Source organism: Salmo salar, chromosome 19 (assembly GCF_965601325.2).
Source record: "Salmo salar chromosome 19, fSalSal1, whole genome shotgun sequence".
Lineage (NCBI taxonomy): Eukaryota > Metazoa > Chordata > Actinopteri > Salmoniformes > Salmonidae > Salmo > Salmo salar.
In genome coordinates, this window is record NC_138309.1 from 63,730,426 (window position 1) to 63,802,514 (window position 72,089).

The 72,089-nt window shown below is 42.8% G+C and overlaps 4 protein-coding genes across 4 annotated transcripts in view; all 4 read right to left on the bottom strand.

Annotated features, from left to right (window-relative positions):
• Window positions 1-675: 675 nt before the first annotated feature.
• LOC106579149 (integrin beta-3) lies at window positions 676-36,966 on the bottom strand. The gene is made up of 15 exons (XM_014158750.3): window positions 36,811-36,966; window positions 34,426-34,511; window positions 32,763-32,970; window positions 32,217-32,469; window positions 21,494-21,656; window positions 21,187-21,348; window positions 20,886-20,981; window positions 20,640-20,729; window positions 17,135-17,269; window positions 12,079-12,538; window positions 9,230-9,452; window positions 8,967-9,067; window positions 8,355-8,474; window positions 3,411-3,577; window positions 676-2,327 (listed from the first exon to the last, which is right to left on the bottom strand). The coding sequence occupies exons 1-15, from the start codon at window positions 36,890-36,892 to the stop codon at window positions 2,256-2,258; spliced, it is 2,418 nt and encodes an 805-aa protein (XP_014014225.1). The 5' UTR covers window positions 36,893-36,966; the 3' UTR covers window positions 676-2,255.
• A 7,398-nt stretch (window positions 36,967-44,364) lies between these two features.
• Window positions 44,365-48,914, bottom strand: pnmt (phenylethanolamine N-methyltransferase). Its single transcript, XM_014159211.3, has 3 exons — window positions 48,545-48,914; window positions 46,308-46,518; window positions 44,365-45,896 (listed from the first exon to the last, which is right to left on the bottom strand). The coding sequence occupies exons 1-3, from the start codon at window positions 48,744-48,746 to the stop codon at window positions 45,455-45,457; spliced, it is 855 nt and encodes a 284-aa protein (XP_014014686.1). The 5' UTR covers window positions 48,747-48,914; the 3' UTR covers window positions 44,365-45,454.
• An 11,078-nt stretch (window positions 48,915-59,992) lies between these two features.
• On the bottom strand, window positions 59,993-63,113 carry LOC145862267 (uncharacterized). Its single transcript, XM_082965515.1, has 2 exons — window positions 62,600-63,113; window positions 59,993-61,390 (listed from the first exon to the last, which is right to left on the bottom strand). Exons 1-2 carry the CDS (start codon window positions 62,749-62,751, stop codon window positions 60,958-60,960), a joined length of 585 nt encoding a protein of 194 aa, XP_082821641.1. The 5' UTR covers window positions 62,752-63,113; the 3' UTR covers window positions 59,993-60,957.
• A 7,003-nt stretch (window positions 63,114-70,116) lies between these two features.
• The window catches only part of LOC106579370 (protein phosphatase 1 regulatory subunit 1B), a 33,524-nt gene continuing 31,551 nt past the window's right edge, over window positions 70,117-72,089 (bottom strand). Inside the window, exon 5 of the mRNA XM_014159210.3 lies at window positions 70,117-71,874. Within this exon, the coding sequence (XP_014014685.1) occupies window positions 71,735-71,874 (140 nt within the window). The 3' untranslated portion in view covers window positions 70,117-71,734. The remainder of the gene's footprint in view (window positions 71,875-72,089) is intronic.

The window sequence follows — 72,089 nt, forward strand, 5'->3', positions numbered from 1 at the left end:
TATGAATAATATGCTAAACAAACTGGCCCTTGGCCTCATCGCTTTGGCTCCTGAAACACAAGCCAAAAGAGGAGGAAAGGCTCTTTGACAAGCCCCTCTCACAAGTAAAAAAGATTGAGGGGTTTATTTAACCTAAACTGCTAACCCGCTTTCAGGGGTAAACGAGACAACAGTTTTCACACACTGCAAGAAACCATAGTCAACTAATATAGTCCTAATATATTAATTTAGTTTTACTCTGTAAACACTATTTTGTTGAGTATTCCAATCATGCACTCTCACAGCGCAATATGAAAGTTATTTTTAACTTTAAAACCCATCAGCCAATCATTTTGCATGCAGTGTTCTGCTATATTTAACTTTACAACAATTATATACTTAAGCAATAATGACCGTGGGGGTGTGGTATATGGCCAATATACCACGGATAAGGGCGGTTCTTAAGCATGATGCAACACGGAGTGCCTGGCTACAGCCCTTAGCCATATACCACAAACCCCCGAGGTGCCTTATTGCTATTATAAACTAGTTATAAATGTAATTAGAACAGTAAAAATAAATGTTTTGTCATACCTGTGGTATACCGTCTAATATACCACAGCTTTCAGCCAATCAGCATTCAGGGCTCGAACCACCCAGTTTATAATAAGAAATACATATCACACAAATTCAGTATCCATTTAAACCCATTATTTATTTATTTAAATGTTTCCCTTGCAAAAGTGGATATGAAAAACAATGTAAAAGAATTACAAACATTTTTTACAACGCAGACCCTGTGAATTTAATATGTAATGATGTCATCATAGTACTCTGTGCTTCCTTCCTTTTCTGGTAATGGGGATGTTTTGAGCAAATAAAAACAGTGTCCGGAGTCAGTGAAACCTATCATCAGTGAAATCTTGGCTGGAGGTCCAGTTCAAGTTAAGTCTTACAAATGATTGACAGCTTAACTGACCCATAATCAACAAGGGCAGTTGATTAAAGTAAACAAGTGCAACAATATATACAGTGAGCAAATATCTTAATAACACGTCACATTAATGAATACAAGACACTGACTATGATGCTTCCACCGAAGGAGTAAATGTATTCATGTGATTGAGAGATGATTTGTGGTGTTGTGTCTGAAGAATGGTATACCTGAACATTATATTGACAATAACTGGGAATGTAAGAAGGCAGTGCTGGTTTCACATACAAACAAAGACTCCACACCTCTTTACCAATAGGTAATTTCAGAGTTGGAGTCCTGATCTAGGATCAGGTTCCCATATCCATGTAATCTTATTCATTATGATTTGATCCTAGATCAGCACTCCTACTCTAATACGCTATGGATATGGGGCAATGTGCGGTACATATAATCATAATATACACCAAAACTGACAAAAACATTTAAGCATAATTTTTTGGCATATCTGAGAGATATGTTGCAAGTCAATGTCAACAGCTGAAGGAAACTGTTTATCTGTGAAATGAGAATGCAAGAGAAACCAAAGGCGTTTTTCTGTTATACCAAAGTGACAGATCGCTAAACCACATGTCTCAGAAATGTTGTTTTGGACAATGTGCGTATCATGCCAGACTCTAACAAACAGGAAATTACAACACGCTGATGAGTAAGTCATATCATGCGTATGCTATGAGTATCATTATCAGTCAATCAATCAATGTATTTATAAAGCCCTTTTTACATCAGCCGATGTCACAAAGTGCTATACAGAAACCCAGCCTAACACACCAAACAGCAAGCAATGCAGATGTAGAAGCACGGTGGCTAGGAAAAACTCCCTAGAAAGGCAGGAACCTAGGAAGAAACCAAGAGGGCTCTGAGGGGTTGCCAGTCCTCTTCTCTTTGTCCTTCGCTTCTCCTCTGTCACTAAAGAAAGTAACGTGCCTTACTCGAGTCACGTCTACTGTCGTACATTTATCTCTCAATGTAGCCTACTCTACTTTCATTAATGGACAGCCTAAGTTATATTTATGGATTTTGATAGAACTTGATGGTAGTTAATGTTGAAATGCCTCCGAAAAACATATTTGGTATCGTTTAAATACATATGTACAACAAACCACTACACAAATATTACATCTTCTTCTTGTGACAGTAGAGCCAGCACATGAAATCGTAACATTCCAGAGGAAATTGAAAGAATCCAATGGGATGCAGTTATTTTAATGATCCTTCAAATGATGCAGTAATTTCAGTGATCCTTCAAATGATGCAGTAATTTCAGTGATCCTGGTTGCCATCACTCCTTGTTGCCTCTGTATGTGATGTTTGTGAAGGTTGAGGTGGCTCCTTTGTACAGGGGGTTATGGCCCTGCAATTCAAAACAGAGAGTTTCATAATGAATGTTATGGGGTCAACTACAGTTCAGCTCAAGTCAATTCAGTTGATGACCTGAAATTCCTTTCAGGAATTGATTCATGTGCATTAGATTTGAAGATCCACCCATTCCTGAATTGACTTGAATGTGAGTTGTGAGTTGAACGTGGGCCTCAATTCAGGAGCTCTATGACGAGTTATGAACAGTAGCTTTACTTCAGACACATGGTACACCTACCACTCCTGTGGCTCACATGCTGCCCGGCACTCGAGTTACAACAAATTGAGCACATTTAAGCAAGGAGGATTATGGGAGTTCTGGCATCCCATGCGCAGGATTAGGGACTCCAGATGAGGTCAGGACGGGACGTCTGATGGGAAGAGTGTGTGTGTGAGGCAGCCCCTGCCACTGCCTGTAAAAGCTAATTAGCGTTAGCTAATTTCAGTGCCAACCAAGCCACCCCTGGAGAGTGGAGGCTGCCTTTTTTTTCCTGTATAGGGAGGAACATTGCAGTGAAAAAAAATCATAAAAAGCATAATGAGAGAGTGAGTAGGAGAGAGAGACCCGACCTCTGCTTCCAACCAAACAATAGAAGTTTCAACAACACAAATGAGCAAATATTTATGATCTTTTTGCCTTCCTTAATACATTGCCTTGTATGGTAGGGGAGCAGTAGACACCATGGTATACCTGGTAGTTCATAGCCTTGCACTGTGACACCCTCAAATTCAAAATTAAGTATAGAAAGCTGGTTGATTAACTGAATCCCACATCCAATGAATCTACTTGTGTTCTAAATGGAAGATTGTGCCCAGTTGAATGGTTGTAGCACCCCAGGACCGGCGTTGTTGGCCACCCATGGGCTATGGGTTGGTTTCAGCCTAGCAAGCCAAGAGTGTGTGTGCATGTGCCCTCTTTTTCTTTTTTCTTTTAATTGAACCTTTATTTAACTAAGCAAGTCAGTTAAGTACAAATTCTTATTTACAATGACGGCCTACTCTAGCCAAACCCGGACGAGGTTGGGCCAATTGTGCGCCGCCCTATGGGACTCACGGCCGGTGTGATGCAGCCTCTTACCATATCCCACTTGGCGCGAGCACGCTCCTCCTCGAACTTGGCGAACTCACGGCGGTCATGAATGGTGACCAGCAGCTTCCAGATGAGCAGGCCGACCAGACCCAGAACCAAGATGGTCCCGGCTACGGACAGCAGCACCACCAGGATGTCTGGACCCTTAGGGCAGTCTGGGGGAAGAGGGGCAACCAAGGGATGTTTATTTTATTTATAATTTATTCAGGTGAAATCCAATTGAGATAGGAATCTCTTTTGTGAGAGAGCCCTGTCTACAGTAATAAAATGTCAGCAAACTTCCACATAACACAATACAGCCACACATGAGGGCAAGACATCAAACATCAGTTGCCAGAAGCACAGAAAGACACGCTTTTAACATTTGAGCCCTTAACAAAGCCTATTGTCCCTAAGCACTGTTAGCAAGTAAGTTTTACGCATTGCGAATGTGGTTAGGATTGGGATTTGGTTAGGAGAAGCTGTTCTTAGATCAGGCTGAAAACAATACCAAATGTCTCCAATAACTCTGTTGAAGAGTGCGAGAGCTGATAATAAGATTTTGTTAGTGTATCTGGTCTAAATATGTTTACATTATAAAGGCATTTTTAAGGCATTATAAGGAACAACAGAGGCATTGTAAGGTATTTTATACCATGGCTTTGTTGAATACTCGTTTATGATACTGAACTAACTGCTAAATAGTTTGTTAAATAGTTAACCAAATAGCTACCCGGACTATCTGCATTGACCCTTGCACTAACTTTTTTGACCCATCATATACAGTGCATTTGGAAGTATTCAGACCCCTTGACTTTTTCCACATTTTGTTATGTAACAGCCGTATTATAAAATTCATAAAATATTTTTTTTCCCTCATCAATGTACACACAATACCACATATTGACAAAGCAAAAACAGGTTTAGAAATGTTTGCAATTTTATTTAATTTTTTTTAAAAATAAAAAATACCTTATTTACATAAGTATTCAAACACTTTGCTATGAGACTCGAAATTGAGTTCAGGTGCATCCTGTTTCCATTGATCATCCTTGAGATGTTTCTACAACTTGATTGGAGTCAACCTGTGGTAAATTAAATTGATTGGACATGATTTGGAAAGGCACACACCTGTCTATATAAGGTCCAACAGTTGACAGTGCATGTTAGAGCAAAAAGCAAGCCTTGAGGTCGAAGGAATTGTCAGTAGAACGCCGAGACAGGATTGTGTCGAGGTACAGATATGGGGAAGGGTACCAAAAACATTCCTGCAGCATTTAAGGTCCCCAAGAACACAGTGGCCTCCATCATTCTTAAATGTAAGAAGTTTGGAACCACCAAGACTCTTCCTAGAGCTGGCCACCCGGCCAAACTGAGCCACTGGGGGAGAAGGGCCTTGGTCAGGGAGGTTACCAAGAACCAGATGATCACTCTGACAGAGCTCCAGAGTTCCTTTGGGGAGATGGGAGAACCTTCCAGAAGGACAACCATCTCTACAGCACTCCACCAATCAGGTCTTTATGGTAGAGTGGCCAGAAGGAAGCCATTCTTCAGTAAATGGCACATGAAGCCTGCTTAGAGTTTGCCAAAGGCACCTAAAGGACTCTGACCATGAGAAACAAGATTCTCTGGTCTGATGAAACCAAAATTGAACTCTTTGGCCTGAATTCCAAGCGTCAAGCCTGGAGGAAACCTGCCACCATCCCTATGGTGAAGCATGGTGGTGCCAGCATCCTTCTGTGCGGATGTTTTTCAGCAGCAGGGACTGGGAGACTAGTGAGGATCGAGGGAAACATGAATGGAGTAAAGTACAGAAAGATCCTTGATGAAAACCTGCTCCAGAGCACTCAGCACTTCAGACTAGGGCGAAGGTTCATCTTCCAACAGGACAACAACCCTAAGCACACAGCTAAGACAACGCAGGAGTGGCTTCGTGACAAGTCTCTGAATGTCCTTGAGTGGCCCAGCCAGAGCCCGGACTTGAACCCGATCGAACATCTCTGGAGAGACCTGAAAATAGCTGCGACGCTCCACATCCAACCTGACAGAGCTTGAGAGGATCTGCAGAGAAGAATGGGAGAAACTCCCCAAATACAAGTGTGCCAAGTTTATAGCGTCATACCCAAGAAGACCCGTGACAAGTCTCTGAATGTCCTTGAGTGGCCCAGCCAGAGCCCGGACTTGAACCCGATCGAACATCTCTGGAGAGACCTGAAAATAGCTGCGACACTCCCCATCCAACATGACAGAGCTTGAGAGGATCTGCAGAGAAGAATGGGAGAAACTCCCCAAATACAAGTGTGCCAAGTTTATAGCGTCATACCCAAGAAGACCCGAGGCAGTATTCGCTGCCTAAGGTTCTTCAACAAAGTAAATATGTCTGTAAATGTGATATTTCCGTTTTTGTGCAAACATTTCTAAAAAACAGTTTTTGCTTTATCATTATTGGGTATTGTGTGTAGCTTGATGAAAAAAACGATTTAATCAATTTTAGAATAAGGCTGTAACGTAAGAAAATGTGGAAAAAGTCAAGGGGTCTGAATTCTTTCAAAAATGCACTGTATATCCTCCAAACACCAGCTTCTCAGGCATTATGACTTAAATAATGGAAGGTCTAATTCAATGGCTATGAAGTTCATTCTTACATGTTCTTTGTTTGAGCTGCTTTTGAAAGCCAAAGTTGAATCGAAAACATTATGGGCATTGTAGAATCATATTTTCATAACAGTAAGCTAGGATTTATGGTTTGGTTAGCTAAACTAGCAAGTCCGTTTGTTTGGTTACCAAGGCAACTACTGTAGCGATCTAGTAAACTTGCTAGTTAGCTACTTCAGTGGATGTTGAACACATTTCTACCGGCAGCTGAACACATTTCTAGCAGCAAATGTGTTAAATTATACACGGGGATAATCAACTCGTGGCTCTATGCGTTCTCTGGAAAATAATGCAACTCCGTGGAAGTTTAGTGCCACCACGTTAGCGCGTCGTGGAACACACCTTCCACGTCGTGCATTATTTTCCATAGAACGCATAGCCCCTCCTTGATTATCCCTTACATAGCGAAACGGCTAATGATGGATATGAGGAAGGGATGAGCTATACCAGATGAGTTATACCTACTCCCCCTCATTCTAGTCTCTCGTTTGGGTCCATCCGTGTGTGTGTCTGTGCGTTTGTTTGTTTGTGTGTGCGTGCGTTTGTTGCGCAACATTCCAGGCAGGGGTGTACTTTTACAGCTACATCAAAGCAACTTCTTTGCTCCCACCTTTCCGATTTCCCTCCCCTCTATGCGTCATTCTTCTCATTCTATACCTCCCTCGCTCTAACTCAATTTCCTGTAGCTCTACCTCTCCTACTCACTTCGCTTATCTCACTGCTCTATCCATCATCCCATCTTCATGGCTGAATAAGATGAGCCTGGACATTGTTAGGATATGATTATAGGATATGATTTTAAATATTGGACATACAGTTACACTGGTTAAAAGTTCTCTTTTTTTGTGTGCTGCTTCACGACTTAAAGACGTAAGTCTTACCCCATTCTAGCATTTCAAGTGTCTTTGTATGACTTTGAATGGGTGTTATGATCCCCGACTCCTCATCAGAATACTCTACATTTTGATTCCACAAGTTGGTTTTATTTAGCCTGGTTTCAGATCTGTCTGTGCTGTCTAGCCAACTCCTAAACTATTGACATAGGCGTTGCTACACAGCACAAGCAGATCTGGGACCAGGCTCGGTTTCATTAGTGTCTGTTTATAAAACGCATGAGTCTGTACAGATTGTGTATGGGATGATGTTTCAGATTGTTAACCCGCCTTGTTTATGGCAATATATACCGTATGAGTATACAATCTTAGAAAAAAAGGGTTCCAAAAGGATTCTTCAGCTGTCCCCATAGGAGAACCCTTTATGGTTACAGGTCGAACTCTTTTGGCTTCCATGTAGAACCCTCTGGGGAAAGGGTTCTACATGGAACCCAATAGGGTTCTATCTGGAACCAAAAGGGTTCTACTGGTAACCAAAAAGGGTTCTTCAAAGGTTTCTCCTATTGGGACAGCTATAGAACCCTTTTAGGTTCTAGATAGCACCTTTTTGAGTGTACACATAGAAAGTGAAGGATATAGTAATTTTGTGCTAACCAAAGGTTTATTTATTCTACCTCTGCTTATGTGAGTTGGACTTCAGGAATTCCAGTTCTGGCAGGCCCTACACATCAGCTAAACCTAATACAGCCCAAAATACTTTTGATGACTATTCGAGGCAGGTTCAACATGGCTGTTTCTGTTTAGTGTTTTCCATTTTTCTCTCTCTCTCTCTCTCTCTCTCTCTCTCTCTCTCTCTCTCTCTCTCTCCTACCACTACCCCCCCTCGCTCTCTTTGGCTCCCCCCCCCCCCCCCTCCCTCCCTCTCCCCCCCCCACTCCCCCCCCCACCCCACCCCACTTCTCTCTCCCTCCATCCCTCCTTCCTCCCCAGAGGATTGTGAAGCGTCAGCGAGTTCCTCGGGAGCCGGGTGCTTGTTTACGAGCGTCTTTTTACAATGTAGGGTCCACACGTGGGTCCACTAAAAGCAGGCCCAGGGACAGGCTTTCTCTGCGGGCTCTGGCTGTTAACAGCTTTTTGCAACCGACGACTCTTTCAACATGGCCGCTTAACAAGCAGATGGATGGATGGGGATGGATGGCGATGGATGGGGGTAGGTGGGATCAAAAGGGAGCGCTGATTGAACACGAGGCTCCAAAAGAGAGTGGGCCTGGATGTGTTGGTTTGTGGTTGTAGTGTCTTGTGGTCACTTTTACATTTGGTAAATAAAATAATAACAGCCATAAGTTTTTTTTGTTCAAACACACTTCTGCTAAAATCGGAAGTTTAGCATTTTGGAAAATACCATTTAGCATTTTGTGGACACAAAAGATGTCCTCAAATATGTGTGTGTGTGTATGATTCTTACCAGGCTCTTTGACCACAAATAGGATGGACTTGCCACTGGCGTCCTCATAATACTGGAAGCGCTCCACACAGTCATCCTCATCCTTATAGGTGCAGTTCACAGCATTTTTATCATGGAACTCTGGGAGGCAGAGAGAAGGAGTAGGGAATCATCTTTCTCTTATCTTTCCCCAAATAGTCCTATCATTTGATACAATGTCAGCCATCTTGACTGTAAATAGTGTCATGCTAATGACAATCTCAAGACAGCATCATGATGTTCATTTGGGTATTAATGTTGGATATTAAACAGAGGTGGTTTGAAGCGTGTTTTTCAGTCAATGATTTGGTGTCTTATTTGCCTAAATGGACAACCATTTGGCTTTGTTGGTGAACTGTGTGGACTAGCCGGTCATTTGTACTCCAAACCTTGACCTGGCACAGTCAGAGGAGGATGGGCCCCACCTATGAGTCTGGTTCCACTCATGGTTTCTTCCTTCTCGGGAGTTTTGCCTTACTACTGTGCTGCTGCTTGCTTTGGGGGTCAAGGTTGGGTTACTGTATAGTGCTTTGTGAATGTAGCTGTAAAAAGAGCTATTTAAGTCAAATTGGATTTGAAATGGATTTGTCTTACCAAGGTCGTCCACTAGCTGAATCTCGTCTCTGCAGATGCGGGTGCAGGTGTTGTCATCAAACAGCTTCCCTCGCTTGAAATGCTTACATTCCACACACTCTCTGTACCAGTCCAGACACGCATGCGCACACGCACCACACACACACACACACACACACACACATCAGCATCTATTACTCACGTTCTTCTCAACATGAGGCAATTGCATGAGAGTGTGAGTGTGTGTCTGTCTGTCTATGAGTGTGTGTGGATACCACACTCACTTCTTCATTGTGCAGGCATCGGGGCAGGTGGGGCACTTGTCGCAGGTGGCCCCGTAGGCTCCCGGCTGGGTGCACTCGCAGGCCCCACACACACACTGGCCCCGGCCACTACACAGCAGGCCAAGGCTGGACATACAGGTGTCAGTACGGCGGGAGCAGTTACAGTTCTCCCCCTGCCAGTCCGAGTCACACTGGCAGAACCCACAGTCACAGGTGCCGTGGCCTGGGGAGGAGAGAGCGAGAGGGAAGGAAGGAAGTAAGGAAGAGGGGAGGAGGATAGAGAGGATGCAGAATTATGGGTAATGGGGTGAGGGAAGAATAGAGGAAAGAGGAGAAGAAGAAGAGGGTATAGCAAAGACAGGAAGGTGAGAGAGGAGAGGGAGACGAGGAGAGTGGAGAAAGGTGAGTAGGGTTGAGGGAGAAGGAAGGGTGGAAAGTTGAGAGGGGGCGGAGAAAGTCAAAACATGGGTAATCATTCAGGTGACTATAGTTTCAAATGTGTTCTTCCTATAATATATTTACAGAAGTTCATAATATTTCTGTGCACTTTTTGATGAATCCCAGTGAATGTGACATTAGAGATTGGTACGAATGAACACTATTTCTGAATCATGTTGAATACTCATTTCATCAACAATCTATTTGCATTTCCAATCTCTTGATAACATATTTGATCAATCATTGGTTACATAAGGAGATTTGCCATACATTCCACACACATTGTCTATTTTCCAAATGGCACCCTATTCCCTATATAGTGCACTACTTTTCATCAGAGCCCTATGGGTCCCGGTCAAAAGTGGACACTGGTCAAAAGTAGTGCACTCAATAGGGAATAGGGTACCATTTTGGACGAAGTGCATTGAACCCTATAAAGCACACTTGGGTGTTATCAAAAATCGCTAATCCACCCTAAATCCGTCTGAAAAAAAAAGAAGGGATTGGAATGGTGAGGAATTCCAGGAATTTTAAGCCAAATACTGGGAAGTAGCAAGTCCTGTTTCTGTAATAGTTGGAGCGCTGGAAGTGGAACTAATTCCATTGTTGTTTCTCTAGAACATAAAATATGGTGTGTCAGCAGTGTCTGGGTGCTTTTTTAGCCTGTGTGTGTGTGTGTGTGTGTGTGTGTGTGTGTGTGTGCGTGCGTGTGCCCGTGCATGTATATGTGTGTGTTTTTTTGGACCCAGTGCCAGTAAGACAGTTACAGTGCAGAACATACATCTGCTGTTGTTGGTTTATCACCACCAACCAGACTCCAGATAAACAATAGGACAGGAAAACAATGGGAGCAAGTGAGTGAACCGCCTGGATAACAAAATGACTTGTCAAAAACAAACATTAAGGAAACCACAAGCCTTCCAACCACCACTCTCCTGTCATTATGCCATTCTCTAACTGCTTCTCTCTAAAACTGTGTTATGTGGGCATTGTTTCCCTCTCTGAACGATACATAACACACATACACACACACAGAAATCAACTGCATTTCCAGCTCGTTACCTCAGGCCCCTTTTACCAGACCAGGTTTATTTTTAGCTCTATGACAGCATCAGCCACTGACAAAGCAGAGAGGTATTTTCTCAATCATCATTGCACTTTGGGGAATATAGCAAATAAGGTTGTGAGAATTGGATTGGAGAGGGTAAATGTACAACTAAACAGGCAGGGTACATGTCTTGCAGTGATGATGTTGGTTATGAGGGGATACAGGAATATGGGATACAAGCTAGTGACTTAGTGCTTGTGAGTGGATTTCAGTGAATGTAACGCTTTGAATTAAGAGTTATCAGAGCACTAAGTGAATAGATTTACAGTACCCAACATCCAGCATTACAGAAGGCCTTAATCCACTATTTGACAGGGGCACAGATAATGTAGGCTTTACATGTGTTCCCTGTGTTCAGCAGCCTTGTTGCCTTACCTCACAAGGCACCCACTCTGGCATCGCTTAGAGTTAATGACCTCTAGCATTAGAGCTAAACTCTAAGGATGGTCATACACTAGAAATTTGCTTTCGTTGAACCACCCAAACTTAAGCTCAAATTCACACCACACTAACTACTTACTGTAAGAACTACTATTAACACCTAACTTAAAGCTTACTTAAACTTGTGGTGCAGTTATAATGTGTGCATAAGCATGTAAGACCCCCTGATTAGCCTTATTAGCTAAAGCTCAACCCACACTAACTACTTACACACAAACAATAAACCTTTAACTACTTGTTCTTTCTACGTGACATATGCAAAGTCGGAGCTTGGCAGGCACTTGTTCTATCATTACCTCAGTTGCTCAGCTCAAACACAAACACACCAGTCGAACGCATGTCTTAGCCCACACAGCCGCAGCTCACAGCACAGAGCCACATGTTTGCTGTGAATGGAGCTAGCCCTTAGCCCTGGGCAGAACAGAGGTAGACAGAGAGAGAGAGAGAGAGAGTGAGAGAGAGTCTGGCTGGCTGTTATTGTTGGTAATTCCTCCCATATGAGGTCTTCAGTAAGGTGAGGATTGAGGATGGCTAGTACTGGCCTGGAAAAAGCTCACAGATTTTCCCCCAGAAACTCTGACAGAAACAACTGAATTTGTTTTGAGAATGTCTAAGTTAATCTTGGGAAAAAAAAGTGTTATAGAAGTTGTCTAAAGATAATTATTAAAGGTCAGATTGTGATGAAAGATTGTAGGCCACAAACACTGAAATACCAATACATTTATAGAACTTGCCAGAAATAAATTCTCAGCTAACTGAAATGTAAACACGTGGCCAGACCAGACCAGCAACAAGTCTGGGCTGTAGTTATAGGCACTAAGCACTTTGAAACCCGTCCCTCCCTCCTTCCCTCTTCTCTCACCTGAACACAGCTCGCCCTTGTAGCGCAGGCAGTTGAAGTCATCGCACTCGCACAACTTGCCCCACACCTTGCCAAAGTCGCTGCTGTGGCACACGCATTGCCCACAGACGCAGTCGCCTCTCCCAGTGCACACCGCTGCCCCAGGACCCCCTGCACCCCCAATGCCCACGGTGGAGGGGACACTACACCGGTCCTGTTCCGTGGTGCTGTAGTCACCCTCGGCACACTCGCACCGCGGCCCCAGTCTCCCCGGGTGACACAGGCAGATGCCACACTCGTAGGTGCCGTTGCCATTGTTACAGACAGGGCTGAGTGGCTCGGCGCGGGCCTGGCACTTGCACTCACACTCGAAGGTGATAGTGACGGTCAGAGAGTCCTTGAAGCCCACAGGCTTGATGACAAACGTCTTGCGCTTGTCCTTGGGACAGCCGCGCGCCCGCGCCTCCACGCTGAAGGAGACCTGGGTGGAGGAGTAGAAGGGTGGAGGTGTGGAGGTAGAAGAGGTTAGTGCAGTGAGTAGATGGGTAGCACACAGGAGGAATGTGTAATGTGAATATGTGGTTCTAGAGAAGGGGATGTTGGTCAGTAAAGTGTGTGTCTTGGGCAGAGTTTTGGTAGGTTACTTTCTAAATGTAATCCGTTACAGTTACTAGTTACCTGTCCAAAATTGTAATCAGTAACATAACTTTTGGATTACCCGAACACAGTAATGTAATCTGATTACATTCAGTTACTTTTAGATTACTTTCCCCTTAAGAGGCATTAGAAGAAGTCAAAAATGTATGTTACCAATTGAACCACATCTATTGCAGGATAAATCAATTTTTAAGTTTACATAGCTGGCCATATATGGATGCTAAATTTTAATTATGGGTTGGTTATGTAAGCTTCTTCTAACCCATCGCTTTCTACTACATACGATTCAATTATATCTTTACATTAAAATCTAAAGTCTATAAGAATTCCAGTCATTCCAATAAAATGTTATACCTCTTGATCTTTAAGAATAGGACTGGAAATATGGAAGTATAGATTAGCCAAATTGTTTTACCTGAGCATGACCCGAAAACTAAGGACTTATTAGCCAGCCCTACTCTGTTGTTTATGATTGTGTTGTCATGGAGGACTGATTGGGCTCATTGATTCGAGTTGAAAAATAAATGCTGTGCTCATGGAATGGTATGCTTTGAGCACTATTGAAAGTGCTATTTACATGTGGAAAATGAATGCCATATGCTGCATTTGCAATAGGCCTATTGTTTACCTTTTTGTTGGTGACACTTTGATATCTTGATAATATGCAGCTGTTTAAAGGGCGAATCCACAGATGAAACGATAACAAAACGGACACCCCGCCTCTGTTTTGGTAAATGCTGAGGGATGGAGCAGGAGAAATGTAACCACTCTAAGATTAATAGATAGAGCTATGGATGCAAGGACTGACCATCTATGATATTAAAAGGATTGTTTTAACCATGTTATGAGGCAGTGTTTGTTTACATTTACAATGTTTACAAACATTGGAGAAAAACAAGCTTAAATGTTGGGTTCTTATGGAGTGTGACAGTTGAACTAAAATCATGAGGCATTTATAAGTTATATTCTTCAAGAATCAATGGATATATATATATATATATATACAGTTGAAGTCAGAAGTTTACATACACTTAAGTTGGAGTCATTAAAACTCTTTTTTCAACCACTCCAGAAATTTCTTGTAACAAACTATAGTTTTGGCAAGTCGGTTAGGACATCTACTTTGTGCATGACACAAGTACATTTTTCCAACAATTGTTTACAGACAGATTATTTCACTTATAATTCACTGTATCACAATTCCAGTGGGTCAGAAGTTTACATATACTAAGTTGACTGTGCCTTTAAACAGCTTGTAAAATTCCAGAAAATGATGTCATGGCTTTAGAAGCTTCTGATAGGCTAATTGACCTCATTTGAGTCAATTGGAGGTGTACCTGTGGATGTATTTCAAGACCTACCTTCAAACTCAGTGCCTCTTTGCTTGACATCATGGGAAAATCAAAAGATATCAGCCAAGACCTCAGAAAAAAATTTGTAAACCTCCACAAGTCTGGTTCATCCTTAGGAGCAATTTCCAAATGTCTGAAGGTACCACGTTCATCTGTACAAACAATAGTACGCAAGTATAAACACCATGGGACCATGCAGCCATCATACCGCTCAGGAAGTGTTCTGTCTCCTAGAGATTAACGTACTTTGATGCTTAAAGTGCAAATCAATCCCAGAACAACAGTAAAGGACCTTGTGAAGATGCTGGAGGAAACATTTACAAAAGTATCTATATCCAAAGTAAAACGAGTCCTAGATCGACATAACTTGAAAGGCCGCTCTGCAAGGAAGAAGCCACTGCTCCAAAACCGCCATAAAAAAAGCCAGACTATGTTTTGCAACTGCACATGGGGACAAAGATCGTATTTTTTGGAGAAATGTCCTCTGGTCTGATGAAACAAAAATAGAACTGTTTGGGCGTAATGATCATCGTTATGTTTGGAGGAAAAAGGGGGATGCTTGCAAGCTGAAGAACACCATCCCAATCGTGAAGCACGGGGGTGGCAGCATCATGTTGTGTGGGTGCTTTGCTGCAGAAGGGACTGGTGCACTTCACAAAATAGATGGCATCATGAGGAGGAAAATTATGTGGATATATTGAAGCAACATCTCAAGACATTAGTCAGGAAGTTAAAGCTTGGTCGCAAATGGGTCTTCCAAATGGACAATGACCCCAAGCATACTTCCAAAGTTGTGGCAAAATAGCTTATGGACAACAAAGTCATGGTATTGGAGTGGCCATCACAAAACCCTGACTTCAATCCTATAGAAAACTTGTGGGCAGAACTGAAAAGGTGTGTTTGAGCAAGGAGGCCTACAAACCTGACTCAGTTACACCAGCTCTGTCAGGAGGAATGAGCCAACATTCACCCAACTAATTGTGGAAAGCCTGTGGAAGGCTACCCAAAACGTTTGACCAAGTTAAACAAAGGCAATGCTACTAAATACTAATTGAGTGTATGTAAACTTCTGACCCACTGGGAATGTGATGAAAGAAATAAAAGCTGAAATAAATAATTCTCTCTACTATTATTCTGACATTTCACATTCTTAAAATAAAGTGGTGATCCTAACTGACCTAAGACAGGGAATTTTTACTAGGATTAAATGTCAGGAATTGTGAAAATGTATTTGGCTAAGGTGTATGTAAACTTCTGACTTCAACTGTATGTACAAAAATGGATGTCTCAACTACAGATTGCCCCTTTAAGTGTGTGAGTTTGAGCATGTGTCCATTAGGCCTATGGATGTAATTTTTTCATCAGCATGAATTAGATTGAGCAATAAAAGCCACAATTTTATTCCATAGGCTGGGTTCCACACTGTGCATCTGTTGCAAGAGTGCATTTTTCACTGGCTGTCCACTGGTTTCAAAAACAATGGTTGATAGGCAGCTTAAACTTCTTGAAATGAACCACTATTGGGTTCAAATACACATTTAGATTTGTGAACAGCCACCCACAACAACCACAATCCGTAAGGGGTGAATAGCTAAATGAGAGAGCAGCAGTGTGATTCACATCAATGCACTATGTAGATATCAATAATAAGTGATATCCGTATCTCCGTAGACTACACCACTCCTGTCATCCTTACCTCCAAGCGTTTATTCAAGTTGGAAAATCTTTGGAAGCTGTCAGCAGTCGTACCACTGGAAGACATAGCTTGGACTGTAGCCTACAAAAGCCTATTCCTGCTCTTTTCCCGCGATCAATCAAACCCAGTTGGTGTGTCATCACAGTAGTCTCTGACTTGTGGTCAGACTCGCTCAGGTGGAACAAACTTAAACTTGCACCTTTTTTCAATGCTGATTTAAATGTCATTGAGAAAACAGAGAAGTGTCAAACCTCCTTTCTGAATTTAAAAGTAATCCTCGAAGTAATCATCTAGTTTTTCAAAAGTATCTGTAATCTGATTGCAATATTTTTGCTGGTAACGTAACGGATTACAGTTACCGTTTTTTTGGTAATCCCTTACATGTTACGGATTACATGTAATCCGTTACTCCCCAACCCTGGTCTTGGGTGTGGGACTGAGGGTGTCTATGAGTATGTGAGCAGTGTGTACACACACATTTCTCTTTTCAGATGTTTTCTGTGTGCATATGACCCGACCCCCTCCACATGCGAGTGTGCGTGTGTGACTGTTCCAAGCTAGACAGTTGGATATGGATCATGAGGCTGGCATGAGTGAGTCAGAGCACTGGGGAAGTGTACAGGAAACGGGCTGGTACCAGGCCCAGACACACGCACAGGCACACAGACACACACACCAGTTAGTAACACACCCATCAAAAGAAAAGGCAAAAGAGAGCAACGTGCCCCCTCCCTCATAATAGGAAAAAACGAATAAAACAATTATAGAGAATAAAAGTGGGAAGGAAGCAAGCTCCCTGGAGGAGCACATGCAGATCCGAAGTGACCTCTCAAGAAAATGAAATAAGAAGAAGAAGGACGGAGTGATACAAGAGAGTATAGAGGTCCTTGACCCTGTTTGAATACTTAAAAAATGCACCCTTCCTTTGTCCCTTCCTTGAAGTAATCATTGATCTGACATAACTAAATAGGTGAAAGTGTTTTAATAGAACCCTTCCTAATCTATCAATGTGGGTTAGTTCAGTGAATACTTCAAGGAAGGGAGGAAGTAAAGGTGTATTTTTAAGTATTCAAACAGGGTAGCCTTGGGCAGAACAAAGAGGCAGAGCGAGAGAGAGAGAGAGAGAGAGAGAGAGAGAGAGAGATAGAGACACAGAGACACAGACTGGCTGTTATTGCTGGTAATTTCTCCCATATGAGGTCGTCAGTAAAGTGGGAATTGAGGATGGCTTAAAAAAAAAACATAATTTGGTAAGGGCCCCGGTGAGTACCGTGTCTCCTATTTGAAGTCTAGAGCAGGTTAGGGATGACCTCTCAGGAAAAGGAGAAAAAAATAAGGAAAGATGAAGTGATCGGAGAAAAGGCCCTCTTACCGTGTCTCCTATTTTGAGTCCAGAGCAGGATTTGATGCCAGGGATGACCTCTCCATTGAGACAGGTGGCGTTGAAGGATAGAGACAGCTCCTCAGGAACCCCCTGTGTCTCCATGTCAATCACTGAGCGGATTTTCTGTCCGCAGAAAAACACACAGATGAAACAAGCCATAAAACACACACATGAAAGATAAAACACTAATATATCTTCATTGGATAAGAATTCAACCCCCTGAGTCAATACATGTTAGAATCACCTTTGCAGCTATTACAGCTGTGAGTCTTTCTGGGTAAGTCTCTAAGAGCTTTCCACACCTGGATTGTGCAACATTTGCCTATTATTCTTTTCAAAATTCTTCAAGCTCTGTCAAATTGGTTGTTGATCATGCTAGACAACCATTGTCATGTCTTGCCATAGATTTTCAAGCAGATTTAAGTCAACACTGTAACTTGGCCAGCCGGGAACATTCACTGTCTTCTTGGTAAGCGACTCCAGTGTAGATTTGACCTTGTGTTTTAGGTTATTGTCCTGCTGAAAGGTGAATTCATCTCCCAGTGTCTGATGGAAAGCAGCCTGAACCAGGTTTTCTTCTAGGATGTTGCCTCTGCTTAGGTCCATTCCATTTAATGTTTCTCCTGAAAAACTCTCCAGTCCTTAACGATTACAAGCATACCAACACGTCTCTTGCGCCACTAGGGTCGCTAAAACTCCAGACCACTTTTATTATACCCATAGAAATGCGTACAAGGCCCTCTCTCGTCCTCCCTTCGGTAAATCCGACCATGACTCTATTCTTCTGCATACTGTTTACAAGCAAAAGATCAAACAGGAAGTACCACTGATTCGCTCAATACAGAAGTGGTCGGACAAAGCAGACCCGAGTCTACCATTTTTATTTTGCTAGTACAGACTGGGATATGTTTCAGGATTCATCTGATAATTTGTTCTTAACTGACTTGCCTAGTTAAATAAAGGTTAAATAAAAAACATATTCAAAAAATAGCATTGAGGAGTTTACCACAACAGTCACGGGTTTCATCAATAACTGACTATAAGAACGTGTTCCAACCAAAAACCATGGACTATAGGCAACATCCACGTTGGGCTAAAGGCTAGAGCTATCCACTTACACTAAACAGGACACTGACATGGACGCATACAAGAAATCCAACTACGATCTCCGACAAGACATCAAACATGAAAAAGGGACAATATAGGAGGAAGGTGGAAACCTATTACACCGGCTACGATGCTCACCGTATGTGGCAGGGCTTGTAGATGATAACGGATTATGAATGGAAACCCAGCCATGAGCTGCCCAGCGATGCAGAACTCCCAAACCTGCCATCCAGGACCTCTATATCAGGCGGTGTCAGAGGAAGGCCCGGCAAAAGTCTCAAGCCACCCAAGCCATAGACTGTTCACTCTGCTACTGTCCAGTAAACAGTACCGGAGCGTCAGTGCTCAGAACAACAGGCTCTAAGACAGCGTCTATCCCCAAGCCATAAGACCGCTAAATAGCCAGACTGCTAAATAGTCAATAGTCAATCAATGGTACCCAAACTCTCTGCACTGACTATATCTTGCACTGACCCTACACACACTGTCATGCCCTGACCATAGAGAGCCCTTGGTTCTCTATGGTGTTGTAGGTCAGGGCGTGACTAGGTTTTATTTCTATGTTGGTGCTCTTAGTATGGTGCTCTTAGTATGGTTCCCAATTAGATGTTTGTTGTCTCTAATTGGGGATCATACTTAAGGGTTCCCTGTTCCCACCTGCTTTGTGGGATATTGTTTTGTGTTAGTGTGTTGAGCACTACGATTTCACGTTTGTTGTATGTTTGTTGTTTTCTTAGTTTCATTTTAATAAAAGATGTGGCACTTAACTCACGCTGCGCCTTGGTCCGCTCATTTCGACGAGCGTGACACACACTCACTAGGCATTATATACATACCATATATACGTAGACACTCACTCACTCACTCACTCACTCACTCACTCACTCACTCACTCACTCACTCACTCACTCACTCACTCACTCACTCACTCACTCACTCACACACTACACTATCACTCCCACACAAATCCCTCACACATTCAAACACTACATACACACACACACACATAATTTGCTGCTGCTACTCTGTTCTTTATTTTATTTGACTATTATCTATCCAGATGCGTAGCCACTTTACCCTGCCTTTATGTACATATCTACCTCAGGTACCTCTGCACATTGATCTGGTACTGGTATATAGCTGGTACTATATATAGCTCCATTCCTGTGTATTGTATTTTATTCCTCTTGTGTTGGTTACAATATTAAAATGTTGTTATTATTTTTTAAACTCTGCATCATTGGGAAAGGTTCGTAAGCAAGCATTTCACTGTAAAGTCTATACCAGTTGTATTCAGCGCATGTGATAAATAACATTTGATTTGATTTTGATTTGATAGCATGATGCAGCCAACACTATGCTTGAAAATATGGAGAGTGGTACTCAGTAATGTGTTGTATTAGATTTACCTCAAAACATAAAATGTTGTATTCAGGACAAAAAGTGAATTGCTTTGCCACATTTTTTTTGCAGTATAACTTTAGTGCCTTTCTGCAAACAGAATGCATGTTTTGGAATATTTGTTTTCTGTACAGGCTTCCATCTTTTCACTCTGTCAATTAGGTTAGTATTATTAACTACAAGGTTGCTGATCCATTCTCAGTTTTCTCCTATCACAGCCATTAAACTCTAGAACTGTGTTAAAGTCACCATTGGCCTCATGGTGAAATCCCTGAGCGGTTTCCTTAATCTCCAGCAACTGAGTTAGGAAGGACGCCTGTATCTGTGATTTGGTGTATTGATACATCATCCAAAGTGTAATTAATAACTTCACCATGCTCAAAGGGATATTCAATGCCTGCTTTTTTTTTACCATCTACCAATAGGTGCCCTTCTTTGCGAGGCATTGGAAAACCTCCCTGGTCTTTGTGGTTGAATCTGTGTTTAAAATTCACTGCTTGACTGAGGGACCTTACAGATAATTGTATGTGTGGGGTACAGAGATGAGGTAGTCAAATCATGTTAAACACTATTATTGCGCACAGAGTGAGTCCATGCAACTTGTGACTCGTTAAGCACATTTTCATTGAACTTATTTAGGCTGGCCATAACAAAGGAGTTGAATCCTTATTGACTCAAGACATTTCAGCTTTTCATTTTTTATTAATTTGTAAAAATGTCTCAAAACATAATTCCATTGCACATTATGGGGTATTGTGTGTAGACCAGTGACTAAAAGAAATCCAAATTCAGGCTGTAACACAACAAAATGTGGAAAAATTCAAGGGGTGTGAATACTTTCTGAAGGCACTATAGATACAAACACATAAACACACACGGACTCATGCACGCACCTACCCACACGCAGACACAGACACACACACAGACACAAACAGACACGCACACACACACAGACAGACACACACACACACACAGGTCCACTCACCGCATAGGCATTTAATATGAGCTGGATGACATTGCCTGAGTCGTTGGACAGGGTGCCCACAGTGGTCCCAGGAATCAGCTCACTGTAGTTCTGTCAAACAAAGAAATCATTCAATACATTTTAATTCCATTGTAAGTCAAAACATGTGAACGTGAAAATTGGTGCAAACTTTCCAAGGTCACAGTAAATCAAATGTAATTGGTTGATTGGTTGGTTGGTTGGATGGCTCAATTAATTGTTACTGACCTGGTAGAGGGGCACCACAGGACTGGTGACGGCAAAGATGAGGTTGATGTTGTTCTCTGACATCTTCTCTGTGATCAGAGCCAGTGACGGGTAGTCCTGGAAGAGGAAGAGCAGGGTGAGGAGTTTCAAACACATGAGCACACACATGCACACATACACACACACACACACACACACACCACACACACACACACACACACACACACACACACACACACACACACACATACACATACACATACACACACACACACAAGAACACATACACACAAACGACACATGGTCCGCCCACCCGACTGACCATGATAGTAGACATGCTGTACATGTTCTCTGAGTTGAGGTGGCACTTCCCGTCATTGGGCTGCACGATACCCGCCAGGCGTCCATCAAGCGCCACGTGGGTCTTGGCATCGGTGGTGAAGATCAGGAGGTGAGAGGCACCCTGACGCCAACCGATCTTCTCCTGAGGTTGACCAACAGAGGATAGGTGAGTGAACAAAAATGGTAGAAAGATAAAGAGTAAGACACTGTGTGTGTGTGTGTGTGTGTGTGTGTGTGTGTGTGTGTGTGTGTGTGTGTGTGTGTGTGTGACGTTACACTGGCCTCACATTACACACGGCAGCCTGTATAATGGCGTCGAAGCCTCCCTCGGGGGCATCTCTGTTCCTGGACACGATTTGTTTCTTCACCTCCTCAGTGAAGCGGCTCACCTCCTCAGTCAGAGACAGCACATGCTTGTAGCCAAACTGGGGCAGGCAGGTGGTGTTGATCCTGCCAATCAATGAATTCATGAAATAATCCATCAGTGAATCAATTAATGAATCAATCCATCCATCCATTCACCCCACTGTTCTATTTATACAAAGAGGGAAAAATGGTTTACATTTACATCAGTGGAGGCTCCTCAGAGGACGAAAGGGAGGACCATCCTCAGTGAATGTCATAAAAAAATTAAAGTGAAACATAAAAAAGTTATCCTTTTTTAGATAAAACTATATTAAATATATTCATGTCACTAAATAATTGATTAAAACACACTGTTTTTCAATGAAGGTCTACAGTAGCCTCAACAGAACTCTGTAGGGTAGCACCATGGTGTAGACGGAGGACAGCTAGCTTCCGTCCTCCTCTGGGTACAAAACCTAGGAGGTTCATGGTTCTCACCCCCTTCCATACACTTACACAGTAATTATGACAACTTCCGGAGGACGTCCTCCAACCTATCAAAGCTTTTGCAGCATGAACTGATATGTTGTCCACCCAATCAAAGAATCAGAGAATGAACCTAGTACTGAAAGCATAAGCTACAGCTAGCTAGCTGTAACGATGTGCAGTGAGAGTAGGAAGCAAGTTTAGGGAGTGAGTGTTTTAATAAATAAACACAACATAATACAAAATAAGAAACACGAACAACGCACAGACATGACACAGGAACAGAAGCAATAACGCCTGGGGAAGGAACCAAAGGGAGTGACATATATAGGGAAGGTAATCAGGGATGTGAGGGAGTCCAGGTGAGTCTGATGAAGTGCAGGTGCGCATAATGATGGTGACAGGTGTGCGCCATAACAAGCAGCATAGTGACATATAGGCCTGAGAGGGAGCACATGTGACAGTACCCCTCCACTGACTCGCGGCTCCAGCCGCAGGACGCCGACCAAAATGGCGATCCCGGGGATCAGGAGCGGACCGGTCACCTCTTCTGAGGTGCGGAAAACCTGTCAGTCCGGCTGAGACGCGGGAGCATGGCGACCTAGAGCGCCGGAGAGAGAGCATACGTGACGGTACCCCCTCCCCGGCGCGTTCGGCTCCAGCTGCAGGACGCCAACCAAATGGACGATCCCGGAGATCAGGAGCTGACCAGTCACCCCTGCTGATGCACAGGAACATGTCGCCGGTCTTGAGTGCGGGAACCTGACAGACCGGCTGAGGCAGGAGAGCCTGGCGATCCGGCTGAGGCATGAGAGCCTGACGAGCCGGTGGAAGCAGGGCAGCCTGGCAATCCGGTGAAGGTATGAAAGCCTGACGAGCCAGCTCGAGGCAGGGGAGTCTGGCGATCCGGCTGAGGCATGAGAGCCTGACGAGCCGGCGGAAGCAGGGGAGCCTGGCGATCTGTCTGAGGCATGAGAGCTTGTAGCAGCTCCCAGACCCGACGTCATTCCCACCGAAAAAACTCCCTGATGCTTCCCTTAGGCGAGGCGTTATTCTGTAATGATGTGCGCTGAGAGTCGGGAAGCAAGTTCAGGGAGTGAGTGTTTTAATAAATAAACACAACATAATACAAAATAAGAAAGACAAACAATGCACAGACATGACACAGGAACAGAAACAATTTAAAAAAATGTATTTCACCTTTATTTAACCAGGTAGGCCAGTTGAGAACAATTTCTCATTTACAACCTCATTTGCGACCTGGCCAAGATAAAGCAAAGCAGTGTGACAAAAACAAATGTACAGTCAATAACACAACAGAAAATCTGTATACAGTGTGTGCAAATGAAGTAAGGAGGTAAGGCAATAAATAGGCCATAGTGGCAAAGTAATTACAATTTAGCAATTAACACTGGAGTGATAGATGTGCAGATGAGGATGTGCAAGTAGAAATACTGGTTTGCAAAAGAGCAGAGAAAAACAAAAAACAAATAGGGGGATGAGGTAGGTAGTTGGTTGGATGGGCTATTTACAGATGGGCTGTGTACAGCTGCAGCGATTGGTAAGCTGCTCGGACAGCCGATGCTTGAAGTTAGTGAGGGAGATAAGTCTCCAACTTCAGTGATTTTTGCAATTCGTTCCAATCATTGGCAGCAGAGAACTGGAACGAAAGGCGGCCAAAGGAAGTGTTGGCTTTGGGGATGACCAGTGAAATATAACTTCTGGAGCGTGTACTACTGGTGGGTGTTGCTATGGTGACCAGTGAGCTGAGATAAGGCAGGGCTTTACCTAGCAATGACGACTATTGACGACTAATATGTGGCGAGGACCAGCCAACGAGAGCATACAAGTCGCAATGATGGGTAGTATATGGGGCTTTGGTAACAAAACGGATGGCACTGTGATAGACTGCATCCAATTTGCTGAGTAGAGTGTTGGAGGCTATTTTGTAAATGACATTGCTGAAGTCAAGGATCGGCAGGATAGTCAGTTTTACGAGGGTATGTTTGGCAGCATGAGTGAAGGAGGCTTTGTTGCAAAATAGGAAGCCGATTATTGATTTAACTTTGGATTGGAGATGCTTAATGTGAGTCTGGAAGGAGAGTTTACAGTCTAGCCAGACACCTAGGTATTTATAGTTGTCCACATATTCTAAGTCAGAACCGTCCAGAATAGTGATGCTAGGCGGGCAGGTGCGGGCAGTGATCAGTTGAAGAGCATGCATTTAGCTTAACAGGTGTTTAAGAGCAGTTGGAGGCCACGGAAGGAGAGTTGTATGGCATTGAAGCTTGTTTGGAGGTTTGTTAACACAGTGTCCAAAGAAGGGCCAGATGTATACAGAACGGTGTCATCTGCGTAGAGGTGGATCAAAGAATCACCAGCAGCAAGAGCGACATCATTGATATATACAGAGAAAAGAGTCTGCCCGAGAATTGAACCCTGTGGCACCCCCATCGAGACTGCCAGAGGTCCGGACAACAGGCCCGACAATTTGACACACTGAACTCTATCTGAGAAGTATTTAGTGAACCTGTTGAGGCAGTCATTAGAGAAACCAAGGCTGTTGAGTCTGCCGATAAGAAAACGGTGATTGACAGAGTCGAAAGCCTTAGCCAGGTCGATGAAGACGGCTGCACAGTACTGTTTTTTATCGATGATGGTTATGATATCATTTAGGACCTTGAGCGTGGCTGAGATGCACCCGTGACCAGCTTGGAAACCGGAGTCCGCATAGCAGAGAAGGTACGGTGGGATATGAGATGGCCGGTGATCTGTTTGTTCACTTGGCTTTAAAAGACTTTAGAAAGGCAGGGCAGGATGGGTATAGGTCTGTAGCAGTTTAGAGTGTCTCCACCTTTGAAGAGGGGGATGACCGCGGCCACTTTCCAATCTTCAGGAATCTCAGACGATATGAAAGAGCGGTTGAACAGACTAGTAATAGGAGTTGCGACAATGGCGGCGGATAATTTTAGGAAGACAGGGTCCAGATTGTCTAGCCCAGCTGATTTATAGGGATCCAGATTCTGCAGCTCTTTCAGGACATCAGCTGTCTGGATTTGGGTGAAGGAGAAGCGGGGGGAGTGGGCGGGCTTGGGCCAGTTGCTGCAGAGCTGTTGCCCGGGGTTGGGGTAGCCAGGTGGAAAGCATGGCCAGCCGTAGAGAAATGCTTATTGAAATTCTCGATTATCGTGGATTTATCGGTGGTGACAGTGTTTCCTAGCCTCAGTGCAGTGCGGTGCAGTGCGGTGCGCCACAGGATGTTTTTGTGCTGGTCAAGGGCAGTCAAGTTTGGAGTGTACCAAGGGCTAAATCTGTCCTTAGTTAACATTTTTTTGAAAGAGGCATGCTTATTTAAGATGGTGAGTAAGGCACTTTTGAAGAACAACCAGGCATCCTCTACCGACGGAATGAGGTCAATATCCTTCCAAGATACCCGTGCCAGGTCAATTAGAAAGGCCTGCTCGCAGAAGTATTTTAGGGAGCGTTTGACAGTGATGAGGGGTGGTCGTTTGACCGCGGACCCATAACGGACGCAGGCAATGAGGCAGTGATCGCTGAGATACTGGTTGAAAACAGCAGAGGTGTATTTAGAGGGCAAGTTGGTCAGGATGATATCTATGAGGGTGCCCATGTTTACGGATTTGGGGTTGTACCTGGTAGGTTCATTGATAATTTGTGTGAGATTGAGGGCATCTAGCTTAGATTGTAGGATGGCCGGGGTGTTAAGCATATCCCAGTTTAGGTCACCTAACAGTACAAACTCTGACGATAGATGGGGGGCAATCAATTCACATATGGTGTCCAGGGCACAGCTGGGAGCTGAGGGGGGTCTATAACAAGCGGCAACAGTGAGAGACTTATTTCTGGAGAGATGGATTTTTTTAAGTTTGGGCATAGACCTGGATAGTAGGACAGAACTCTGCAGGCTATCTCTACAGTAGATTGCAACTCTGGCACCTTTAGCAGTTCTATCTTGTTGGTAAATGTTGTAATTGGGGATGGACATTTCTGAATTTTTGGTGGCCTTCCTAAGCCAGGATTCAGACACAGTTAGGACATCAGGGTTGGCGGAGTGTGCTAAAGCAGTGAATAAAGCAAACTTAGGGAGGAGGCTTCTGATGTTAACATGCATGAACCCAAGGCTTTTCCGGTTACAGAAGTTAACAAATGAGAGCACCTGGGGACACACAGGGCCTGGGTTAACCTCCACATCACCAGAGGAACAGAGGAGGAGTAGGATAAGGGTACGGCTAAAGGCTATAAGAACTGGTCATCTAGTGCGTTCGGAACAGAGAGTAAAAGGAGCAGACTTCTGGGCGTGGTAGGATAGATTCAGGGCATAATGCACAGACAAGGGCATGATATGGTGCGAGTACAGTGAAGGTATACCTAGGCATTGAGTGACGATGAGAGAGGCAATAACGCCTGGGGAAGGAACCAAAGGGATTGACATATACAGTTGAAGTCGGAAGTTTACATACGCTTAGGTTGGAGTCATTAAAACTCGTTTTTCAACCATTCCACAAATTTCTTGTTAACAAACTATAGTTTCGGCAAGTCGGTTAGGACATCTACTTTGTGCATGACACAAGTAATTTTCTCCAACAATTGTTTACAGACAGATTATTTCACTTATAATTCACTATAATCACAATTCCAGTGGGTCAGAAGTTGACTGTGCCTTTAAACAGCTTGGAAAATTCCAGAAAATTATGTCATGGCTTTAGAAGCTTCTGATAGGCAAATTGACATCATTTGAGTCAATTGGAGGTGTACCTGTGAATGTATTTCAAGGCCTACATTCAAACTCAGTGCCTCTTTGCTTGACATCATGGGAAAATCAAAAGATATCAGCCAAGGCCTCAGAAAAGGAATTGTAGACCTCCACATGTCTGGTTCATCCTTACGAGCAATTTCCAAATGCCTGAAGGTACCACGTTCATCTGTACAAACAATAGTACGCAAGTATAAACACCATGGGTGTCACGTGACTAGGTGGTGTTCTAGTCTTTTCATTTCTATGTTGGTGCTCTTGGTATGGTTCCCAATTAGAGGCAGTTGTCTCTAATTGCGGATCATACTTAAGGTGTCCCTGTTCCCACCTGCTTTGTGGGATATTGTTTGTGTATGGGCAGGTAGCATTATGTTATTTTACGTTTTGTTGCTTGTTTATTAATTTTGTTTGAAAGTTTCACTTAAATAAAAGATGTGGAACTCAACACACGCTGCACCTTGGTCCGTCCATTCAAACGAACGTGACAGAATATCCCACCAAACAAGGACCAAGCAGCGGGCAACGGAGGGAAAAGTGAGTTGGACCTGGGAAGAGATCATGGGAGGATGCGAGACCCTTCCTTGGTGGGAGTCGCCAGGAAATCAGGAAGGACAGCTACAACGCCGGGGGCCGCGGCCACAGAAACCCCAAGATTTTTTTTTTGGGGGGGGGGGGGCACGAGGGGTGGTTGGCTGAGCAGCGGAGAGTGCCAGAGCCTGCCTGGGAGTCGATGGAGCAGTTGGGGGAGAGCGAGAGGAGAGAGATGTTGGTCAAGTGTGTTCTGCTCAACATTCGACCTGAAGAGCCTGTCAGCAGTCTGGTGAAGTCTGTGCCGGTTTCATGCATCTGGCCTCCAGTGCGCCTCCCCAGTCCGGTACGTCCTGTGCCAGCTCCCCGCACTCGCCCTGAAGTGTGTGTCATCAGTCCGGTGAAACCTGTACCGGCTCCACGCACCAGGCCTCCAGTGCACCTCCCCAGTCCGGTACGTCCTGTGCCAGCTTCTCGCACTCGCCCTGAAGTGCGTGTCACCAGTCTGGTGCCACCTGTGTCGGCTCCATGCACCAGGCCTCCAGTGCACCTCCCTAGTCCGGTACGTCCTGTGCCAGCTCCCCGCACTCGCCCTGAAGTGCGTGTCACCAGTCCGGTGCCACCTGTGCCAGCTCCACGCACCAGGCCTCCAGTGGGCCTCCACAGTCCGGTACGTCCTGCGCAGCTCCTCACACTCGCCCTGAAGTGCGTGTCAACAGGTACAAAAGTATCTATATACACAGTAAAACGAGTCCTATATCGACATAACCTGAAAGGCCGCTCTGCAAGGAAGAAGCCACTGCTCCAAAACCGCCATAAAAAAGCCAGACTACAGTTTTCAACTGCACATGGGGACAACGATCGTACTTTTTGGAGAAATGTCCTCTGGTCTGATGAAACAAAAATAGAACTGTTTGGCCATAATGATCATCGTTATGTTTGGAGGAAAAAGGGGGAGGCTTGCAAGCCGAAGAACACCATCCCATGCACGGGGCGGCAGCATCATATTGTGGGGATGCTTTGCTGCAGGAGGGACTGTCGCACTTCACAAATAGATGGCATCATGAGGAAAGAAAATGATGTCGATATATTTAAGCAACATCTCAAGACCAGTCAGGAAGTTAAAGCTTGGTGGCAAATGGTTCTTCCAAATGAACAATGACCCCAAGCATACTTCCAAAGTTGTGGCAAAATGGCTTAAGGACAACAAAGTCAAGGTATTGGAGTGCCCATCACAAAGCCCTATAGAACATTTGAGGGTAGAACTGAAAAAGCGTGTGCGAGTAAGCAGGCCTACAATCCTGACTCAGTTACACCAGCTCTGTCAGGAGGAATGGGCCAAAATTCACCCAACTTTTTGTGGGAAGTTTGTGGAAGGCTACCCGAAACATTTGACACAAGTTAAACAATTTAAAGGCAATGCTACCAAATACTAATTGAGTGTATGTAAACTTCTGACCCACTGGGAATGTGATGAAAGAAATAAAAGCTGAAATAAATCATTCTCTCTACTATTATTCTAACATTTCACATTCTTAAAATAAAGTGGTGATCCTAACTGACCTAAGACAGGGAATTTTTACTAGGATTAAATGTCAGGAATTGTGAAAAACTGAGTTTTGGCCATCAAGGAAAATGCTATGTCTGGCACAAACAAAACACCTCTCATCACCCCAAGAACACCATCCCCACAGTAAAGCATGCTGGTGGCAGCATCATGGTGTGGGGATGTTTTCATTGGCAGGGACTGGGAAACTGGTCAAAATTGAAGGAATGATGGATGGTGCTAAATACAGGGAAAACTTTGAGGGAAACCTGTTTCAGTCATCCAGAGATTTGAGACTGGGCAAGATGTTCACCTTCCAGCAGGACAATGACCCTAAGCATACTGCTAAAGCAACACTCGGGTGGTTTAAGGGGAAACATTTAAATGTCTTAGAATGGCCTAGTCAAAGCCCAGACCTCAATCCAATTGATAATCTGTGGTATGACTTAAAGATTGCTGTACACCAGCAGAACCAATCCAACTTGAAGGAGCTGGAGCAGTTTTGCCTTGAAGAATGGGCAAAAATACCAGAGGCTAGGTGTGCCAAGCTTATAGAGACATAGCCCAAGAGACTTGCAGTTTTAATTGCTGCAAAAGGTGGCTCTACAAACTATTGACTTAGGGGGGGTGAATAGTTATGCATGCTCAAGTTTTCTTTTTTTTCTTATTTCTTGTTTGTTTCACAATAAAAAATAGTTTGCATCTTCAAAATGGTAGGCATGTTGTGTAAATTAAATGATACAAACCCCCCCAAAAAATCTATTTTAATTCCAGGTTGTAAGGCAACAAAATAGGAAAAATGCCAAGGGGGGTGAATACTTTCGCAAGCCACTGTATGTTGACTATGATGTTATTAGCTAATATGGTGACAACGATGTAGGCTATGTGTAGCAGTTAGCAGTTATGATATGAAGGTTTGTCTTGAAAGTTTTTTTTGCCTGGTCACGGATAGCTGATTTGTTGTGTACTGAAGTCCACAAGCAAAGGGAGAAGGTGAGAGGAGGAGAGTGTGTAGATGCGAGAAGGAATTATGCAACGAGCAAAATGTTCATGCTGTAAGTATGTGGCTGCTATGAAAGTCAACTGTGTTTCCGTGTGATCAGAGGTGTATTCATTCCGCCAATTCTGTTGATGCAGGCAAGAGTGTGCAAGGCGGTATTAAACGTGTCACTCTCTGTCACCTTAATTACTCACATTTTTCTCACGACCTGTCACCTACGTTGTAAACGTTCATTGATATAATAGGTTGTAACAACCTCATGATGGGTATAGAGAAAATTTGAGTATCATAAACCTATCGATGTGAATGGAATATGAATGACAGTCATCCAATATGCTACAATAGAAATAAGGCCATGCTCATAAAAAAATGGCGTCCTCTATCATTTTATTGATTTACAGTGCATTCGAAAAGTATTCAGACCCCTTGACTTTTTTCACATTTTGTTATGCTACAGCCTTATTCTAAAATGGATTAAATAGTTATTTTCCCTCATCCAACCAACACACAATAGCCCATAATGACAAAGCAAAAACAGGTTTTTAGGCATTTTAGCAAATTTATCAAACATACAAAACTGAAATATCACATTTCCAGAAGTATTCAGACCCTTTACTCAGTACTTTGTTGAAACACCTTTGTAAGTGATTACAGCCTCGAGTCTTCTTGGGTATGGTGCTACAAGCTTGGGAGACCTGTATTTGGGGAGTTTCTCCCATTCTTCTCTGCAGATCCTCTCAAACTGTCAGGTTGGAAGAGCAGTGTTGCTGCACAGCTATTTTCAGGTCTCTCCAGAGATGTTCGATTGGGTTCAGGTCCGTGCTCTGGCTGGGCCACTCAAGGTCATTCAGAGACTTGTCCCGAAGACACTTCTGCGTTTTCTTAGCTGTGTACTTAGGGTCGTTGTCCTTCAGTTGTGCAGAAATGTTTTGGTATCCTTCCCCAGATCTCTGCCTCCACACAATCCTGTCTCGGAGCTCTACGGACAATCCTTTCGACCTCATAGCTTGGTTTTTGCTCTGACATGCACTGTCAACTGTGGGACCTTATCATGTCCAATCAATTGAATTTACTACAGGTGGACTCCAATCAAGTTGTAGAAACATCTCCAGGATGATCAATGGATACAGGATGCACCTGAACTCAATTCCGAGTCTCATAGCAAAGGGTCTTCTATTTTTTATTTGGAATACATTTGCAAAAAATTCTTAAAACCTGTTTTTGCTTTGTCCTTATGAGGTATTGTGTGTAGATTGATGACAAAAAAAAATATTGTATCCATTTTAGAATAAGGCTGTGGGAAAGCACTGTACATATGCATTGTATACAGTACTGTTCTAGTAGAGAGAGAGAGAGAGCGAGAAAGGACATGTGTGAGACAGAGAGAAAGAGAGAGAGATGACATGTGTGAGCGAGGGAGAGAGAGAGATGACGTGTGTGAGTGAGGGAGAGAGAGTGACCTGTTGCCACAAGAAAAGGGCAACCAGTGAAGAACAAACACCATTGTAAATACAACCCATATTTATGCTTATTTATTTTCCCTTGTGTACTTTAACCATTTGTACATTGTTACAACACTGTATATATACATAATATGACATTTGTAATGTCTTTATTCTTTTGAAACTTCTGTATGTGTAATGTTAACTGTAAATTTGTTTATTGTTTATTTCACTTTTGTATATTATCTACCTCACTTGCTTTGGCAATGTTAACACGTTTCCCATGCCAATAAAGCCCCTTGAATTGAATTGAGAGATAACGTGTGTGTGAGTGAGGGAGGGAGAGAGAGAGAGAGAGTGTGTGAGGGAGAGAAAAAGATAACAGGAGTGTGAGAGGAAGCAAAACCTCAAACCAGTGAAAAGTTCAGCTAAACCAGGGTGGAGACAGCCAATCTTGTAATGGCTCCTTAAACCCCCTCGAGATCTCTGGATTACTTGTGTCTGACTCCTACACGCTGACTAAGCATCATCACCCACAGAGTCTCAGAATGACTCAACACCAACAGCTAGCTTTTATACATGACAGTTTAAAGGCGCAACCTACAATCTCAATAGCCTGACCTTGCCACTGTTTAGTGAGAAGACGGACGGGGCTGGGGAAATGTAACCACTCTCAAGTTTAAAGAGGGAGTCATACAAGGACTGATAGTTCTTGGTGTTTTATTGAGAGAAGGGTGCAAATGGGTGTTTGAAAAAAGTGTTTGAACAGAGCTTTCCTGTTCCCTATTCTAAAATATATATCCCCCACCTTAATGTCATTAACCTGTTTAAATGAAGGATAAACAAAAACTAAAACCAAGTTATCCCTGGTTTAATAACCCTGGCTTACCCGTGACAGGGGTTGAGCAGGGCCTCCTTGGGGGAGATGTACATGTAAGGCGACAGTGGCTTGTCCACGAAGGCTCCGAAGCCCATGCGCAGGTTGCTGGTGGTGCGACCCATTTCCTTGGCCAGGCCTTTCCCCAGGGTGCGGAGGCGGAACAGGTCATCGTTCATGGAGAAAGACAGGTCCATCAGGTAATACAGGTCCACCGGGTAGTCTTCCACCTGGCGCACCTTCACTGTGAACCGCTTGGAGTCATCTGACAGGTGGGAGAGGTGGACATTTGGGATGAGCTGGTCTGAATGTAATAACCTCATCAGGTCTCATGTAATAATATCACCTGGTCTGAGGGTGATGTGGTATCAGTCTAATAATCTCACCTGGTCTGAGGGTGATATGAAGTCTTACTTGGTTTGAATGTGTAATAATCTCACCTGTTTTGAGTGCAATAATCCCACCTGGTATCAGTATAATAATCTCGCCTGGTTTGTGTAATGACTTTACCTGTTGTCAGTGTAATAATCTCACCTGGTCTCAGCCTAATAATCTCACCTGGTCTGAGGGTGATGTGGAGTCTCTGAGGTTGGATCTGCGTGGCGTCGGCCGTGTCTCCGGCTGCCTTGTTGCTGAGGGGCCGGTCCTCTTTCACCTGCAGCTTGCTGGTGGGGAACTCAAGGGCGGTCGGGGGAGCACAGCCCGCCATCAATAGGTTACGCTTCAGGTCACAACGAGACGAGCCTGCCACCCCCTGCCCAAAGTCCTGATGGAACAATCCAGGAAGTTAGTGAGGGAAAAAGTAAGTGTTAATAATCTCTACCCTTCCTTCCTTCAAAAAAGCTAGAAGTAGCAGTTATAACACAGCCTATGTGTTGTTTGGGGAAGGCCATCTTGTTTTTAGCAAGGCCATGTAGTTGAAGTCCTGATATGCCCCATGCCATAGAAGGGTCGTTCCACTTTGATATTTGGACTAGAAATTGTGGACCAGTATTGAATTTAAAAGCCTGTTATATTAAATGACATGCCATTTAATAAAGACCACATGGAGAATTCCAAAAATCAGATTTTTTATATGAATAAATGCTTGCTAAAGTAAAAAAATCTTCATTTTGACATGTCCCTACGTCAACCTGTATCACTTCTAGGAAGATTTTAATCCACTTAATCCCAATGTGTCTCAACATTTCACCATTATTGTAAGGCCCTAGTTATTTTGTTGCTTTGACAAAGTCATTTCTGAAGATGATTATTTATTTCATGTGATTAGAGAAATAAAAAACGTTATCCATGAGTTCATCTGACTCTGGGGGCTTCATTGCCAAAATCCTGAAGTATCTCTTTAATAAGGTGAAACTATTCCTTTTGAAATATTTTTTTCAAAAGAAACACTGAACATCTAATAATCAAATCATAGAGTAAAAGGTGAGCTCTTTTTTGCCATTTCTGATGTTTTGTGGTGGAAAACTGAGTGGGCTGAGCATAACAAGTCAACCCTGTTACCCATAAATAGACAGGCTAAAACTGTTTTAACAATTTCACATAATTGTTCTTTTTAGCTTGCATTCAATTGCTACTACCTGCCGCACACAACAAGCTTAAATCCCCCCTGTCACAAGTGGATTCATGGCTGATTTAAGAAGAAATCGTTAACCCTGTTACGGTCAACCCTGTTACTTTATTTGGCACTTAATAGGCACTTACTATAGTCATTGTTTGATTTAACATCTTGATATGAAAAGGTGTTTTTTATGAGGTTGAACATGTGCTCTTTCTGACACAATGTAAAAATGTTATCAATTCAAGTCTTTTTGACCAAGTTACACTTTAAAAATAAACTGAATTGGTGGAGCAACCCAGAAATATAATTAAATGGATGAATACATGGAGAAAATTAATAAACAATTCAGGGAGGAAGGGAGTAACACATGCCAGGGAATTGCCAAAGTGCAGTCCCCATCCATTGCCATTAACTACAATTACAACACTATTCTGTGGGCCAATTTCCTTGATGTCAATCATCAGATTGATTACAACATGTCCAAACAGGAGTCATCTGCGTGCCACAAGACTGTGTTAGCCTTCTGAGCTAAGCCTAGGCATTAGCTCAGGGGAGCTAGCGCCCATCTTTAGGTCATAGGCAAACCACCTCTGTTACACAGATCAGTGATCCCTCAGGAAAGGAGAATTGAAGGAGATATCAGGGAGAATTTAGACCCACCTCTTGGGAACACCACGCACAAGTAGGATGTACAGCCAGACACTGCTTACATGTGCTGGCCCCTCGGGATGTACAGATGTTGGAACCTGAAATGACAGTAGAGTCACTCACCAAACTCCACGTAAACATAGCATGTAGACACACATGCGCACACGTGCACCCACATATGCATAGTATACATACAGCAATCTTCCATATATAAATGTGCAAGGGCACATACAAACAAAAAGTCCTACAGGAATCATGCAGGAATTCTACCCTTTGTGAAGGTGTCCTGCAGGAATCCTGTATGATTGACAAAATCCCCGATGCTCCTGCAGGACTCCTGCAGAAATGTTGAAATTCCTGCAGGACCATGACAATTCCTGCAAGACTAAGTAATCTGTGGATCATCTGTGGATCTGTTGGGGCAGTATGCAAATTGGAGTGGGTCTAGGGTTTCTGGGATAATGGTGTTGATGTGAGCCATGACCAGCCTTTCAACGCACTTCATGGCTACAGACGTGAGTGCTACGAGTCAGTTGTCATTTAGGCAGGTTATGGTGGTCCACTATGGTGGTCTGCTTAAAATATGTTGGTATTACAGACTCGGACAGGGAAAGGTTGAAAATGTCAGTGAAGACACTTGCCAATTGGTCAGCGCATGCTTGGAGTACACGTCCTGGTAATCCGTCCGGAATGTTGACCTGTTTAAAGGTCTTACTCACATCGGCTGCAGAGCGAGTGATCACACAGTCTTCCGGAACAGCTGGTGCTCTCATGCATGTTTCAATGTTATTTGCCTCGAAGCAAGCATAGAAGTAGTTTAGCTCGTCTGGTAGGCTTTTGTCACTGGGCAGCTCTCGGCTGTGCTTCCCTTTGTAGTCTGTAATGGTTTGCAAGCCCTGCCACATCCGACGAGCATCAGAACCGGTGTAGTACTATTCGATCTTAGTCCTGTATTGATGCTTTGCCTTTGATTGTTCACCGGAGGGCAAAGCGGGATTTCTTATAAGCTTCCGGGTTAGAGTCCTGCTCCTTGAAAGTGGCAGCTTAAGCCTTAAACTCAGCGCGGATGTTGCCTGTAATCCATGGCTTCTGGTTGGGATATGTACGTACGGTCACTGTGGGGATGACGTCATCGATGCACTTATTGATTAACCCAATGACTGACTCACTCTTTTACCTATGCTTCTACCATATTTATTCAGAATCTCATATTTTCTTTCTCCTAGGAATCATATTTTATGCAGTGCTGGTGAAATGGACAATCAAACACACCTGCTGTTGCTGCATTGATTAATAAAATTCCTATGCAATCAGATATGTTATGCTTTATGTCCATTATTTTAAAGGATGAGGAAGGGATCCCACAGGTTGTCCTATAGGAAAATGGCCCTGAAAATATTTCAGAATTACCTTCAGGAACCTTATCTACAGGATATCCAAAAGGATTTTGGGGCCATTTTGCTGTAGAACAATTCCTTCTGGTAGCCCTTGAGGAAAAGTTTTCTTCAAGGACTACCTGCATGATTCCTACAGGATCCTGCAGCATTCCTGCAGGAATTGCCCTACAGGAAACTGGCCCCCGAAAATCCTACAGGAATCCTGCAGAATATTTATCCTGCAGGATTCCTGAAGGATTTTTCATGCAGGATTCCTGTAAGACTTTTTTTGTAAGGGTGTAGATAGCCTACAGTAATTCGGTGTGTGTACATGTGTGTGTATGACTTAAGACACCTTTTTAATAAATAGTGATTGTTCTTGGCGATCAATCGAATCACTTTTGGCATGCTTATTGATCCTCAAGTAATGGGACACACATGCACAGACTCGCATGTACACACGCACACACACACACACACACACACACACACACACACACACACACACACACACTATTAACATGATACAGCTACTTATGACTTATGGTCCTCTTACTAGCAGAATGCTAAGCCTATAATTCCCTTTGTCATCTCATCAGGTGGTAAGGAGTCATAAGGGGAAAGATGGAAACTAGAGGCCAGTCTCAAACAGTCTGGGGAGAGCTACGTGGACAGATTTAGACAGGTTACAACAAAACGAGTTTCGAGTTAACATTTTTTATCCATTTATCCAGCTATGATTAATTTAGTTTAATAAAAAATATAATGATTTTCTATAATAAAAGCCAAAATGATATTACTGCTTGTATTAAATGTCCTTATTTGTAACGATATTACCATTTCATGTGACCATTTATAAACTACAGTGTCTAACTTGTATTTCTAGCTGTAGTCCATTTCCCTGTCTGAACTGCGTTTTGCGCCCTCTCTCAACAATTATGAATTATTACACCGACGTTCAAGATGCAGCAGCAGCACACCGCAAGAAGTAGCACATTTACATCACATAGTTCAAACTTACCCAAAACATCAGTAACTGCAAATAAAACGAAATAACCTATCCAAAGTGTAATCCTTTGCGTTATGTGAGTAGGCCTACCCATCTTGGCGTGGGTACTTTGTCAGGACGCACGGCGCAGGCGTTTGGCAAGACATTTATTTGCACCTAGTTTAAATACCCCCCCCCCCCCCCCCCCCATTCCGCCTTCGCTCAGTCTGCGATCTGACACAACTCCAAATAGAGTAAACTCAAAAGCACTGTTTCCGCTGTCCGGAATGTCATAGCCTACTGTACAACGAGGTGTGGCGTTAATAAGGGCTTTAGACCCCAAAAATCACAAGCATTTTATGCCGTTTTCTTATCCTAAAATAATATTCATCCGAATGTAGGTCTACCAGTCAATATACAATTGTTAAACACATTTTAGAACACTATGTTTTGATGTTTAAGCTTTTAAAAGAATATATGTATTAAATATGTTGAATATTTGTATTAGGCCTATATCATAGCAATAATAGCTATAATAAAATAATGTTTCTGATTCTGTTTCTGATTCTTTGTCTCATTTGCAGCGCCCAGGGGCGAAAATCTGATATCAACTTTGGGGGGGACAATTACATGAAATTTTCTCAAGAGCAATTCCTGAGGGGGACACCAAAAGTAGTTCTGTAACACATAGCCTACATTGTAATATGGTAAATGTATATTGAGGAACCAAAGAAATAAGGTGTTTGCCGTACTCCTAAGTACCGCTACCCAAAACTACACAACTACTCACAACAGCAATACCATTGCCTTTAACAAATCTTAGTTCAGTCACCAGTTTAAGTTGAGAGTGGGGGTATCCATGGCATTTTCCAATTATGTTCCTATTTTACAAGTAAAAAAAATGGAGAACCTTTCATAATGTTGCCAAACAAAGACTCAACAAACTTACCTGAGACTTCCTGTCTCTGCCAATCTGTCCCTGCATATCTGTCCCCAACTCTGCTGTCTGTGTGCCATCTGTTGCCTAATCTGCCTAATGACATCATTGTGAAACATTTCCATTAGAATTTAATTTCTTTCTTATGAACATTTTATCAACTAGTCTTTGAGATATTAGGCTACTAGGGTTCTTACTTTGCGTTTTGGTGTACTGAAAAATACTCTGATGTCCGTCTTTTATTTTTCTGCCATTTTTCTACCTGGCTGGCTACACACACACACAGTGTGTAGGCTATTTACAGTAGGAGATGGGCTTCTATCATCTTATCTTTTATCATTCTATTTGGGCTTCGATCTAAAAGGTAGCTAGCAAATGTGAAACGGATTAAAATGACAAGAGTTGACAGCTGTATGAGTTCACCATTTACACAACATATGCTGCAACCTTTTGTAATTTTAATAGTTTGTTTCATATTGGCTGGCTTCCAACAATAGCTGAATTTGCAAAGCTAGCGAGCACCAATTCAGTTTCAGTGGTGTTTGCTATAATCTTTGCTACCCGGGTTAAATAAAATAAATAAATAAAAGTTCCCTTGCGACAATTTAGCTTTTGCAACGAGACCATTAAATATATTTAAGACAATGGTAGAAGAGAGTGTAGTTCTGTTCAGTTTGGACTTCAGTTTATCGCTAACCTTATCACAGGGACTTTGAAGCACCAACTTACATCATCTGCATGCTGATCTCGGAATAAATTGACGATAGCAAAGATTCCATCTTTGACGAGGCCACATAAATGGAATAGGTACTAGCTAGCTTAATAGTTCATATTTGCGCGCTAGCTCTGCATATTCAGCTAGTGTGTGTGCGCGATTGACTGGATTAACCTCACGTCAGTTACGTTCATTGAGTGCCTTTCAGACAGTAGATACGACCCCTCTGTTACCTTGCCAGTGGATCAAACCATTGTGAGGAAAAGGGTGGGGGGGTCGCAATCTTTTGAAACTTAAAAACGCGCTATTAAGTATCTATAATCAGCACAATTGCTTTCATTGCGTATTATTAATATTATTTAAATTACATAGTTATGTTTCAGTGATATATTGGGGGGGACAAATCATATTTTTCCCAGGATGGGGGGGTCGTGTCCCCCTCGTCCCCCCCGCGATTTCCGCCCCTGCCAGCGCCATTAGTACAGTAGCCTTCTATTTAACGGTGATACGGTTTCCTTTACTACTACGGTATATCATCTGTTTTTCATGTAACACACACACACAGATCTGCAGTTATATTCGGAACTCTGTCCCTCTCATCTCTCTCCTCTCCTCCCCAGTTAAGACAGAGCCTATAAACACAGTGAGACTGACTACCACAGAAAGCAGCACTGGACAGTCTCTGCAGGGAAAGGTACCGCCACACGTAGTTTCAGCCTCGCATTTCTCCCTTTAAAATGGAGCCTAACACACACGCATAGCAGTACTCACAGATGTTGTTGGTACCAGCCATATTAAAACCAACTATCACCAAGTTTACCATTGCAGACATTCGTTTCCCTTTACACCAATACACATAAGCTGTTCATGTGACGTCACCATTACCCTCACTCTTTCACCTGTGCATCTACCATATTTATTCAGAATCTCATGTTTTCTTTCCCCTAGGAGTCATGTTTTATGCAGTGCTGGTGAAATGGACAATCAAACACGCCCGCTGTTGCCGCACTGCCGCATATCCTATGCAATCAGATATCTTGTGCTTTATGTCCATTAGTGTAAAGGATGAGGAAGGGATCCCACATGTTGTCCTACAGGAAAATGGCCCTGAAAATATTTTAGAATTACCCTCAGGAATCTTATCTACAGGATATCCAAAAGGATTTTGGGGCCATTTTGCTGTAGGACAATTCCTGCTGGTTGTCCTTCGGGAAAATGACTATCTGCAGGATTCTTGTAGGATTTTTCATGCAGGATTCCTGTAAGACTTTTTTGTAAGGGTGTAGATAGCCTACGGTAATTTGGTGTGTACATGTGTGTTTATGACTTAAGTCACCTTTTTAATAAATAGTGATTATTCTTGTCAATCATTCGAATCACTTTTGACATGCTTATTGAACCTCAAGTAATGGGACACGCGCACACACGCGCACACACACACACACACACACACACACTATTAACATGATACAGCTACTTATGACTTATGGTCCTCTTATTAGCAGAATGCTAAGCCTATAATTCCCTTTGTCATCTCATCAGGTGGTAAGGAGTCATAAGGGGAAAGATGGAAACTAGAGGCCAGTCTCAAACAGTCTGGGGAGAGCACGGAGAGCGATGTGGACAGATTTAGACAGGTTACAACAAAACGAGTTTGGAGTTAACATTTTTTATCCATTTAACCAGTTATGATTAATTTAGTTTAATAAAAAATATAATGCTTTTCTATAATAAAAGCCTAAATGATGTTACTGCATCTATTAAATGTCCTTATTTGTAACGATATTACCATTTCATGCAACCATTTATAAACTACAGTGTCTAACTTGTATTTCTAGCTGTAGTCCATTTCCCTGTCTGAACTGCGTTTTGCGCCCTCTCTCAACAATTATGAATTATTACACCGACGTTCAAGATGCAGCAGCAGCACACCGCTAGAAGTAGCACATTTACATCACATAGTTCAAACTTACCCAAAACATCAGTAACTGCAAATAAAACGAAATAACCTATCCAAAGTGTAATCCTTTGCGTTATGTGAGTAGGCCTACCCATCTTGGCGTGGGTACTTTGTCAGGACGCACGGCGCAGGCGTTTGGCAAGACATTTATTTGTGACTTGTTTAAATACCCCCCCTCCCTTCCGCCTTCGCTCAGTCTACAATTCGATACAACTCCAAATAGAGTAAACTCAAAAGCACTGTTTCCTCTGTCCGGAAAGTCATAGCCTACTGTACAACGAGGTGTGGCGTTAATAAGGGGGGTGGGGGTCTTTAAGAGCAAAAAAAATCACAAGCATTTTATGCCCTTTTCTTATCCTGAAATAATATTAATCTGAATGTAAAGTACATTTTAGAACACTATGTTTTCATATTTAAGCTTTTAAAAGAGCTTTAGTATTGAATATGTTGAATATTTGTATTAGGCCTATATTATAGCTATAATAAAATAATAGCTATTATTATGTCTTGTTATATTAAATAAAGTTGTTAAATATGATTACAATACATGTATGAAACATATGGAGTAACTTGATACAAGTTAGCTAGGTTTTAAATGGTTGGCTTTGAAGTTGGAGTTGGTATGAGTCACTGACTGTATGACTCTAAAATGTGAATTTTCTTCAGTTTACTCAAGTCAACTAATATTGTAAAGTTGTTACCGACAGTGTTGCTACAAATCACCCTAGTATAACAGACCGCTACTTAGTTCAAAAAGTTTACAGTGAGAACAATATCCCATAGTGAACACAGTCATGAGTTAATTCTGCTAACATGGTCACATTGAGTCAGTATGATAAGGTGTTGATTATAAAGCTACTTTATGATATGGCCCATCCAGTTTGGAGCCTGTGGGAAAGGTTGAGACTGAGGAAAATAGGCCTCATCCTCCCTCCAGAATCCCAGTACTGCAGAAGAAGAGGTCCATCTGCAATGGGAAGAGTCAAGGACTGCATGTAGCTCCAACATCTCAGCAGTCAGGGAAGGCTACTGTTCCTCCCATCCGGAAGCCACTGCAACCCATCCGTACCAAGAGGGATCAAACCTGCGTGGTGAAAGACATCTACCTCCATAGTACCAAGCCATTGAAGGCAGTCCATGGAGCCAATATGGTCTCCAAGATGCCACTGCCTCCCATTAGAGCCAGAGTCACTGTGCCAAACAATGATGCCAAGAATAAGCCATTCCAGCCAGTCAGACCAGAGGGCAGCCCTCGTCCTGCTTACAGAAGGCAGGTTGTGAAGAAACACGTTCAGTTCAAGACTCAGACCCTAACTGTACAGGATCTACCGCCATGCCCCGATGAGATGGTATGGGACGTCTTTAACTCAGAGGCTGAGCAGGTGATGGCATATATGAAGGCCAAGCTGATCAGTGTCACCCAAGAATTGAAACTGATTAAGAGTGGGGCCAAGATGGATGCTCAGGCTTTGGAGGAGAAAAACGCAAAAGAGCAGTTCAAGGTCAAGGTGAAGAAGTTCATCCAGGAGATCTGCCTGATGAAGGTGGATTCTGACCTATGGGAGATGATAAGAGATAACGAAGAGGAAGAAGAGAGAAAGAAAGAGGTGATGGAAAATGGAAGAGAAGAGGGCAGCATAGCAAGTAAGATACATGAGCAAGGACAGGGTCCAAGTCAAGAAGAGTGTGAAAGAGGAGGATGAGAAAATTAAGGACGGAGAGGTAAATTAGTGTACTGCTGATCTAGTTCAGTGTTGTGATCATGTTTAGGCTTATTTGTATTACATTCTGTATATTGTATGTATTTTTCCAATTTAATTGTATTTAAAGCGCCTTTAGAGTGCCCAATATACCGTCTGGCATGAGCTGTGCAATCATTTGTCCATCTGATAACGAGGAGTACCACAATGGAAATAAGTCTTTTGACTTTGTGTTTTTTATCCTTGAGAATTTTAATGTGAGTAGTGTTGTATTCACAATGGCTGAAGCAACTCAATGTAGCCTATTTTAAATTTGCCACATAAATAAACAAATGAATTCCTTCATTCAGGTGGACACAAAACTTAGATTTGGGATGAGTGCAACCGACTCCAAGCTGAAGCAGTGTGAGCACTGCGGCCGGTGCTTTGATCCTAGTCGCCTGGAGAAACACAGCGAGATCTGTGCCAAGCTCTCCTCCAAGAGCTCTAGACGAGGGGTCTATGACTCCACCATGCACCGTCTCAAAGGCACTGTACTGGCTGGCTACGTGAAGCGATCCGTGCACCAAGGGACCTGAGTCTGTCTGGAAATTACCACTCTTTTTGATTGAGCAGACAGACAGGGCAGACAGACAGACAGGAGGAGCTGGATAGAGCGGATGAGCGGTGGGGCTGGGATTCGAGAACACGCCAAAACAGACATAGATGTGCTGTGGGAATCGGCGGTGACTGCTGTAGACCAGTGTCAGACCGACCACTAGACCGCCTGTTGTTCAAAAGATGACCTCTGCCTTGGAATCGACGACAGTTCCAATAAGAGGCAGTACTACTAGGAGGCAGTATTGTATCCAGAAACGTCTAAACCAACAGTATTCAGCAGTTCCTCAAATCCACAGAAATACCTGTAGTTCTCCAATAAAATAAGGAATCCCAACAACTCTTTCTAAATGTTTCAGTCAGATTTGTTCCAGGAAGGTAAAGGAAATTCAATGTTATTGTGTAGTATTCCTTTAATTACTTATGCACTCCACTGTGCATTTTCATTCCTCTTCACTTGTGTGTCTTGGTGGTGGTTGGAGACATCCCTCTGGTGGTGTGGGGGCTGTGCTTTGGCAAAGTGGGTGGGGTTATATCCTGCCTGTTTGGCCCTGTCCGGGGGTATCATCGGATGGGGCCACAGTGTCTTCTGATCCCTCCTGTCTCAGCCTCCAGTATTTATGCTGCAGTAGTTTATGTGTCGGGGGGCAAGGGTCAGTCTGTTACATCTGGAGTATTTCTCTTGTCTTATCCGGTGTCCTGTGTGTATTTAAATATGCTCTCTCTAATTCTCTCTTTCTCTCTTTCTGTCTTTCTCTCGGAGGACCTGAGCCCTAGGACCATGCCTCAGGACTACCTGGTATGATGACTCCTTGCTGTCCCCAGTCCACCTGGCCGTGCTGCTGCTCCAGTTTCAACTGTTCTGCCTGCGGCTATGGAACCCTGACCTGTTCACCGGACGTGCTTGTTGCACCCTCGACAACTACTATGATTATTATTATTTGACCATGCTGGTCATTTATGAACATTTTAACATTTTAACATTTTGACCATGTTCTGTTATAATATCCACCCTGCACAGCCAGAAGAGGACTGGCCACCCCTCATAGGCTGGTTCCTCTCTAGGTTTCTTCCTAGGTTTTTGGCCTTTCTAGGGAGTTTTTCCTAGGGAGTTTTTCCTAGCCACCGTGCTTCTTTCACATGCTTTGCTTGCTGTTTGGGGTTTTAGGCTGGGTTTCTGTACAGCACTTTGAGAATATCAGCTGATGTACGAAGGGCTATATAAAAAAAAAAAAAAAAAAAAAAAAAAATTGATTTTGATTTGATTTGTCTTTATGTGACCAGTGACCCATGACCCAACATATAGCGCTCTCTAGTGCAGGGTTTCCTTAACTGTTTTGCTTCGTGACCCATCAATTAAGGTGTCTATGGAGTCGTGACACACCGTAAGGGTTGAGCGGTGAAAACGCAAACTAAGACCAAGAAATCATACAAATAATGAACCCTCTTATTCAAAACATCCAACTGAATGTAGATTTGAGTGTTTTGAGCACATTTTTTGTAACAACCCACAACACATTTCATCCCCTGTATCTACCTGGACCTCTGCTGCTACCCAGTGTGGCCCCGACCCCACATTTTTGGAACCACTGCTCTAGAGTATAAATTAAGTGGAATATACAAGTTCTTTGTAGTAGTTGAGAACAGACTGGAATGAAATGGGACAGTCAGAAACAGGTAACAGTTCAACGTTTTTATTTCACTTCAGGCAAAGTCAGTGAAGCCACAAGCCAAGTTAACATTGAATAACAAGCCAAAAGTAGCCAGAGAAAATAACACATAACACAATAAGAGACGACAATAAAAATACATTTTAAACATACCAAAGGATTGGTTAATGGTTTCGAGAGCATGGAATTTTGATGTAAAAAAAAAAAACTCAAACTCAATTGAGACTAAAAGCCTATTTAGTCCTTTCTGTGACAAACTAACACTTTTTTTTAACAGCCAACAACATGGTCAATCGCTGACTAACCCTAAAAGACTAACCATAATCCTCATAGAAAATAACTTCACTGTTAGATTTACATGACTTCTCGGGTCGAAGTTCAAGTATGAAAACATACTTGGGTCTTCCTCCAAGCTAGTCCAATTCAGGCTCTATGAAGTAATTGCCTTTGAATGTGGCTGCATTTGCACAGGCAGTCCAATTCTTTTGACCAATAAGATCAGCTCTTTTGCAAATAATTGGGAAAAAGATCAGAATTGGACTGCCTATGTAAATACAACCAGTGGGGTCAAGACTAAGATCATGATGCGTCAGTGAGTTCATTTCAACAGCAGGGGGGAGAAGTAGACCTTTAATTCTTTAAGTCAAATGTCAGCGCAGGGCCATAAATGTTAATTGGATTTCTATTGTGGAAATTGTTAGCAATCTTCCTCTCCTACTCTTTCTCCCTTTCACTTCTCCCATTAAAAATACTATTTTCTTTATGTGTTTTTAATCTCATTTGATTGTTCACTTCCTCACTGTTCTGATCCAATCTTTCCCCTCTCTCCTTCTCCTCTTTTTAAACACAGTTTGCCTTCTCACTATTCCAACATCCTCTACCTCTTCCTCGCTTTTTAAATTCCGTATCTTCCTCATCATCTATTGTTTACTTTCTGACCTCATCTCTTTTAGACTTTTACTCATCCTAGTCTCTTCCAACCTCTCACACCCTCCTCCTCCTCCTACTTCCACTACTCTCCCTCCCCTCCCACCTCCACCTACCTTCCTCCTCCTCTCCTTTCCTCCTCTCCTCCTCTCCTTTCCTCCTCCTTCTCCTCTACGGCTTCCTGGCCTTCACAAAGAACACGCCCGTCACGTCGTCCACCCCCACCATCATGCCCTGGGGCAGCGTGTACACCTCCAGCCTCACCAACGTGTACCCACTGGCCCTCACGCTGGCACACACCTGGGCCTCATCCAGGGGCACCACAGGGATGCGCACACCGGGCCCCCCCATGTAGTAGCTCTCACCCAGGGCCCCGATGAGGAGCAGGTGGCCCCCGGGCCGGAGAAGCCCCCTGATGTGGCCCAGGGCTCGGGTGAAGGAGGCCAGGTCAGGGCTGACGCTTTCCAGGCAGAAGCAGGACACCAGGCAGTCGGCGCCGGCAGTGGGGAGCTGGGAGTCAGGGTGCAGGGGGCGGGGGAGGTGCACGTCGATGGGGAGAATGTCGGAGACAACAGAACGCAGGCGCGCGGCTTTCTCGGTCCACGCTGAAGGGCTGATCAGGACAATAAAACAACAAACAATACAAACAATTAACAACATTAAACATACATTATTTAATGTCTGTCCTCAAAAGCCAGCACTTACTTTACCAATCAATATATGCGAGGAAGTCAGTCCCCGCACCTGGTTTCCCAGGTCTAAACCTGTTAGAGAGTTTATAGGCAAGAGTGAAAACCAGCAGACTCTGTGGATGCGCCCCTCAAGGAGTTGAGTTTAACTCCACAAATCATATTCATTAGGCACCAAATGGAAGAAAACTGACTGAAACAGGAAGGGACAACCTGTTCAACCTGTTTAACTTGTCCAATATGAAACGCTTGTCTTTGTGTTCCGTTGCAAAACGTTTTGCGACGGTATGCACTAATGAGTACAACCCTGGTCTAACACTAACATCAGCACCCACCGTCGGCCCTCCAGCTTGCAGACATGTTGCAGGTAGGGGGTCCAGTCCAGGCTGCTGTAGCCCTCGCCCTGCAGCCAACGCCTCAACTCCTGCCTGTTCACCTCCAGGAAGTCTGTGAGAAACACAGTGTCGAACACCTCACAGCCGCTCAACACCTGGTATAGAGTGGGCCCTGAACCCACGTCCACCAACACGTCTCCTCCCACGTCACCTGACAGAGAGGGCGGGGAAGTGAGGGGGAGGAGGACAAGAGATTGGGGATTGGGGGAAGGGGGGGTAGAGAGAAGGAGGGGGAGAAAAGGAGGTAGAGGAGGGTGAGATAGAAAGAAAGGGTAGAGAAAGGGAGGGAGAGGCAGAGAAGGGGCGTAGAGGAGGGTAGAGATAAGAGGGTGGGAGAGAGAGGGAGAGGAGAGTAGGGGAGGAAATAGAGAGAGTAAGGGTGAGAGAGAGAGGGAGAGGAGAGTAGGGGAGGAAATAGAGAGAGTAAGGGAGAGAGAGAGAGGGAGAGGAGAGTAGGGGACGAAATAGAGAGAGTAAGGGTGAGAGAGAGAGGGAGAGGACAGGGAAGTAATGGTGGGAGAGAGGGAGATGACCGAAGGAGTCGACAGACAGAGGTGTGGAGAGAGAAGTGATACAACATTAAACATACTCACCCTTCACATTCACAAATCTACTGTACATACACAAAAACACAGATATTGTACATATTTCAAATATCACACCCTCAGTGAAAAATGTTATTCATACAGCCGCTCATAGACAGACAGACAGATGCACACAAACGCAAGCACACACACACACACACACACACACACACACACACACACACACACACACACACACACACACACACACACACACACACACACACACACACACACACACACACACACACAGACACAGGAGTTGAGTTTAACACCTCAAATTGTATCCATTCGGCACCAAATGGAAGAAAACTGACTGAAACAGTTTTCTTACACACACACAATGACTCAAACATGCACTCACACACGCACGTGTAACGGAGTTAAGAATGTACCGTAAGGTCTTTCCACAGCAAACTTAAAATGTCAAGGAGCAATCGAATTAGATATTTTTTCGATAGCTCAAACCGTTGCAACGTTGTCAAGGAGAGCGGTCACGTGTGTTTGTGAAGCAGAGGATCACTGGTTTGAGCCCAGTATGGGGCAGTCGGAACATGTAGGAAGCTGTTAGCAACATGCTGACCCCTGTTACAGACAGTGGTACCATGGCCCGGCTTGGCAGTTGGGCTAAACTCAACGGCTAGAGTAGCTCACTGTGTGGCGAGTTAAGAAGGGGTGAGTGTAACGGAGTTAAGAACATACCGGAAGCTCACTCCGCATCAAGCTTGAAATGTCACGGATGGAGCTATCCAGATAGATAATTTTTCTGTAGCTCAAACCGTTGGAACGTTGTCAAGGAGAGCGGTCACGTGTGTTTGTGAAGAAGAGGATCACTGATTCGAGCCCAGCATGGGGCAGTCGGACAGTAGAGTAAGCTAAGGTTACCCACTGGCTCCAGGTCATCTACAAGTCTCTGCTAGGTAAAGCCCCACCTTATCTCAGGTCACTGATCACCATAGCAGCACCCAGCCGTAGCACACGCTCCAGCAGGTATATCTCACTGGTCACCCTCAAAGCCAATTCTTCCTTTGGCCGCCTTTCCTTCCAGTTCTCTGCTGCCAATGACTGGAAAGAACTGCAAAAATCACTGAAGCTGGAGACTCATATCTCCCTCACTAGCTTTAAGCACCAGCTGTCAGAGCAGCACATGTACATAGCCCATCTGTAAATAGCCTATCCAACTACCTCATCCCCATACTGTATTTATTTATTTATCTTGCTCCTTTGCACCCCAGTATCTCTACTTGCACATTCATCTTCTGCACATCTACCATTCCAGTGTTTAATTGCTATATTGTAATTACTTCGCCACCATGGCCTATTTATTGCCTTACCTCCCTTATCCTACCTCATCTGCACACACAGTATATAGACTTTTTCTACTGTATTATTGACTATGTTTGTTTATTCCATGTGTAACTCTGTGTTGTTGTATGTGTCAAACTGCTTTGCTTTATCTTGGCCAGGTCGCAGTTGTAAATGAGAACTTGTTCTCAACCAGCCTACCTGGTTAAATAAAGGTGAAATAAAATAAAATAAAAAAGCTGTTAGCAGCACACTGATCCCATTAGACACACACACACTCTCACTCACCCTCGGTAAAAGCTCTGTGCAGACATCCTAGTTTCCAGGGTACGATGCTGTCTTGGCGGTCAAAGTCCGCCCGCGGTGGCATGTAGTTATACTGTAGATAGGCTGCTGGATCAAAGCCTTGGTAACAAGCTACCATCGCCGCCACACCCTTCTCTCTCTCTCTATCATTCTCTTCTTTTTCATTTTTTGCCTCCCTGTCCATGCCTTTTTCTCTATGTCAGAACCACTCTTTCCCACTCGTTCCACTCCTTTCCTGTTCTCCCTTTTCTGCCTTTCTATCAGTGGGTCAGCAGGTGAGTGGAAAACGGTCTCTGTCTACCCCAGTATTAATACCTGAGTGTTGTGTTGTGTGTGTGTGTTTGTGTGTTCAGTCTGTGCGTGGGCTTTGTCTATGTCTGTCTGTGTTCCTAAGCTTTGGGGCAGTCTCTCTCTCTCTCTCTCCTCTCTCTCTCTCTCTCTCTCTCTCTCTCTCTCTCTCTCTCTCTCTCTCTCTCTCTTTCTTATCAGACGAGATAGCGATCCCCTCTGCCTCTTTCTCGGACGGTGTGACCACCTGATCCCTTTGGGCCATCCACTATTCCACTTCTCGTAGCACGGGCTACTGATACCATCATACAGAGGGCTTTCTCCACAAGGAAATCCACTAATGGCTGCCCACACAAGCACTTCAAGGCCCCCAATCCCTGCTCTTATAGACTCTCTTATCTCCCCCATCGCAAAAAGGAGCTCTCAGGCAAAAACAAACAAAGAGGTTTAATCACTGTGAATTATCAGTCAGACGGCCATTTTGTTTTGCTGTACAGGGGGAGACCGAGAGGAAAGTTGGGCTGTTTGGAGAGATATTGAAGTGGAAGGCAAGGATTGTTGTATGGATGAGGTAAGAAATGTCACTTAAGACTTCTGTACTAACAAAGACAGCTACAACTCAAATGAAAAATATCTAGAGAAATGTTGTGTCCTTTTAACCCTCAACCTACCAACATAATTTACATACATGGATTACCAACTGGGGTCATTTTGACCCCAAGAAAAAAATATTAGAAAAAGCAACAATCATAGTAAAATATTAACTTAATTCTTCTCAAAACATAAATATACATGTAATTAATGTAATCTGAAATAAAAACAAATACCAAAACAGACTGTTATTTTAGCAAAATTAAAGCTAATTTGCATATAACGTAAAACGAAGATATAAATGTTTCCCTTAAATAATGTGCAGCTTTTTTCAAAGTACAGTCCAGTTAGTTACAGTTAGTAATAAAAAGATGATTTACCATAATTTGTTGTAGTATCACTTAGTTTTGAGAATTTTGAAGTACATTTTCATTTTGTAATATTTATGTATTAAAAACAACTGCCATATAAAGGGGAGGTACATCTAATTTTGAAATATACATACTTTTCCTGACAAAAAGTGATTCATCTGTTGATCCTGAGAGACAATGACCAAAAATATGTCTTGGTTTTCTTTATTTACTTACCCCACAGCCAGCATTAGCATCGCTGCTAGTGAAACAATAGGAATGGTAGGGCGGGACCTATACTCAAAAAACACTTCAAACCAAATGGTATAGCAACCCAAATACCATAAAAATATGCATATATAGAAAATTTGAGGATATTATAGCAGAATAAACACCGACACAGCACTATGTGTACATATACCAGGGTAGCTGGTTTCTGTACTACAAAGTATTCATACCACTGACATATTTTTATGAGCTGTTTTGACTGCAACAAAGCATATGTAAGGTCATTTGAATTTTGTAAAGGTCAGGCTCATCATTTTTTCTTGTATTTTTTAGAAGTTATAACCATACATACATAAGGTGCTCCATCTCTGCAGGTGATCTGTCTATGTGGTCAAAATCACTGATACAGATTCCCCTCCACCTTCTGGTGGTATGTATAACTTAATATTATGTCTCCAGAGAAATATGCATTCAAATAAATACTTTTATTTTTATTTTCCATAGAATAACTACTTTTCGGAGAATACACACCAATACAGCCTTCTATGTACAGTGCCGTGAAAAAGAATTTGCCCCCTTTCTGATGTTCTTTATTTTTGCTTATTTTTGATAGTGAATGTTATCAGATCTTCAATCAAAACCTAATATTAAATAAACGGTACGTAAGTTTACAAATAGCAACAACAACAAAAATACTTATTTTATTTATTTAATTAACAAAGTTACGCAACACCCAATTCCCTTGTGTGGAAAAGTAATTGCCCTATTACACTCAACTGGTTGTGCCACCTTTAGCTGCGATGACTACAACCAACTGCTTCCTGTAGTTGTTGATGAATCTCACATCGCTGTGGAGGAATTTTGGCCCACTCTTGTATGCAGAACTGCTTTAACTAAGCAACAGTTGTGGGTTTTCAAGCATGAACTGCTTGTTTCAAGTCTTTCCACAACATCTAATAAAGGTTAAAAAAAATTTTTAAAAAAATTGATGTCTGGACTTTGACAAGGCCATTCCAAAACTTAAAATGTGTTGCTTTTTAACCATTTTCATGTAGACTTGATTGTGTGTTTTGGATCATTGTCTTCAGCTCACAGACGGGTGGCCTGACATTCTCCAGTAGAATTATATGATACAGAGCAGAATTCATGATTCCTTCTACTAAGGCAAGTCGTCCAGGTCCTGAGGCAGCAAAGCATCACTCAGGTTCCCTTTGTCTAATATTAGGTTTTGGTTGAAGATCTGATAATATTCAGTATCGAAAATATGCAAAAATAGCGAAAATTTGAAAAAGGGGGCAAATACTTTTTCACAGCACTGTAGATTTGGAGTGTATCTGAGTTCTGTATTGCAGTTCTATCAAGTAATTATACCATTTACAGAGTTTGTATACCATTGGCAAATTTGTATATGCCAAAAAATTATGTAATTTTGGTTATGTACACTGTCATGTGATATGTGCTATAGAAAAAGTACAATCTTAGGCGAGTACATGGGGAGCTATATCCAGTGGTGGACAGTATTTAAGTAAAACACTTTAAAGTGCTACTTAAGTTGTCTTTTTGGGGGAATCTGTAATTTACTTTACTATTTATATTTTTTTTGCAACTTTTACTTTTACTCCACTACAGTCCTAAAAAAAAAAAATGTTATTTTTACACCATACATATTCCCTGACATCCAAAAGTACTTGTTATATTTTGAATGCTTAGCTGGACAGGAAAACAGTCCAATTCACGCACTTATCAAGAGAACATCCCTGATCATTCCTACTGCCTCTGATCTGGCGGACTCACTCAACACACATGCTTCGTTGATAAATGATTGTCTAATTGTTGGAGTGTGCTGCTGGCTATCCGTAAAAAAAAGAAAAAAAAGAAAATCGTGCCGTCTGGTTTACTTATATAAGGAATTTGAAATGATTTATACTTTTACTTTTGATATTTAAGTATATTTTAGCAATTACGTTTACTTTTGATACTTAAGTATATTTAAAACCAAATACTATTTGACTTTTACTGGGTGACTTTCCTTTTTACTTGAGTAATTTTCTTTTAAGGTATCTTTACTTTCACTCAAGTATGATATTGAGTAATTTTTCTACCACTTGTTATATCTCTGCAGATGATCTGTCTATCTGGTCTTGGAAGGAATAAAGAACTGCACCTTTCTATCAAATCATTATGGCCGCAATTACATGTTGGGCGCAATTAAGTGCTAGGTGCAAAATTACCCCAAAGGTGACTGGTTGCATCACTGCCTGTTATGGCAACTGCTTGGTCTCCGACCGCAAGGCACTACAAAGGGTAGTGCATATGGCCCAGTATATCACTGGGGCCAAGCTTCCTGCCATCCAGGACCTCTATACAAGGTGGTGTCAGAGGAAGGCCCTAAAAATTGTCAAAGACTCCAGTCACCCTAGTCATAGACTGTTCTCTCTGCTACCGCACGGCAAGCGGTACCTGAGCACCAAGTCTAGGTCCAAAAGGCTTCTCAACAACTTCTACCCCCAAGCCATAGGACTCCTGAACAGCTAATCAAATGGCTACCCAGACTGTTTGCATTGCCCCCCACCCCCCTCTTATACTCTGCTGCTATTCTCTGTTTATTATCTATGCATAGTCACTTTCATAACCTCTACGGGATTGGTGTCCCACCCATGGGATGGTTGAGCTAACGCAGGCTAATGTGATTAGCATGAGGTTGTAAGTAACAAAAAAATTACATATCTGATATGGGCAGAAAGCTTAAATTCTTGTTAATCTAACTGCACTGTCCAATTTACAATAGCTATTACAGTGAAAGAATACCATGCTATTGTTTGAGGAGAGTGCACAATTATGAACTTGAAAACGTATTAATAAACCAATTAGGCACATTTGGGCAGTCTTGATACAACATTTTGAACAGATATGCAATGGTTCATCGGATCAGTCTAAAACTTTGCACATACACTGCTGCCATCTAGTGGCCAAAATCTAAATTGTGCCTGGGCTGGAATAATACATTATGTCCTTTCTCTTGCATTTCAAAGATGATGGTACTATCTTTTACCAGATCTAAGGTGTTATATTCTTCTATTAATTTCACATTTCCACAAACTTCAAAGTGTATCCTTTCAAATGGTATCAAGAATATGCATATCCTTGCTTCAGGTCCTGAGCTACAGGCAGTTAGACTTGGGTATGTCATTTTAGGCGAAAATTGAAAAAAAGGGACGGTGTAACGGCTGTCTGTGGAAAGAGTAGACCAAGGTGCAGCGGAGTTAGTGTTCATCTTGAATTTTAATAACCGTAAGAACACTATATAACAAAAGCAAGAAAACCGACAGCCAAACAGTACTGTCAGGTGCAAGACACTAAACAGAAACAATCCCCCACAAAACCCAAAGGAAAAACAGGCTCCTTATGTGTGACTCCCAATCAGCAACAACGAACGACAGCTGTGCCTGATTGGGAGCCACACACGGCCCAAAACAAAGAAATACAAAACCATAGAGAAATGAACATAGAACGCCCACCCAATGTAACACCCTGGCCTAACCAAAAATATAGAACAAAAACCCCTCTCTATGGCCAGGGCGTTACAGTTGGATCCTTAATTAAGAGGTTTAACTCGACCTACATGTACACATTACCTCAATTACCTTAACTAACCGGTGTCCCCGCACATTGACTCTGTACCGGTACCCCCTGTATATAGCCTCGCTATTGTTATTTCACTGCTGCTCTTTAATTATTATTTGTTGCTTTTATTTCTTATTTTTTACTTATCTATTTTTTACTTAACATGTATTTTTCTGAAAACTACATTGTTTGTTACAGTAAGGGCTTGTAAGTAAGCATTTCACTGTAAGGTATTGTATTCGGTGTTCGTTATTGTCATGCCCTGACCGTAGAGAGCCTTTTTATTTCTCTATGTAGTTGGGTCAGGGTGTGGTTTGGGTGGGCATTCTAGATTATGTATTTCTATGTTGTCCTGATAAGGTTCCCAATCAGTGGCAGCTGTCTTTCGTTGTCTCTGATTGGGGATCATATTTAGGCAGCCTTTTCCCACTGGGTTTTTTGTGGGATCTTGTTTTTGTATAGCTACTGGGAAGCCTGTAGAACTTTACGTTTGTTTTGTATTTTTCTTTGTTTTGTTCGGTGTTCATCTACTAAAAGTAAGATGTACGCTTACCACGCTGCACCTTGGTCTCATTCTTCAGATGAACGTAACAGGTATTCTGTTGTATTCGGTGCATTTGACAAATACATTTTGATTTGATTTAAGAACAAGTCGATTGAAAAAATGTAAGAATTGAATAAACACACGACCTCTGGTGGTATGAGGGCTAAATACATAATAGAAATGGGTTTTCCTCTGAATCAGAGAGGTGCGAGGGGCTGCCATAATCGACATCCACATCTTTGGCGCCCGAGGAACAGTGGGTTAACTGCCTTGCTCAGGGGCAAAACAACAGATGTATCCTGTTAGTTCGGGGATTCGATCCAGCAACCTTTCAGTTACTGGCCAAACGCTCTAACCACCAGGCTACCTGTCTCTGTGTGTTTGTAAGTCTTTCGAAAGGGTTGGGATAAAGAACTGTAAGGAAAATACAGTAGATGAATAAAGTATTTTTCTAAAAGGTTAAAAAAGCAGTAGTATTTATTTTACAATCTACCATTACAGCTTCATTGACATTTTTTTGCTAATTTTGTTTATAGTTTTTGAAATATCAATAGTGAAAAATCTACATTGAAGTAATCTATGTCAAATCTGGTGGTGTCCTTGGTAATAAAATGATGTGGTGTATTTGGTGATGGCAAGGCTACGGTAAAGTGTTTCTTTTATTCTACATACAGTAGAGCTTTGTCAGTCATTATGAGAGAGGGGATTATAAGGTTCTGCAAAAAGATGATTCTGAGATAATTGGTTTTAAAGTTCCAAACCCTCGTAACACAATCCCAGTCCCATCCAATAACTACGTCATAATAAAGCTACAGTCTGGGTTTTGGGAAGCTGTTCACTCATCCTTGATATTTACCCGTTTTATATTTTGAAGGATATAACTCAACTCATGAGCTTAGTTTAACCGTCTATCTTTATCATAACCCAAAATATAAGGTTTTATTCATTGTTTACAAAGAAGAGGACTGTAAACATACTATATATAGCCTCAAAATATGGTTAAAACTATAATTACTGTGATTTCATGGAAGCGCAGCACAGGCTAGCCCACACCAAGCCCACACCAACCCAACACGGGCTAGCTCATCACAGGCTAGCCCACACCAAGCCCACACCAAGCCCACACCAGCCCAACACGGGCTAACTCATCACAGGCTAGCCCACACCAAGCCCACACCAGCCCAACACGGGCTAGCTCATCACAGGCTAGCCCACACCAAGCCCACACCAGCCCAACACGGGCTAGCTCATCACAGGCTAGCCCACACCAAGCCCACACAAGCCCAAAATGGGCTAGCTCATCACAGGCTAGCCCACACCAAGCCCACACCAGCCCAACACGGGCTAGCTCATCACAGGCTAGCCCACACCAAGCCCACACAAGCCCAAAATGGGCTAGCTCATCACAGGCTAGCCCACACCAAGCCCACACCAGCCCAACACGGGCTAGCTCATCACAGGCTAGCCCACACCAAGCCCACACCAAGGCAACACCAGCTCAAAACGGGCTAGCTCATCACAGGCTAGCCCACACCAAGCCCACACCAGCCCAACACGGGCTAGCTCATCACAGGCTAGCCCACACCAAGCCCACACCAGCCCAACACGGGCTAGCTCATCACAGGCTAGCCCACACCAAGCCCACACCAGCCCAACACGGGCTAGCTCATCACAGGCTAGCCCACACCAAGCCCACACCAAGCCCACACCAGCCCAACACGGGCTAGCTCATCACAGGCTAGCCCACACCAAGCCCACACCAGCCCAACACGGGCTAGCTCATCACAGGCTAGCCCACACCAAGCCAAACACGGGCTAGTCCATGCTGGTTCAACGGTTATGGGGCCCTCATTGGACCATGCGTGTGCGGGTAGAATAGCATCGTCCCAATGGGGGAAAGTGTGTTATGCTGTTCCACTCACTTGTAGCTGTCGGGGTTAATTCAAATTTGGTGGCGTAGTTTGCAAAGAGTTTTTTTGTGCACCAGTCACTAAGAGTGTTCCAGTTTAAGTTTTCTATTGTATGACGGCAGTAAATGTTGAACGCGTGTACACTGCCATTCTAAAGCTTTTTTAAAAATGCTAATATGAACGCATGTGACATATTACAAACGTATGTTGCTAGGTAGTAAAATTCAAAGGCTCGTAAATGTTGCAATTTATGAATTACTGTTACAGTATTTGAATAAACTTTGCAATAAATGCATTTAAAGCAATAACACCGGCTTCCCTCTCCAATCTCATCGGCACTGAGACTGTCTAAGACCTCTTTGTCTCACACACACGCCAAACACACACACACACACACACACACACACACACACACACACACACACACACACACACACACACACACACACACACACACACACACACACACACACACACACACACACACACACACACACACACACACAGGGACTCTATTGACATTAATTTAGCAACGCAATGAAAGACAACAGTGCGAGGGCATCAAAGCACGACAGGAAAAATGTACATAGCTTATTCAATTTGCACCACAGTCAACGATGGTACTGTCTCCACATTTTCCCGTTACTCAGAAAATCCCCTCAGTCAGATGCCACAGAGGTCCAATTTAAAGGGCTTACTCTGGGCTTCAATGGTATGAGGTCAGATCATAGAGAGGTCAATACGTGTGCATCATTTTTGTATAGATTGTGTGTCCTGTCAAAACATAACGTTTACATAGATCCAGGTATGAAACTAGCCATAGACATATTGTAGACAATGGGCAGAGTGAAAGGAGTACACATACACGTATGCACAGGTACACAAGCACGCAAGCACATTTACTTACATCTGTTTGATATGAAGGTTTTCACAGCCCGAACAACGGAAAACATAGACGATTGAATCCAGCCCAAAGTACACAACAGTTGAGATCCATTAGGCATAAATGCAGGCTTTCTCCAAAATCTGTTTTATATATCAAAGAAGAGGTCCAGGGTTGTATTCATTAGGCACCAAACGGAAGAAAACATATTGAAAGAAGGAAGGACTACCTAACCAACTGTCGTATCCCATCACAACCCAAAATATACTCTTGATCTACTCGAATGTTAGTTCACAACGTAAACAACCACTGTATAGCCTGAAAACATGGTTAAAACTATCATTTTGATATCATGGATGGTCAGTCCTTGCATCCATAGCCCTGTCAATGGAATTGAGAGTGGTTACATTTCTCCAGCCCCATCCCTTGGCTTTTCACTAAAACTGTGGTGGGGTGCCCGCTTTGCTATTGTTTCAAGTGCAGATTGCCCCTTTAAGAAACACTTGTTTTCATTTTGCGTATATTTTGTCTTCTTCTATGTTTCGCTACGTTGTGCACTAATGAATATGACCCTGGTTAGTTCCTTTAGCTCAGGAATGGCAAAATTAGTAGAATTGCATGAAATTAGTTATATTTTGCACCCCATGGAACATTTTATAGAATTGCAGCAAACTTGCTTTAAAATTTCATTTTTTCTCTCTTTGCTCTCAAGAGGGGAGCCACTAAAATGTTTTGCTCACAAGGTGGGGTGGGCCCCAACAAAATTTTGCTTAGGGCCCCCAACAGGCTAGGGCCGGCTCTGACTGCATGTGTGGGTATGGATGCAGAGACACAAACCACAACGGCTCCTCATGAGTTTTTGTGGCCCCCACCCCCTTCAGAACTGCCCATTCCTGATCTAGCTCCTGTACTGTGTCCATTCTAGGACACCCGCAGCATACCGTTTATAGAATGGCAGTTGAATTGGTCATTTATTTTAAACCAGTCTCAGCAAAGTAGTTCTAACACCTCTCTCATCCTTAGTGTCTGACCCAGAATCTGTGCTGGGATAAGCTATATGGGATAAGCTTCTATCAAACACACCATTGAGTGTCCCACTGAACACGTCCAAACGTGCCACAGCCAGCGTCCAATCAGGGCATGCCATTTTGGGCATGTCGGGTGGAGTTCGGAACATGATGATAGATGATATTAGGATATTTAGTGTAGGATCACAATACTATTTGAATGGGAGAGGTACGGTTTTAATGAGAGCTGTATTATACATTTTGCTTTTGAATCCATATTAACACAGCCACCAATCCCTAAGTGAGATTTGGTCATCAATTCGAGCACAGCTGCACGCAACCCGTATGTAATGCCTATGGTCAATTTGGTTAGGAATTCAATATCCCTATGGGGCAAGTTAGGGACCATCAGTTAATTACACAATGTACAGTGTGTGGTCTGCATATGGGAAGCAGCGGCTCTGCACACACACATACACCCACACACACCCACACACACACTAACAGAGCCAGGTACGAGTTGGGTTACCCTTAGGACAGAGGGAGATGGAGAGATAGACAGCGAGCGGTAGGGAGGTAGGGAAAGGAGGAAGATAAGAAACAAGCAAACAATGAGAATAGAGCAGAAATGGACAGATGAAAAAGAGAGGGCAGATAAAGAAATAATGGACGTTAATTAGACTCCATGACCTGAAAGCAGACGTCAAATTCATTTCCGAAAGGGATTGTGCAGCTCAATGACTTTGAAATTACTTTGAGATGATTTGGGTATGAAATGTAACCCATGCTAACCAGTGGTGTAAAGTACGTAAGTAAACATATTTTAAAGTACAACTTCAGTAGTTTTTTTGGGTATCTGTACTTTACTATTTATATTTTTGACAACTTTTACTTTTACTTCACTACGTTACTAAAGAAAACAATGTACTTTTTACTCCATACATTTTCCCTGACACCCAAAAGTACTCGTTACATTTAGAATGCTTAGTAGGACAGGAAAATGGTCCAATTCACACACTTATCAAGAGAACATCCCTGGCATTCCTACTGCCTCAGATCTGGCGGACGCAAACAAAATGTTTAGTTTGTAAATTATGTCTGAGTGTTGGAGTCTGCCCTGGCTATCCGTAAATTAAAAAAAACAAGAAAATCGTGCTGTCTGGTTTGCTTAATATAAAGAATGTGAAATGATTTATAATTATACTTTTACTTTTGATACTTAAGTATATTTTAGAAATTACATTTACTTTTGATACTTTAGAATATTTAAAACCAAATACTTTTACTTAAGTAGTATTTTACTGGGTGACTTCCACTTTTTCTTGAGTCATTTTTATTAAGGTATCTTTACTTTCACTCAAGTATGACATTGAGTCATTTTTCCACCACTGGCTATATCTCTGCAGATTATCTGTGCAGAGTTTCAGGCCCCGGAGTGAACATAATTGTACACTCGTAAAACCGACTAAAAACGAGGGCTAAGGGGCTTACGTTGCAAACTTCCCTTGCTTGGCTAATCATTTAGACCACCCTCCAAGATGGCGACGGGGATTCCCCCAAGGGCATAAGGCAAGGGTAAGTGGACAAGGGCGTCTTTTACGTGTTTGGACCGCAACCCTTGTGTCCGAAGTCTGAATCTATCCCTGATTAGAGAGAACAATGGCTGTGGTGAAATTTCCCCTAGGTACAGATCTAGGATCAGCTTCCCCTCCACCTATCCTGACCTTAAACATGAGTGCGGTGAATGAACCCAAGATCAGTGTCTAGGGGCAACTTCACCCTACACCGAAAATCAGCTGCACTGACTTGAGAAGAGGGGGAGTATAGTGTCAATCATTTGTCCTGCTACTGTCCTAGACTGACATCTAGTGGCCAACAGTGATATCACACATACTGTGTCTTGTGAATGTAAGACATGCACACGCACACACACATATTAGTATCATAGTAATTGTACTATTAAGAAACATGGGAGTATCCATATACTTAAAAAATGCAGGCAATGCACATGTCTCTTTTTATTCATTAAACAAAAAACTAACTTTGACTTTTCTTTAGTACCATGCGCAACACGCTACATGCTAACTGTTTCATCAACGTTACAATAAATAGTACTTCCACATATCAAAGCAGATGAAACTAGCCCTCAATGTAGTGGTCACGTTCCAGGTTGTGTTTATTGCATGCACCGTGCAGAATATCAGACCTTTTCCTAGTGAAGACAAGCTTTATTGCGGAAAACAGTCCTACAGCAAACCATTCTTGAAAAGTGCTTAATCAGTACTAATGTACAATCCTATATGTTTATAGCAATCACCGCAATAAAACGTTAGCTTGTTGATTTATTTTACGATGGCAGATGAAAGTTGCTATCAAAAGGTTATCAGCTTTTACCTGCCAATGTTGTACGTCATGAAAATAAGCTAAACCTTACTATATTAAAGGCTGATTGTGTATTGCAAGTAACTATTACCCAATCTTACAGTAAAACAATATACACTCTTAAAACAGATGCAGGCTTAAACCCTTGAACGAAGTGGTTGGCACAGTACAACTGCATATCTGCCATTTTTAGCATGGCTGATAAGGCTCTAAAGCTCTATCTGCAAAAACATTCCACTTGCATAACATGGGACAGCTGTGCAAGTAGTGTATTGCCTTTGCTCATGGCAACTGTAAATACAATAAACACACAATAGGCTTTTTTTCATCACCAACCCACTTTGAGTGTAATGATACGTTCTGCTACAGACATGATACTGTACCTTCTAACATAAAAAAAATGTCATATATATGTATAAAAATGTGTGTTACGTCGACCTTTTATCACTCTCTTCCCCATACTTCCCATCCTCACCCCCCCTCGCTCTCTCTCTCTCTCTCTCTCGATCACCCTCCCTTTTCTCACTACTTCTGCCTTCTCTGTCTCTTTTTATTCATCATCCTTCCACTATCCTCTCTCTACCTCATTCACCCTCTCTGGGTCTCTCGGGACACAACCCGACCCAGGGCCCTGGGGAGTTTGGTGAAGCCCACCACGGTGGACCATACTGGGGTTGGATCTCTCCTGACCCCCACCCCCACTATGGCTCTTTTCAGCCCACTGATGAAGCACACCACCTCCTGGGGATGCAGGGGCCCTGGTTGTGTGCTGCCCCTCAGGCAGATCTGTGGGGGCCTGAGTTGCATTGTGGCCTCCTGTTGCATGGTGCCTGAGAGGCAGTTCTGCCTGAGGGGCATCGTGGACTCCTGTTGCATGGTGCCTGAGAGGCAGTTCTGCCTGAGGGGCATCGTGGACTCCTGTTGCATGGTGCCTGAGAAGCAGCGCTGGAGCAGTCTGCGGGACTCCCACTGTCTGGAGAGGGACTGGCGAAGGGAGAGATCCATCTCGCTCACTGTTTGTCTGCAGGGGGGAGGGTATATGGAACAGTACAAATCTGGTTCTATAGTGAAAATGTATTTGTATTTTTTGTATTTATTAAGGATCCCCATTAGCTGCACCCAAGGCAGCAGCTACTCCTCCTGGGGTCCAGCAACATTAAGGCAGTTATATACAATTTAGAATATTACATGACATGTCATAACACTGTGGGGTGCAATGCACATTTCTGTTGACCACTTAAATGCTTAGACACAGCATAGAGAAGATGCACTGTCTTCTATCAAAGACTACGCCCCCCCCCCCCTCCCCCTTCTCCCCCAGTGGTGTAGCCAGAAATATGTTAGTTGGGTGGGCCTGCAGAAATGTGTGTGGCTTTTATAGCTTTTTCATGCTATTCTACACATTTTGCCATGAGGCTGAAATAAAATGTTGCCATTTTAAAGCTAATTTCCTGCAATTTTATACATTTTGCCATGGGGCAGAGTGGAAAATGTGCAGTTTTATAGCTCATCTCATGCTATTCTACACAATTTGCCATGAGGCTGAGAGAACAGTTAGCATTTATAAAGCGAATTAAAGCTAAAATATACAGTAGGTGTGTTGGCTGTGATACAGGCACTGGATTATGAGCTGTCTTGTTTTCTAAATGAACAAATTAAGTAGTCAGTGGAATGGTGCATATAGCCAAAGAAGCACAGTGACATATGTCTCAATACGGTTATATTTGTGGCTTATTGCGGGTGTGGCTTTCAGTTAGATATTTTTGGCAACCCATCCGGTGAGAGTGAATGTCATTCCAGGTCATCTGTTCTGTTATATTTCATCAAGTCTGACTAACCCAGTGCACTGCTTGCTATTTATTCTATCTGATGGTGTTTGAATGCTTAGGTAAAAATACAAATAATGTCCTATTTGGAAAACTGACAAGTAAAGAGCATAACATTTATATAGAAAAACATGAGTGGGTGGGCCTGGGCATGCAGTAGAAAGGATACCTAGTCAGTTGTCCAACTGAATGTATTCAACGGAAATGTGTCTACCGCATTTAACCCAACCCCCCTTCATCGACATCCACGGCACCCGGGGAACAGTGGGTTATGCACCTTGCTCAGGGGAAAAACGACAGATTCTTACCTTGTCAGCTCTGGGATTTGATCCAGCAACCTTCCGGTTACTGGACCAACACTCTAACCACTAGGCTAGTGTGTGTGCGTGGAAGCTGCCACTTACCTGCCCTGTGGGTGCGAGATGAGGCTGAGGCTGTGCCAATGAACGCTATCGCTCCGACCTCTCTCCCAGTCCTCCTCCTGAACACTGCAGTCCAGCTCGGTCACCCTCACACTGCCCCCTGCCTCACCCATCAGCATGTTGACGCTCTGCATCCTTCCACGCCGTCTATCTGTCTGTCTGTCTGCTGGTCTGTCTGTCCGTCCGTCTCCGTCTGTCTGTTACAATGTCTGTCTGTCGCTCAGTCTGTTCGTCTGTCCTTCCGTATGTGCGTCTGTCTCTTTGTCTCTGTCAGTCTGTCTTTCCCTAGTTGTTGCTGGCCGGCTGGCTATATACCAATTTTGCAGCAAGTGCAATGTTCACTTGTGCTCTCTCTGTCTTCCTGTCTAGCCGTCTTGCTTTCTTTTGGCTCATCTGATTATCTTCTCCTTTCTTCGTTTCTCTTTGTCTATCTGTTGGAAAGCAGCTTCCCTCTCTCTTGGTCCAGGTGGATATGGATGTGTGGATGGAGAACTTTGTCAGCTGTGTGTGTGTGCTAGGTATGAGTACTGAGAGGCTTATATATATATATATATATATATATATATATATATATATATATATATATATATATATATATATATATATACACCCCTCTGCTGCTATTTTAGAGGGGCACAATGCACACCCTGGGAGTGGTGACACTGTACACCAATTTAAAAAGTTGGAACTCACACACCAGAGATAATAAGAGAGATGTCGGGGAAAGGGGAAACCAGCAAAGACGGAGAACTCGCTGTCATACGCACGCACGCACACGCGCACACGCACACACACACACAAACACAAGAGATGACAATGGGGGGAGACCAAATCCTTCCAAAATACCCTCCAGCCACAGTACATTACAACCCTGCATTAGTGCCCTGTGGTATACGGTCTGATATACCACAGCTGTCAGCCAATCAGCCAACCAACCACCCAGTTTATAACAGACCGTATACCACAGGTATGACAAAACATGTATTTTTACTGCTCTAATTACGTTGGTAAGCAGTTTATAATAGCAATAAGGCACCTCGGGGGTTTGTGATATATGGCCAATATACCACAGCTAAGGGCTGTATCCAGGCACTCCGGGTTGCGTTGTGCATAAGAATAGCCTTTAGCCATGGTATATTGGCCATATACCACACCCCCTCGGGCCTTATTGCTTAAAAATCCTATATATATAAAAAATGGTTGGGCTCCCTAGTGGTTAGGGGCCCTACACACAGCGCTTAGTCTGCCTATAGGAAGAGGAGGCTCTGTGCACACGCACACACACACACACACACACACACACACACACACACACACACACACACACACACACACACACACTAACAGAGCCAGGTACGAGTTGGGTTACCCTTAGGACAGAGGGAGATGGAGAGATAGACAGCGAGCGGTAGGGAGGTAGAGAAAGGAGGAAGATAAGAAACAGGCAGACAATGAGAATAGAGCAGAAATGGACAGATGAAAAAGAGAGGGCAGATAAAGAAATAATGGACGTTAATTAGACTCCATGACCTGAAAGCAGACGTCAAATTCATTTCCGAAAGGGATTGTGCAGCTCAATGACTTTGAAGTTACTTTGAGATGATTTGGGAATGAAACGTAACACATGCTCACAGGTGGGACATTGACTTAGTGGTTTTTGATGAGAACATCCTAAATATTAGCAGTTGCTGGCGGTTACTTGTTTTGCAAAACCAATTGCAGTCTCTCCCTGACTATAGGTAAGGAAACAAATGTGTAATTTGGCAGAATTATTTCTTTAATATCACTGATTGGCCAGATTCCAATCACATAGGCTGCTTTGTACAGGTGCAAGTTCAAGGTAAGGTTTATTAGTAATACTGTATGTATGAGAGACAGGCAGCCCAATTATTATATTTTCCCCCACTAACTGGTATTTTGACAAATCCCATCAGACCTTTTTCAGAGCTGATCTGATTGGTCAAAAGACCGATTTGTGAACAAACGTCAGAATTGGGCTGCCTGCGTGAACGCAGCCCTGGTGACCCAGGTCTGAATCAGTCCCTGATTAGAGAGAATAATGTCCCAGGGTGAAGTTTCCCCCAGGTACATATCTAGAATTAGCTTCCCCTCCACTAACCCTAACCTTAACCATTAGTGAAGTAAATGCAAAACTGACCCAAGATCAGTGTCTAGGGGCAACTTCACCCTACAACGAAAATCAGATGCACTGACTTGAGAAGAGGGGGAGTATAGTGTCAATCATTTGTCCTGCTACTGTCCTAGACTGACATCTAGTGGCCAACAGTGATATAATACAGACTGTAGTGGGAATGTAACACACCCACACACATTATAGTAACAGAGAAATTGTATTATTAACAGACATTGGAGTATCCATATACTTTAAATATGCAGACATGGTTAAACAAAACATTACTTTCACTTTTCTTCAGTACCATGCACAACACGCTAGGCTACATGCTAACTGTGCACAGAGCATGCACTGTGAGTTCAGTACCCCTTTCATCAATGTCACCAAAAAAATAGAACTTCTACATATCAAAGCAGGTGAAACTAGCCCCTCAATGCAATGGTCGCGATCCAGGCAGTGTTTATTGCATATGCACTGTGCAGAATATCAGACCTCACAAAGCCTGGAGAAGGGTCTTTCTTGAATTGCGTCAGGCATTTGTGTCCCTCGCTTTTGCAACCATGAAAAACACTTTAAAATGTCAAATTGTTACACATCATACATGATTTTTTGTTTATCTTGAACTGTTTATCAATGATAAACATATACTGCTTTCGGAAAGTATTCAGACCCCTTGACATTTTCCACAGTGTTATGTTACAGCCTTATTCTAAAATGGATTAAATAAAAACAATTCCTCTTCAAACTACACACAATACCCCATAATGACACAGCGAAAACAGGTTTTTGAATTTTTTGCAAATGTATAATTTTTTTTAAACAGAAATACTTTATTTAAATAAGTATTTGGACCCTTTGCTATGAGACTCAAAATTGAGCTCAGGTGCATCGTGTTTCCATTGATCATCCTTGAGATGCTCCTACAACTTGATTGGAGTCCACCTGTGGTAAATTCAATTGATTGGACATGATTTGGAAAGGCACACACTTGTCCATATAAGGTCCCACATTTGATAGTGCATGTCAGAGCAAAAACCAAGCCATGAGGTCGAAGGAATTATCCGTAGAGCTCCGAGACAGGATTGTGTCGAGGTACAGATCTGGGGAAGGGTACCAAAGAATGTCTGCAGTATTGAAGGTCACCAAGAACACATTGGCCTCCATCATTCTTCAATTAAAGAAGTTTGGAACCACCAAGACTCTTCCTAGAGCTGGCCGCTCGGCCAAACTGAGTAATCGGGGGAGGAAGGCCTTGGTCAGGGAGGTGGCCAAGAACCCGGTGGTCACTCTGACAGAGCTCCAGAGTTCCTCTGTGGAGATGGGAGAACCTTCCAGACGGACAACCATCTCTACAGCCCTCCACCAATCAGACCTTTATGGTAGAGTGGCCAGACTGAAGCCTCTCCTCAGTAAAAGGCCGATGACAGCCCGCTTGGAGTTGCCAAAAGGCACCTAAAGGACTCTCAGACCATGAGCAGCAAGATTCTCTGATCTGATGAAACAAGATTGAACTCTTTGGTCTGAATGCCAAGCGTTATGTCTGGAGGAAACCTGGCACCATCCATACGATGAAGCGTGGTGGTGGCAGCATCATGCTGTGGGGATGTTTTTCAGCGGCAGGGACTGAGAGACTAGTCAGGAATGTGGGAAAGATAAATGGAGCAAAGTACAGAGAGAGATCCTTGATGAAAACCTGCTCCAGAGCACTCAGAACCTCAGATTTTGGCAAAGGTTATCCTTCCAACAGGACAACGACCCTAAGCACACAGCCAAGACAATGCAGGAGTGGCTTATGGACAAGTCTCTGAATGTCCTTGAGTGGCCCAGCCAGAGCCCGGACTTGAACCCTATCGAACATCTCTGGAGAGACCTGAAAATAGCTGTGCTTTGACACTCCCCATCCAACCTGACAGAACTTGAGAGGATCTTCAGAGAATAATGGGAGAAACTCCACAAATCCAGGTGTGCCAAGCTTGTACCCAAGCCGACTCGAGGCTGTAATCATTGCCAAAGGTGCTTCAAAAAAGTACTGAGTAAAGGGTTTGAATATTTATAAATGTGATATTTCAGTTTTTTATTTATAATACATTTGCAAAAATCTCTATAAAACAGTTTTTGCTTTGTCATTATGGGGTATTGTGTGTAGATTGGTGAGGGAAAAAAACTATTTAATCCATTTTAGAATAAGGCTGTAATGTAACAAAATGTGGAAAAAGTCAAGGGGTCTGAATGCTTTCCGAATGCCCTGTATGCATTGCTTAAAGTCCTTAGGGCAAGCAAATTGGCTTGTCCCAGTAGCGATGAGTAGAGTAGTAGTGACATGTTTTGGGGATATAGAGATATCTATCAATTATTTTAAATGCTAGAAAGTAAACAAAATTATTTAATATATTGTATAGATCAATAAAACAAAGAATGCTATTAGAATACTTTTATAAGAATGATATTAAAACCAACATAATATGTGTCCCTAAGTTTTATTTCATTGGTGTTACTGCCTTGAAAATCACTCATTACAAAGATATACAAGAACCTTGAGCATTCCCTCCAGTGGCAAACTGTTATTGGGGATAGGGGTCTATATTAAAGAAAAATATTAGCTAATCACACCCTTTTGGTATGTCATACATTTGAGGATTTCATTGATCATCTGGTGTGTCTAAATACCAAGTGTCATTGGTGTTAGTAAATAAAACATTTAATTGTGAGCAAAATGATTAATCTTACCCCTTTAGCAAACAAGAGTGATCTCTAGTGTTCAGGAACAGAACCAAATAGAGTATATTCCTAATGTCTAGTGTAGAATTCGTAAGTCAGTGAAGTGATGATGCATGTAATAGACTAAACACACTACAATTCACGTCATGTCATGATGTTCAGTACTTCAAGCCAAACCCCCTCCATGTCCACCCTTCTCTCTCGCTCTCTCTCGCTCCCTCTCCCCACCCAATGAAATATCAGTCACTTCTCGTGCCTGCACTCATCTTAACAATCAAACATATAAACAACTAGCTTACCTGTTTCATAGCAAGCAGCTCAATTCTGTGCTTATTGGTGGAGTAAATGAACGAGTGAAAAAAAATGAACAAAAACCCCACCATATGGCCTCACGGGCGCCATCCCACTTCTGACACATATGCAGTGAATTCCAGGTGTAACCCCGCCTGGGAATCAAACCCGTGTTCAGCGACTGTCAAGCCAACACCTTAACTGTTAAATTGTTGGCTTAACAATTGCTGGAGCCAGGTTTGAGTCCCGGACTGGGACACCCCTCAAATTGGCTACAATATACATCCATGGTTGGTTAAATTGACTGCTTCCCTTAACTGATCCATTTTTAGCTACAACTTCCGAGTCCATTTGAAAGGATCAGCTTAAGCAAAGTGAGTTGTAGAATTACTGATCTACAAATAGTATTCCCTGACAAATAATAGGTTTTGTGTGATTGAGATTCGCAGAGCCACGCCTCCCCTGGCTCAGGCCATCCCCCGCCAAACACACATGCACAACCAGACATTGATTGGTTGATTGATTGGAGACAGCTTGTGTCAATTACAGAACATTTCCTAGGATTTTCTACCTGCAATAACTGGTGGATAATGCTGGGAATACTGGTCAAATCCCAGTGCCTTCATTTCCACAACAAAAAGCATGAACCTAAGCATGAGATGCGCAGCGCGCCTGCAAAAAAACTACAATCTGGAACGCGCTCAATGATAAGCATCGTCTTCCCTCCGTGGCTGCACAGCCACCAAGACTGTTCCTCAGACAGTGACGTCTGCAATCTGGAATTCATAAGGAAACACTGTCTGGAACACTACCATTCAGCTTAAACACTTTAGAACTCTTTCTCTTTTTCTCTCTCTCTCTCTCGTTTTATTTCTCTCTCACTGTGTCTCTCTCTTTCTCACATGCATACAAACACACACACAAAAATACGCATACGTACACACGCACACCATTGGCGGTCAGTGCCGTTTAAGATGAGGGAGGATGATTTATTTATATCACAGCATATTGGATGACTCTCGTTCATATTCCATTCACCTAGTTCAATATAACAGCGATAGGTTTAGGCCACTACGTGATACTAGAATACTTTTCCCTACACCCATCATGAGGTTGCTACAACCTAGCCTATGAATGAAAGTTTATAAGGTAGCTGCACACAGTTTGAGAGACAAATTTGAGGCAACAGACAGTGACATCAATACCACCTTGCACACTCCTGCCTGCATCCAGCTGAAATAGGGTGTAATCATTAGTCCAACAGTTGCAAACGAGAGTTTCTATTGGACAAATTCAGGTATGTCTATCCCAGTTTTGTTCCGTTTGCTTCCGTTTAATATATTTTTTTTAACAGAATCGGTGGAATGAATTACACTCATAAACACAGTTCACTTTCATAGCAGCCACGTTGTAGTCCTTCTACGTGCTCTCCTCCTCTCACCTTGTCCCTTCGCCTGTGGACTTCAATGCACAACAACATGTAACCAGGCAAAAAAACTTTTCCAAGCCGAACCGCTACATAGTTATCACCATATTAGCTAAAGTAGCGTCATAGTCAGCATAGTTAACCTGTTATGGCTAGGGGGCAGAATTTTCACGGCCGGATAAAAAACGTACCCGATTTAATCTGATTATTACTCCTGCCCAGAAACTAGAATATGCATATAATTATTAGCTTTGGATAGAAAACACTCCAAAGTTTCTAAAACTGTTTGAATGGTGTCTGTGAGTATAACAGAACTCATTTGGCAGGCCAAAACCTGAGAAGATTCTGTACAGGAAGTACCCTGTCTGACCATTTCTTGGCCTTCTTGATTATCTCTATCCAATACAGGGGATCTCTGCTGTTACGTGACACTTCCTACGGCTCCCATGGGCTCTCAGAAGGCGGCAAAAAGCTGAATCGTGGCTTTGCAGGCTCTGGCTGAAAAACAGTAGCGCGTTTGGATAGTGGCCGGTCACAGTACTATGAGACTCAGGCTCGTGCACGAGTCGACTCCATGTTTTTATTCTTTCGTCTGTGAACGAAAACCACCACTGCCGGTCGGAATATTATCGCTTTTTTACGAGAAAAATGGCATAAAATTGATTTTAAACAGCGGTTGACATGCTTCGAAGTACGGTAATGGAATATTTAGAAATGTTTTGTCACGAAATGCGTCGTGCGCGTGACCCTTCGTCACCCTTGGATAGTGTCTTGAACGCACGAACAAAACGCCGCTATTTGGATATAACTATGGATTATTTTGAACCAAACCAACATTTGTTATTGAAGTAGAAGTCCTGGGAGTGCATTCTGACGAAGAACACCAAAGGTAATCAAACTTTTCTAATAGTAAATCGGAGTTTGGTCAGGGCTAAACTTGGTGGGTGTCAAAATAGCTAGCCGTGATGGCTGGGCTATCTACTCAGAATATTGCAAAATGTGCTTTCACCAAAAAGCTATTTTAAAATCGGACACCTCGATTGCACAAAGGAGTTCTGTATCTATAATTCTTAAATTAATTGTTATGTTTTTTGTGAACGTTTATCGTGAGTAATTTAGTAAATTCACCGGAAGTGTTCGGTGGGAATGCTAGTTCTGAACGTCACATGCTAATGTAAAAAGCTGGTTTTTGATATAAATATGAACTTGATTGAACAAAACATGCATGTATTGTTTAACATAATGTCCTAGGCGTGTCATCTGATGAAGATCATCAAAGGTTAGTGCTGCATTTAGCTGTGGTTTAGTTTTTTGTGACATTATATGCTAGCTTGAAAAATGGGTTTTGCTTTCACTGTAAAGCCTTTTTGAAATCGGACAGTGTGGTTAGATAAAGGAGAGTCTTGTCTTTAAAATGCTGTAAAATAGTCATATGTTTGAAAAGGAAGTTTTTGTATTTTTGAGGAATTTGTAATTCGCGCCACGCCTATCATTGGATATTGGAGCAGGTGTTCCGCTAGCGGAACGTCTAGATGTAAGAGGTTAATAGAACCAACCCTTTAGTAAATCCGCTACAATCACGCAGTAACGTTAGTGTACAGGGCCCTGGTGGCAATAAATTAGTAATACCAAAAGCTTACCTTGACTTGGAAGAGTTCCAGTGTTGTATTGGATAGTCATAGCCAGCTAGCTAACATAGCATCCCTCTGTTTGAACAGTGTGCTTCAGTAGGCTAAACTAGCTAGCTGCATTTGCTAACTTAGTGAAACTGAAAGTGAACAAAAAATGTCAAAATCTCTCTCTATTTCTCTCTTGCTTCTCCTTCATTTTGGAAGAAATTCATGTTTTCATACCTGTTCAACTATTGTCTTTCTCTCTCTTTGAGTCAACTACTCACCACATTTTATACACTGCAGTGCTAGCTAGCTGTTGCTTATGATTTCAGTACTAGATTAATTATCTGATTCTTTGATTAGGTGGACAACATGTCAGTTCATGCTGCAAGAAATCTGATAGGCTGGAGGATGTCCTCCGGAAGTTGTCATAATTACTGTGTAAGTCTATGGACGGGGGTGAGGAACACGTGCCTCCTGGGTTTTGTATTGAAGTCAATGTACCTAGAGGAGGACTGAAGCTAGCTGTCTTCTGGCTACACCATGGTGCTACCCTACAGAGTGCTGTTGAGGCTACTGGAGACCTTCTTTGCAAAATAGTGTGTTTTAATCAATTGACGTGATTGTGTTTAGTATAGTTTAATCTAAAAATACTAACTTTTTAAATGTTTTACAATTTACATTTTTATAAAATTCACTGAGGAGGATGGTCCTCCCCTTCCTCCTCTGAGGAGCCTCCACTGGCACACACACACATACACATGAATGCAAGCAAGCACACACACAACTGCACAAATGCACACACATACGCACACACACGTATTTAGATATTTTCTCCACGCTCTTCATATAATAATTAGGAAACATCACTCTGGATCATCATTCATCTTTTGCCACAGAATCTGAATCTCCTCTCTGTAACACACAGCGCTCTGTTATTCCCCCTTCTTCTTTGTCCTCCTTGGTCCACCTTTTTCCCTCTTCTCCTCGTCATCCAGCTCCTCTTCCTCCTCTCCGTGCGGCACTCTCAGGTGAAGAAAGTGGGCAATTCTTCCCTCTGAATTGACCCTTGACCCTGGGACGAGGAAGAGGCTATTGTTAACTTCATACGACACCGGGATTGAGTTTGACAATAGCCAGTGAAAAATCAGAGCGCCAAATTCAAAACCACAAATCTAATAATTTCAATTTCTCAAACATACGACTATTTTACACCATTTTAAAGATACACTTCTCCTGAATTGAACCACGTTGTCCGATTTCAAAAAGGCTTTACAGCGAAAGCAAAAC

Excerpts from the sequence above, each read along its gene's own strand:
- LOC106579149 (XM_014158750.3), bottom strand. The coding sequence starts at position 36,892 with ATGGGTAGGCCTACTCACATAACGCAAAGGATTACACTTTGGATAGGT. Across the intron at positions 21,349-21,493 it reads TACAGGCTGCCGTGTGTAAT|GAGAAGATCGGTTGGCGTCA; the intron begins GTGAGGCCAGTG and ends GGTCAACCTCAG. Across the intron at positions 8,475-8,966 it reads TCAGCTAGTGGACGACCTTG|AGTTCCATGATAAAAATGCT; the intron begins GTAAGACAAATC and ends TCTGCCTCCCAG.
- pnmt (XM_014159211.3), bottom strand. The coding sequence starts at position 48,746 with ATGGACAGGGAGGCAAAAAATGAAAAAGAAGAGAATGATAGAGAGAGA. Across the intron at positions 46,519-48,544 it reads GCACAGAGCTTTTACCGAGG|GTGACGTGGGAGGAGACGTG; the intron begins GTGAGTGAGAGT and ends CCTCTCTGTCAG. Across the intron at positions 45,897-46,307 it reads TGCAAGCTGGAGGGCCGACG|CCCTTCAGCGTGGACCGAGA; the intron begins GTGGGTGCTGAT and ends TGTCCTGATCAG.
- LOC145862267 (XM_082965515.1), bottom strand. The coding sequence starts at position 62,751 with ATGCAGAGCGTCAACATGCTGATGGGTGAGGCAGGGGGCAGTGTGAGG. Across the intron at positions 61,391-62,599 it reads ATCTCGCACCCACAGGGCAG|ACAAACAGTGAGCGAGATGG; the intron begins GTAAGTGGCAGC and ends TCCCCCCTGCAG.